We start from the raw sequence: 60,948 nt of genomic DNA, 5'->3' as shown, positions 1-60,948 counted from the left end.
CTTTAAGATTGTAAATAAATTTCAGCGAGTATGTGAATTTGTAAATATGGAATCCAAGACCATGATCGACTGTGATGGACGGATAGGGCCTGGCCCAGGCTTGATACTCAACACTAAGCTTTCAGGCCATTTCCCCCCTCCATGGACCGCCTCATTTGGTGGTGACTGCAGTGTCCCGCCAAGAGCAGCCATTATGCTCTCGAATGAAACCCTAGATGAAGCCCAGCCTAGAGCTTGGCACAGAACCCGCCCCTACACTTGTGTGTACGAGAGCAAGTCTCTTATCTTCAGATTCTGAGCCCTCGTCTGTGAACAGGGAACGGTCCTGGCTACCCTCCAGGGTGTGGAGACCCTCAGCAAAGGAGATGCCTGCCATGGACCAGAAGTCCCCGGCTAGGTGCTCCTGGAAGGCCTTCGGGACAGAGACCAGCAAGGCTCCCCATTGTTTCCGTGGTTCATTGATGAGGGCTGTCTTTACTTGCCCCTTCCGACCCACACGAGGCACGGACCCTGGGCCAGCACCCCCTTCGGAACTGTGTCAAGCCACTTTCTGGCCATTAATCTCTAAAAGTCTGTCAGGACCATTTGCATTAGCCTGTCTACAGAAAACCCCAGCTGGGCCCCAGTGGACCAGAAGCGGGGCTTGGGAAACCAAGCTGCTGTAGCCAGCTAGGAGCGGAGGCTCCGAGGTGTCCCAGCGCCCTCATGGACCAGCTCCTGCCTCATGCCATCTGTGCCCCAGCCAAGCCTCTGGGGTGCGGGGGGCCAGAGCTGTAGGACATCATGGGGTGGCCACCCCTTAGAGGGGACATGGAAAAGACACCACCTCCTACATGACGAGAGGGCAGGGATGCTGATGGAGGACGCTGGCTGGAGCACTCCCCACCACTACCCCGAAACTCTGGGGTTGGATGGGAACAGCCAAGCCCCGTCCTGGAACCCGGAACTCGGACCCCGGGGCAGTGGGCAGAGATGGAGTGCGCATGCGTGGTGGTGGGTGGGAGGCCGGGGGCAGAGTTCTGAAGACAGACTGGGCCCCCGCCCCGCCCCCACCTCCCCAAACACAGACTTGTCCTTTCCATGATGACCATGCAGCTTTCTTAATGGAACACAATCGCTGAACCTGGTACATTTCAAGCACTTTAGCCTTCCAGGACACCAGACTGCTGATGAAAACCATCTTCTGTGGGCGCCATGTTAATGAGAGGCCAAATTTCATATGCTTGCAAACTTTCCCCCCCGCCTCCTGCTGTCCTGGACCCCGCCTTCCCCCGCCTCAATAAAAGATTGCATCAGAGAGAGAGAGAGAGGGAGAGAGATTTCCATAATTTATAGTATGGGCATTTCACTGGGGACAAGCGCTAATCTGTACTTACCGATACATTTAAGAAAATGCATCCTCTCGCAAGCCTGCAGCATTTATGACTCTTGGCACAAACCGCAATGCTCAGTCTTCAATTAAGGGACACCTTAGGGTTCATTATCACACAATCGCTCCCTGTGAACCATGCCAAATGCTGTTTTGGCACAGAGCTTGGAAGATGAATTAGAAGGAAGTCTTCTCTGTAATGCCCTCTCCCCAACTCCCATTTCCATCATCAGCGTTTATGCCCTCCTCCTGCTCGCCCCTCCTTCTTTCCAAGTGGCTTTTACTATTCAATTTCTCAACGTCAAACTCGATTCTCTGGAGGTGTAGTTAAAGATGCCACTGCTCCTTTTTGTCTTCCGGCTCTCAACAGGCCTCAGAACGGCGCAGATGGGCTGCTCTCCACACCCCTTTTCGGCCTCAAGGAGCCACAGATGCTTTTTTCCCCTTCCTCTTAGAGCGTGGGGTAGAAAAGAGAAAAGGGACCTGAACTGGAGACACACACACACTCACACACACCCACAGCCATAAGGAGGGCTCTACACGGGATCCTCCCAGCACCGGGCGTCTAAGTGAGACGACACACATCAAGCTAGCAGCAAAGGCCGGGCATTTTCAAACGGGGAAGTCGGGAGCTGTGTTTGGAGCCGGTCGCTTCAACGGACCAGAAAGGAAGGAGGAAAAAAGAGGAGTCGAAGGCTCTTCCTTGATATCCTCCACAGAAGGGCCCCCACTGTCCCGCTGTGTCCTGAAACCCCTGGACCCTCCCTGAGTTACACCTCTGGGGGAGGAGGACCCTCCTTTTGTTTCCTTGATGGAAACACCAACAGCAAATGAGCACCTCAGCTGGCACTTGCCAGCCCTCCTGGCAACCCTGGGCCCCCCAGCGTGGCCCGGGGCCCAGAGTAAATGCCTCCTGGCGTGCCAGGAGGGAGCAGCCCGGGCAGCCGCAGCCAGAGAAGACTGTGGGAGGACGGCAGCGGCCCAGTGTGCCGGGCCAAGGCAGCCCTACCTTCTGCGCCAGGGAGGGGTGTGTGTGTGTGTGTGTGTGTGTTGGGGGGGAGCGGGTGGAGGGAGGGGGCGAGCTGACTCAGTTACGGGAAGTGAGCTGATCCAGCTGCGGGAGCTGGTCACAACCTCCCTTAAATGAAGCTTCCAGCTCCGCTTCTCCTGCCAGCGCCTCTGCTCGAGGACACTCGTTATTGACTTCTCAGTGTCACACCCACGTCAAGAGCGGCTTAGACTGACAGGTAAGAGGGGCTGATGGTAACCAAGGCTCTGGAGTCAGACTGTCAAATTATGCAAAGCCATTAAAATAAAATTAGCTTAACGAAGTAGCTAGAAATCTAGATCGGGCTCCAAGTCGGGCTGGTAGAGTGAGAACCTTCGCTCGATTTTATTCGGGGGGCACGGGGGCAGAGGGAGGGGCCTGGGCGGAAAGGAAAGCAAACAGACTAAAAATACTTCGCCCACAAGACGGCTTGTGGAAATTTTATTATATAGAGTGTAAAATGAATTGTCAGTCAAATAAAAAGAACACTTTTTTTTTTTAAAAACGACATGCATAACATTTTCCAACTGCCTTTTTTTAATAGTTAGACATTTCAAGCATTATAAGGAAAATAAGGAGAAAAACCCAGAAACATTTCAAACGGAATGTCCCTCAGGTCAATTAAAAATGCAAGAAAAAATAGCTTCGACTTCGTTTTTCTTTCCTTTAAAAATACATGTTATCTGTACAAGACGCACTACAGTAAACACCGGAAATCATATTATCCCTTTTATTAAATCAAAATTATTTAATTCATATGGTGGTTAATACTAGATTTATTTATTCATCTAGTTAATTTGACAAATATTAAGAAAATATTTAAAAGAAAAAAGGAAGAAACATCTTGGAATTAAACAACAGTTACTACATTTTAACGCGGTTTAACGTTCCACAGTGTTTGTTAAAAGTTATATCGAATTTCTTTTTAATATTAAAAATAACAGTATTTATATTTCTGAGAGAAGACAGAAAGGTTTTTCGTTTTGTTTTTAAAACAAGCTTGGAGGTCTTAGATACACAATTGCAACTGGTAATGGAGACACGAAAAAAAAAACGTATGCTAAACACACGGACACGTTTTTATATTACCCCTTTAGCACTCTAGAAATTATACAAACCCTATAAAATGCCCCCTCCCAATCCCTATTGGACAGCAATACAATTATCTGTCTCAATTCAGAATTCACATAATTAATTACAATACATAATAGTTCAGTTTTTTAAAAAAATGCAATAAAACCAGACAGCCAAGATAACAAGAAATTAGAAGTAAAACATTTAATGAATTTACACATTTAAGAATATTTAAATACTGTTTAAAAATTTTTTAAAGAATTTGTTACATACCACCTAAGACTTCCAAGCCACTTTCTGTTGCAACAGAAAAAAACTGTAAATAAAAAGACACACAACAAAACGGAACAGAACAAAACAGAAACACATCGTGTTGAAATGTCACTGCTCTGAGGCACGCGCTGGTGCCTGAATTTGCAGGTCTCACTCCAGAGAGAATCCCAGAGCTTACACATTTGAAATAACAAACAAAAATAATGAAACAAATTATCAGCAATTTTTAGTAACTAATTTTCCCGATTTTTAGAAAAATCCTGTTAATCTAAATATAGTGTTTCACAGAACAAAACAAAGGTTCTTCATCAAAAGGTTTGCAAATCTAAAAACCTCTGTTACAAATAGGTTTTCGCTCACAATGATTTCGGGGAGGAAAGAGCCGCAGGTTGCCGTCCTACTGCTCCTGCGGAAAGAAGGGGACAGAAGTTAGTGAGGTCAGCTCCTATGACCTCGTCTCAGTCTGGGGCTCTGAAGGTTCAGGGGTTGGGGCACAGGTCCCCTCTGGCTCCTCAGGGGGCACGAACACATGGCCCGCGTCCATGCATCCTGGGATCCAGGACAAACAAACCCTCTCCTGCACAGGAGGCCCTGGGCAGCTCCCCAAGCCCAGGTACGGGGGGTGGGGCAGGGGAGCGCGTCCCTCCCCTTGGCCACCCACCAGCCCCGACACCTGTCTCCACTGGGCCCAGGCACAGAGGGACCACTTTGGCAGTGAGATGACCAGCGAGCTTTGGGTCTAGGGGCTGTGGGAACCGGCATGCTGTCCATGGGGACCTGGCCAGCATCAGGTCACCTGGAGAGCACACCTGAGACACGCCTTAGGGCAGCCTTTGGCCATGCTCCCTATGTTAGTAAGAAATCCGTTTTCGGCTTCTGCCTGGACAGAGCACTCCTGGCTTCCACACAGGGTGGAGATCTGGCGTTCTGCCCCGGCCTTCAGAGTGTCTGGACTCGCCCTCCTCCTGCTGCCCCTTGCCGCTGACTGGGGGACAGTCTGGCCACCATTCTCTTTAAGAACAGTGGTGAGTGTGACTCCCACAGTCCCTACTGCAGTGCCGAGCCCGCCCAGAGTCATAAAGTCTGGTCATTTCGTGGACGGTGGGGGAAACTGAGGCCTAGAGAAACGGAGTGCCCCTCGGCACCACAGTCTCAGGGCTCGGACATGAGGGAGGGGCAGGCACTTCCTCTCTCACGGGGCCCAAACCTGCTGTCTCCAGGGCATGGAGCCTGAGCCATTCCTCCACAGCCCGGCCTTCCTGCCACAGGCCCGGGAGGAAGGGGGTTCGGGCTGGCCTGGAGGTGCCCGCGCCGCTACTGACCTGGCTGTGGGCCTGCGCCTGCCCTAACGTCTGCCCGTAGAAAGCGACCTGCTGCCTGTAATATTCCGCCCAGGCCACTGTGTAGTCCGGCGGGGAGCTGGCCTGAGGAGCGGCGCTGGCAGCGTGACCTGATTGACAAAGGAAAGCACGGAGGTTAGCGGGGGTGGCGACAAACTCGGGGAAGGCAAAGGGCGCTGTCAGCTCGGAGGGGTCCCGGGACAGCTGGAACAAGGGCCGACGCAGTCTCCCTCTGGACGCTGGACGAGCCACCGGGACGCCGTGCGGCCGGGCGCTGCCCAGGGGCACAGAGAGCTCTGAGCTGCCTGCTGCTTGGCCCTGCTCTGCCCCCAGACCTCACGGCTGGCTGTCGGTGCTTCCCATCACCCTTGCGGCCCGTCTGCCTGCCCCACAGCTGCCAGAGACAGAGACAGACAGAGAGACAGAGAGAGACACACAGAGAAACAGCACAGACAGTCGGCCGGGTGGTGGTGGGTGGAGGGGGAGACGAGCGGGAGGGAGGAAGAGGGAAAGGAGTGCGGGTCCCCGGCCTGGGTGCGGGGGTGCCCCTGCGCAGGCTCCAATCCCAGGACGGCTGGAAACACAGGCCCACGCGTGCCTGCGCGTCTGCATTTGGGAGGTCTGGGGGAGGCGGGGCATCTGGCGTCTCAGCAGGGGCTCCGGGCGGCGATGACCTCCCTGACCCCACCGAAGCCCGGGGTGATTCTCAGCGGGCCACTGCGGCCCTCGGCCTGGTTTTGCCAACCAGCAGGGAATGCCCCGCGCGGTCACACCGGCCGGCTCCACCCCGACCACACTCCCGCCCGGCACTTCGGAAACTGTACCGGGGATTTAGGACTCATTTTGGTTGCTGTTACTCGATTCTTTTCTTCTCTTGTTAACAAGATGGGCTTGGTTCCCGGCACAGCTGAGAGCACGAGCTTACTCGAGCAGGGAAACTGGCGCCCGGGCACCGGCTCTGATGGCAGGCCCCCTTCCTGCCGTCTCACCCTTTCTCTGGTCCCTGCCCTGAAGCGACCAAAAAGAGCCGGGAGGCAGCGCGACGGCCACGGACCGGGATGCCTGCTGCTCTGAGGCCTGGCCCAGCGGCTCCAGAGGGGACGGCTGAGGACGGGACAGCAGGCCCCAAGCTGTCCTCAGGCCCTTTGGCGTCCAGAAGGTGGGCGACTTCACCACGTTCCCTCTGACGGACACACAGGGGACGCAGGGAGACAAAAGCGGGGACTGAGACCAAGTCACACAGGGAAAACACTGAAGAAAAAAACAAAGGTGACAGGGAACCACGGGCAAGGAGGCCCACAGACAGGCGTGGGGGCACGGGGCCTGGGGGTCTGCTTCGTCAGAAGGCCAGCTCACTCACTCTGCTTTTTGTAATAGTCTTCCCAGGCCTTGCCGTAGTCGGGCTGGCGGCTCTGCGGCTGGCTCTGCGGGCCTGTGCGGGGAACACAAAAGCCGTCAGGCCCCCGCCGGCTGAGTGCCGCGCCTTACTTAGCCCGGGCCCAGTCCCGCTGCCCCGGAGGGCAGTGGCCAGGGAAACCGCGATGCCTGCAGGGGGCCTGGGAGGAGTGACGGAGGTCCCTGTGAAGAGGGCGTTGACAGGACAGCTAACCCCCAAGAGCAATGGGTCAGAACAGCCTCGACCCTTCAGATGGAGATCTGAGCTTGGGGAGCCCCCGAGGCCAGAGTGACAGAGTCTGAGGCTCCCTGAGTCGCCCTCCAAACCGGACAAAGAATCCCAGGGGTGCTGACCGCACTCTGGTCACCCGGCCGGTCTTGCACAGACTAATGGCTTTCACTCCGGACAAGCCCAAGTGCAGGGAAAGCACGTGGGAAAACAGCTCAGAGACCGAGCCTGGCGACTGTGACAGAAGACGGGGTACACGCAGCAGAGGGGCCGAGTGCCACAACATGCACCTGAGTCTGATTTAGCCTCGTGCCCTTCTAGGGGAGGAGCAGATGGGGACAGGAGGTGTGTGGGGCTGTTCCTGGCGGGCGAGCCGGGATGCCCGCTCTGCCTGGCACTGGCAGCAAAGACCTTGCGGGGGCGGGCGGAGTGGCAGCCGCCTGGCCCGGGCGTGAAGGATTCATAAGCCCTGACCAGAGCAACAAGTCGGGACCTTCTTCCCCACCGAGGTCAGGGCTGGCTTGTGTGTTCCCTGCTTGGCCCCCCTTCTGTCCTGTCTTCTGTTAGAACCGCAGGTGGCAGCCAGCGGGCAGGACACGCTGGTGACCGTGGTCACGGCAAAGTGTCTTCCCTGCTAAGTGATTTACTGCAGTCTGAGGAGGGGTGTGGGGTGACAGGAGTCTGTGTGTGGGGCTGGGAAAGGAAGTGAGGTGGGAGGAGCACACGGGGAGCAGCATCCCCTCCCCGTCCTGGTCCTCCCAGTAGGGCGTGAAGGGCCTCAGGACAATACTGGGCACAGAACAGGGTGGTTGGAGGGTGTGGGAAAGCGGGCCGGTTCTTCCAAACGAGATTTCACTGACAGAAACCAGTTCTCACCGCCCCTAGAGACAAACACAGCTCAGCACCACGAGACGAAGGACGGGAAGAGGCAAGAACCCAGGCCCTGTGTTTTCTTTCACTCTGCCCTATAGGCCTCTGCCTGCGGCGGGGAGTGGAGCTGGGGAGCAGAGCTGGGGCGCGGAACCGTGGCACAGGGGTCACTTCCCCTCAGGCAGGAGGACATGTCCCCTACCCACGCCCCCAGTCTAGGGCTTTCCCACAAGAGTCTCTGTCCCGGACAATGGAGCAAATGTAAAGTCCGCCCGGGACAGCCCGGGGCCACCTCTTGTCTCGCAGGCCCTTTTCCATCAGAACAGGAAACGCAAACAGGCTTGGGAGCAAGTGAGTGCGGTGAGACGGGCCCGGGGACTCTGGCAAGGGCGGGAGGGGGGGGGGCGTGCAGGTGTTCACGGTGAAATTCTTTCTAATATTCTGCATGTTTGAGACATTTTGTTAAAAAAAAGGTGGGGGGGGGGTAAATGCAACCATACAATGTCAGAGCTCACGGTTACTCTGGAAATCGAACCCAAACCTTTCATTTCTTAGACACCAACTGGAGGCCAGAGGAGGGGAAGGTGTGTAAGGCCACACACGGCCTCGGCCTCTGGACTCCAGACCCCACAGGGTGCTCGTGCAGCTGGGACCTGGAGCAGGCACCCCGGGCAGGGCTTCCTCATAGCGGCGCTCTGCTCAAGGGGCAGCGGGAGGGGCCGGGACCCGGGCTCCGTCCCTTGTGAGCCAAGCAGCCACAAAGCGGAGTGGCGCTACGAGGACCACAGGCAGCCGCGTGGAAGGACGCCCCCGACAGAAACAGCCGCAGGGCGAAGCACGGAAGGTAAGCAGCTTGGTTTGGTTTGGCTCTGAAGGCTGCGTGAGAATCCAACTCCAGAAGGATTCCTGAAGCTTGTGTGGGGGCCCGGGGGCAGGCCGAGGGGACTGGACACCGACAGGGACCTTCTCTAATGGTCAGCTGTCCCGCCGAGGTGTCCCTCCACTGAGCTAACTCTCCAGCTGTGTGCTTTCTGGAACGTTCAGGAGACAGAAAGACCATCCCTTCTAAGGCAGTACTGGAGAGAAAAGGGGGAGATGGTCACCAACAGGCCCGAGCCGGGGTGGGGGCCTGTCTGGGAGGGCAGTGAGGGGAGGGGCTGCAGGCTGGGCCAGGTCCAACCCATCTGTGAGCCCCTAGCTCTGAGAAGAACAGAGGAGATGGGAGAGAAAGGCTGGAAGGGGGGCCAGGAGAGGGCCGGCCTCCTCCCTTGCTCCGCTGGAGGCCCACCACAGGGCTGCTGGTGGCTCCCGCTGCCCCAGGTGCTCCTGGCAGCTCCGGGGAGGGACGTGCGGGCGTACTGGCCAAGAGATGCAACTAGAGCGTTCCAGACACGTCAGCCCCCCAGCCCTCCCATGTGGCGTGCGCAGTCCCACCTCCTCCCGGGTCACTTACTTGGGACCTGCTGTGTGGGCTGCTGCCACGCCTGGTAGGTGCTGCCCCATCCCTGGGTCAGAAAGGCTGGAGGACCACTACGGAGGACAAAAGAGTCATTCGTTCCAGAGCAAGCCACACCCCCATCTCCTCAACTGGATCCACCTCCCGCCAGGCTATCCGTGATCTGGTGCTTCACGGCTCCCCCCCACCCCTGGGCAGTGGCCACGTGGCAGCCCTGGTCCCAAGAGTCCCGAGAGAACCACACGGAGGGAGTGAGAGGTCGCCTACCTCACAGGGGTACTGTGCGGGTTTCCGTTCACTTTAGCAGCAATGCTCGGGAAGCAGCCCGAGCTCCTCGGGGGAAACGTGCTGAAAGAAAGTGAAGAACAAATGAACATGGCAGGCTGAGGACCACCGGCGGGGGGAACAGCCGCTCGGGGATGCCTGCGCTGACAAGGCCCTCCTCCCTGCGGGAAGGCCCTCACCCCTGGGACCGGCCAGTTGGCTATGGACAGGCTAGAGGGGCCGGCCGAGGGAGGCAGAGGGAAGAGTCTTGCTCACACCCAGGCTCTCGGCTGGCCCTCCCCAGAAGTAGCTGGAGAGAGGACCTCTTGACGGAGTGAACTCTTCCCGCCGAGACCGTGAGAGACTTACTTCTGATGAGGTGCGGCGGGTGGCTGGCTGAAAGGGCTCTGTCCAAAGGCTCCGGGCGCTCCGAGACTGGTCCCCTGTCAGGGGCACACAGGTAGCTCTCACTTCGCGTTGGCTGCGCCTCTGCCCTCCGCCCAGGCCCCTCCCACCCCCGGCAGACTACAGCTTTTGGGGACAGAGTCAAGTGACATCCAGATATCCTCTGACACTCGCTAGCCTCGCTTCCCCACAGGGGCTTCGCTTGCAGAAGTGGCTTCTGCCCCCTCGAGTGACCGAAACCACCACACAGCCCATACGAGCGCCGTCACAGGTGCCCTAGCGCGTCACCCTGGGGGTAGGGACCAACCTGCTTGACTCTCCCGTCAATTTAGGCTGGCCCATGGCTCTTTCTGCCATTCTACGTCCCCTTTGAGGTGAGCAGTGGCCAATCTGTCCTCCATCAACACTCCCTTTCTTTATCTGCTTTGAGGTGCCTGAAACTAAAGCCAGAGTCAATGAAAGCCGCCTGCAGGGCTGGCCGCCAGGGCGGTGCTGGGGGAAGGCTGCTGCCCCAGCTGCTCATCTAAGCCTGCAGGGGACCCGGCTCTGGGCCTGAGCTGCTGCGCTGCGGGGCCTCGGGGGCCTCGGTGAGTTCTGCCAGGGGGCTTCCTCCAGCGCGCCCGGGGCCTGGCCCTGGCATCCCTGGGCCCCAACCTTCCCCCTTGGCAACGTGGGAGGGGCCGCCCTCATGTGACATGCGGACCGGAAGGCACAGGAGGTACCAGGTTCTGGGGAGGAGCGGGTGCCTTGGACGTCCAGAAGAAAAGCCAGCTATCATTAAGCCGGGCAGGGAAGGACCTTGTACGTACGCCAACTTTCTCATCTATGAGCTGTCTGGCCACCTCGATCTGCTGAGGGACACCCCTGATGGTGAACATCCGCAGGCTGGGGTCAGTGCTGGGAGGGGGGTTCCGCTGCAGCTCCACGTGCGCGCCTGACTGCTGATTTATGCTTTTGATGCTCTCGCCCCCTGCAGACAGGTGGACACAAGACACAAGGGTAAGAGGCAGTTGCGGCAGACCCAGAGGCCCGGCGGTCCTCTGCCACTTAGGGGAGGAAAAGGTGTCCTCCGCACCCCGGCCCTCACCCGAGAGCAGACAAGTACCTTCAACGGACTCCGAAACCCCTGTTCTGACAAACACCAGGGCTCTCTCATTTGTAAAACCAGACTGAAGAGCGAGGAAGCTGGTTCTTCTCCTTGAGCCAGGCTGAGGCCAGACACCGCACGGCACCCACGCCAGGGCCTGGAGCCCAAGGGTGTGCACGCCGGAGCTGGGCTCTTGGAGGTTCACTGCAAGCCCGCCTCTGCCGGGGGAACACACTCTGTCCTCAGCCCTGCGGCTCCCTCCCCGCCACCAGCGCAAACAGACCGGCCACGGGCTCCAACAATGGCCAGAGCCCACTCAGGCCTTCCGAGGCCCTTCTCAAGTCCCTGCCTCCTCTGGGGGGTGGAGCGGGGGAGGTCTAGACAGAGAGGCAGCCGAGGATGGGGGTCACAGAGGCCTGGGTGGAGCGGGGTAATGAAAATTTAGTTGGACCCTTTGAAAAACCTTTGAGAGTTCTAGTCTCTTAATGAGATTTGCGTAACAAAAGGTCCAGCAGTGTCACAATGGTTTGATTCTTCTTTTGAAATTTCACAGAATTTACAGATCGGTCCTGCTCAACTGGGGTGGTGGTAGTGGGGGCAGAATACAAGGAAAACCCAGGAGCACGGAGTCTTGCAACATCAGAAAAAGACAGTCTGGAAAATCTGGTACAGGCGACCAGAGAACCCCAAATGATCAAAAGCAAAGACTACAGGCCAGTCTCTGTATCACTCCACCCCGCCCAGAGTCAAAACCAACCTGAAATGACATTTGTCATTTCTGGGTAACACGTGCACAGTCCTTCCAGCTGCTGCTGGGCACCCATCACGCCCATCAAGCAAGTAGACAAGGAAGATCCCAAGAGCACGCCCGGCCCGTGTTGTGTCTTATCTCACCCTCTTGGGATGCTACAGGCCCAGAGGGCACAATCGGAGCCGGGGTCCTGTGGGCCTTCCCGAAGGCGGACACTGCGGGGAAGGAGCCCGGAGGAAGCCAGGAAGCTGCTGGCCTTCGGGGAAAGCTCTGTTCAAACTGGCGCGTGCAGCGTGTCAGTTTAGCGGAGGATGGGTTTCAATTGAAAAGCAAATAAAAAACAACAGCGCGTCAGACCTTCCTTCAGGTTCTGCTACGGTTTAAGAGCAACCCTGCGTCCTCCACCTCAAGCACAGAGCACTGGCCAATGCAGAAAGTCACAGAAAAGCCTTCCAGCTGCTCGGTGGCCTCTGGGTCAGAGCGAGCCCCTCCCAGCCCTACAACTACGGCCTCCGCTCCCGTGTCACAATTTCATCCTCTCAGCACCACGCAAAGGGAGCAGCTTTGCTCCTGGGCAAAGTGCTTCTGGGGCTTAAGGAAGGTCAAGAAGAAGGAACTGGAAACCTTCCTAGCGCACACCCAGTGCTTGCAGGAATCCTCCAGCCTCCCCCGGGCCCCGCGGGCTTCCAGAGGCAAGAACACAAAAGGGCGCGCACGTGGAGCCCGGCTGCCGTGGGCACTTGGAGCAGCCGCGCGGCGCGAGGCCCGAGAGCAGGGCAGCATGGTGATCGGGGGAAGAGGCAGCGAGAAACTGCGCGGGGCCGGGAGGAGTTCATTTAAGTTCATCTTCCTTCAAAATGAGGTCACCAGCTTGGCACATGGTGGCTGTCTACAGGCTCATTCAGCAGCCTGTCCATTCTTCCACCTGATGGGGGGCAGAAGCGACCCACCAGTGGCCCCTCAGCTGGACGTGAAATCGTAAAGCAATTAATCAAACCTGCTAAAAGGCCTGCCTGACAAGAGCAGGGCTGGTCGCTCTGTCGCCGCTGCTGTTATTTATCATGGAAATCCAGCAGGGGCCCGGGGAGGCACAGCGTCTGTCCACGGACTAGAGCTGGGGAGGGGGGAGCACAGCCTGCCTGCCTGCCTGCCTGTGGCTCCCTCTCCCGTCTCCCTCACCACGTGCCTTAAGAGGGTGTACCCCCCACGCCCAGCCCCTGTGTGTGTGTGTGGGTGGGGGGCGGTGGAGAAAGACCCTGGCTGACAAACTTCGGTCACACACAGATCAGTCACTGCTCCATGCTGCCATCACTCTCCCGTGGGAGTCGATCAGCATGACTTTGTCGAGGACAAACCATAAGGGGCGTCCTGCCCACACCCCGATTTCCCTGACTACCAGGAACGGTCGCAGTGAAGACAGCAAGGCCGCACCAGGCCACTGAGTCAACTCTCCTTGACAAAATGGCCCTCAGAAGGCGCAGAATCCTAGCTCTGCTTCTCAACCCACGGGCACCAACTGGTCCGAATCTCCCCGCAGCCGCGCTGACGGTCTGGGCGGCGGATCTGAGTCGCCACAGCATCAGGGCAGCTGACAGCAGCCCTGAGCCCTGATCAGCACGTGCACCCTGCCAGGACATGAGAACAAACCCACATTGTTCCTACTGCCTCCGAGACATGAACGATCTAGAAGACGACACCCAGACAGAGATACATGTTTCGAAGGAACATACCACACACGCCGACCACGGCAGGGCCAAATGCAGACTCCAGAAGGTGAATGAGAGGGGCAGGAGGCCCCCTATGCTGGCCTGGGAGAGCGTGCTAAGGCAGCCTCAGCTCTCCGTCGAGTATGTTCCCAAACCCAAACCACCGTCTGTGGGACATTAGCTCCCTCCCATAGGTCAGAGAGGTCTGGTGGTAGCAGAAATGGGAGATACTCTGGGCGGGGGCGGGGTGCGGGGGGCTGGAGGCAGTCAGTGGTGGGGGAGGCCTGTATTTACTTCCTCCACATGTTGTCAAACAAACATGCACGAAGGCAGACCCAAAGGCCTCAGCCTGTGTTGCTGGGGGTGGGGGGGCCCCGGAGAGCCCACAGGGAGGCCAGCCCACTGCGGAGAAGGCCGCTCGGCAGCCCAGAAATCTGCCTGCTCTCCCCTGGCTCACAGTGAAGGACGGCTAGGGGCCACATCAGCCACTAACAAGGGTTCCCGACCTAATGTTCCCTACAAAGCCTAGAAACGACGAGTCAATCAGTATTTATTTCCCTCCACAGGGTGTCTGTTACTCACAGTAAATGTGCTCAAAAGATAAACGCTATTTTCATATGTGTCAATACGGACCAAATACCCAAATCCAGTCAGGACAAAAAGTGACATGCTTGTCAGAGGGCCATCTTCGCTCGAGCTGTTACCTTAACTGTTCCTCTGAGCTCCCAGGAGGCATGTTAATCGTTAATCAGTCGATGGACAAACACCCAGAGGCCCCTCACACTGGGCAGGGTGCCTTTGCGGCAACCCACACAGCTTCACCGGGAGCTTCACATACTCGCGGAGAGCTTCACCGGGGTGGGGGGGTCTCACTTCTGGTCTGTTCGGACTCGATAACCGACAGTCCCCTCTGCACATGCTGGCAGGAAGACCGTAGGGACCAGCAGGTTCCCTACGGAAGGCAGCTGGAGTCGCAGGCTGGGCACCTGCAGTTAGGTGCCGCCAACAGACCTGACTTCACACTCCGGAGGCACTGCAGGGGCCCCGTCTGCACGGGGGGAGCGGGGAGGAAGGTAGGGCAGAGGGAGGGGGACCACGAAACCCCAGCAGCGGCCCCTCACCTTTGCCTATGACGAGGCCGCACTTGTCTGCTGGGACCGTGTAGGTTATCTCCTGGATGCCACCAGGGGCTCCCACGCTCCAGTCGCCACGGCCACGGCCTCGTCCTCTGGCCACCGCAAGGCCTCCGAAGCCATCTCTCTCCTGGGAAGAAAGCAGAGCTCAAGTGATGATTTCTGCCACTGCCATGGGACCGCTCTTCAGCCCAGGGAGGAGGTGCAGTGACAGGATGTAACCAGTGCCACACGCTGGAACCTCAGCACCTCTCCCCATGCCAGCCTCGGAGGTGCTCTTTCAAGCCAGAATTAGCACAAACCCCAGGCGCAGTCAGGAGGACAGGCGCAGACGAACCCATGCTTACACCAGCGGCCCCACCAGACTCGACCGAAACAGGCAGTCGGCACAAACTCCTGTGTCTGGAGCCCGGGCCCTACTGTCCAGGTATTGGGCATTGCTTTTCTCCTCCATGCTGATGCCCTTTCCCGGTGGCTAACGCCCGCTGGGCCTACCAGAAACCGGGCGTTAGATGCGAAAGAGCCTCGGGCATCTCAAAGGGACACCCGACTTAGGCCTCCAGCCCTCCCATCTGCAGACACTGCTGAGGGCGGTCGGGGCACCTCACAAGCCAACCAGCGGAAAGGATAAAAGGCTTTTTAAGAAAGTCGGTTGTCCCATTCTCCCCAAATTGGGGGGCAACAAACCAGGTGTGTGGGGCCAGCGTTTGGGGGTGGAGCAGCCTGCGACATGCTCACACCGGGCCCCCCGCAGAGAGCACAACCCCCCGGCCAGCGCCTAACAGAAGGTTCCCTTCATTCAGGGTCAGCAATCTCATGGGAGGTCTTTGTCCCGAGTCACCCTGGAGCGGCAGCATTTATGGTCTTTTTTAGATGCTGAGGGCAAACCTGGTCTAGCCCAGAGCCCCTTCGCGGAAGGGAGAAGCCGAGCCGATGCTCAACACAGTGGACAATGTTCAGCAAAGCCCACCCATGCCGATGGAGAGTAAACCGAGCTCCCCTCCCCGAATCTAAACCCGCAGAAAGGCTTGGAGTACTTCTTCCCCTGCACTCGGCTCTTCTGAGACACAAATCGTGAGTAAACGAGGCAATTCTAGGGATTTACGTGAAAATGCCTGCACACGCGCGTGCACACACAGCCGACCTCCCGGCCTGCGGCAGAATGTCAGAGGGGAGGCTGTCTCCCAGGTGCCCCCGCAGCTCTGGGTCTGTCGCTTCTTCCTGCTGCAGACGATGCTGGGCGCACTCAGGCACTCTCTTCCGAACTTGTCGCATCCCAAGAACTGCCCAGGACTCTGACAGCAGCCCAAGCTCCGCTCTGGGATCTGCCGATTAGGGAAGTCCGTGGTGGGGGCTGTCACGCTGTTAAGTTCAACACGGACACTCGGCAACTTGGGGGCTCGCATGGGTGTCACTGCACGCCCTCCACCCTCTGGTTTGTGGCTCACAGCTCGGCCCAGAGAGGCTCAGAAGCTTGTCCCAGCTCACACGGCTCATGGCAGAGGGGTTACGGTTTCTAATCCCGTGCTTCTCCTTGGCTCCAGGTGTTTTTAAACCTGCCCTCAGTTCAGCACACCTGGGAGACCTGCCGACCCAGCGTGAGGCCCAGGGGTTCCCGGAGCACTGAACAGCAGGGGCCCCCGCAGAGATGCTAACAGCATCACAAGCTTGCTCTAGTGCCCCGAGATGCACACGGAATCCACTGCGTGAAGATGGCTTTAAGACTGTGGAGGAGGAGCACCCGGTGGCTCAGTGGGTTAAGCCTCTGCCTTCGGCTCAGGTCATGGTCTCAGGATCCTGGGATCAAGCCCCGCATCAGGCTCTCTGCTCAGCTGGGAGCCTGCTTCCCCCACTCTGTCTGTCTGCTGCTCTGCCTACTTCTGATCTCTCTCTGTCAAATAAATAAGATCTAAAAAAAAAAAAAAAAAAAAAAAAAAAAGACTCTGGAGGAGCCTGAAGTGTTTTCTGAGGCTAAGAGTTTATTTATTTATTTAGTAGACTCCATGCCCTGCATGGAGCCCAATTCGGGGTTTGAATTCCCGACCCTGAGACCAAGATCTGAACTTCGATCCAGAGTCGAGCACTGAGCTGACTGAGAGCCCCCGGAGCCCTGTAGTTGACTTAACGCAGTTCCACGCGAAAGGCACTCGATGGTCTGACCCATGGTGACCCGCACTGCACTTCTCCTAATGGTGTAGTTAGGAACTTCCTGTGTCAAGAAAACCCAGACCCTGGGATAACAAAGGAAGGAGAGCAAGAAGCTAGTAACAAAATACAGGAAGGCAGGAAACAGCAGGTGTAGAGAAGCCGCTGGCCATGTCCCCAGAGGCGGGTGACTGAAAAGACCGCTGAGTTCCAGAAATGCGACTGGAGAGAGCTCTACGGCGCTGCCCCAAGACCCCTGTGGCACTTCCTGCTTTTGCTGGTGACACAGCAGAAACCCAGAGAGCCAACCCACCTGGGCTGTGAGGATAAGCTCGTTGATGACGTGCGCCGCGTGCTGACACCGATCTGGAGGTCCCATGACTTGCGCGGCTCTCTCTGGACTGATACCATCGTCTGCAGGACAAAGTGAGAGGCAGCGTAAGGAAAAGCCCAACTTCAGCTGGAAACAAAGGTCACCTGACCTGCGATCAGTATTCCCACCAGAGGCACGGAGGAGCACGTGCGGCTCCATCTTTTTGCATGGCTCATGTCAACACTCGCCTCTTAGGTAATTACAGGCATTAAAAAAAGTTATTACAGAAACGCTAAACAATAAAGCAAAAGAAGGCAGACATGAGCGATGGCCATGTTGCCAAACATGAACCTATCACACAGTTTTCCAACTTTAGAGGAATGAGGAAAATTAAGACAATGTCAATAATTTTGCTCATGAAGGTAAATCTACAAAATTTAAAAAACCGTCCTTTATGCTAAGACGTTAGTCCTTTTTTAAAATGGTTTTATCTTTAAATAGTGAAGTCAAAATAACAGTTTTTTTTTTTTTTTTTTTGAGTCTTTACTGAACAAAATTAAAAGCTGGAAATGCTATGAGGGCCCAGAGGAGAAAGCTAGATTGGTAATTTGGTGATAGTACTGGTGGGAGGGGGAGTGGGGGACACACACATGAGCTAGTTACAGAGTCCTTGTGTTGCTTTATGATTCTTCAGAGCACTAAGGAGTTTTGACAGTCATGGAAACCAACCTGGCTTGAACTGAATCCTCACCCCGGCATCATTCTGAATCTTTTTGATCATTTCCCCATTTCTTCCTATTACAATCCCAACAGCAAACCTGGGCACAGACACCTGAGCACAGGGAAACAAAACCTGATCAGAGCTGTCTGCAAATCTGTTATTTCTTAGAGGATACACTGAAAAAGACAAACCCAAAACACAGACTTGATTTTCATTACAAGTGCCTTCCTGGAAATATGATCTAGCGTATCTTCCCCTCTTTGGAAAACTATCTTGATTGAGGATTGCATTCCTACCTATTAAATATATGACACATCTCGGATTTGATCACGATAGCTATAAAATGAAGAATAATAAACTTTTTGCAGAAAAGGTTGAAAGCGGCAAGCTTATTTCCCAACTCCACGAACTTAACGTAACTATACTATGGACGCTGATTATATTGGTGGTCCCTAAAAGTGTATTTTTATCCCCCCTTCATTCTTCTATTGTGCTAAAATATACAGAACATAATCTTCATCATTTTAACCATTTGTAAGAATACGGTTCAGTGGCATGAAATATACTCACAACATTGTGTAACCACCACTGGTCTCTATACCCCCAAAACCTTTTCCTCACCACCCCGCCGCCCCCCAAAATTCTGTAGCCATTAGAGAGAGACTCTTTCCATCAGCCCTGGTCACCTCTGCACAACGTTCTGTCTCGAAGAACTTGCCCGTTCCGGACACCACGTTGGGGTGGAATCCCCCGTACCCAGCTTACTTTACTAAGCACGATATTCACAAGCCCTATCCAAGGTGAAGCGTTACCGCGGCGCTCCACTGCGAGGGAAAGCTTTCTGGAGCACCTGGGTGGCTCAGCTGGTTAAGTGCCCGACTCTCAGGTTGTGAGATCGAGCCCTGCATTGGGCTCTGTGCTCAGCAGGAAACCTGCTTGAGATTCTCTCCCTCTGCCCCTCCCTGCCCCCGCACACATATTCTCTCTCTCATAAATGAATCTTTAAAAGTTTCTTAAGAAGTAAAGGAAAGCTTTTCATCCCATTCCACCTCATCAGTTAAGCTGGGCTTCCAGGTCTGCTACGCTCACAATGCAGAGCACCGAGAAAGCCCGGCCTCTGGTCTCGACCTGGGCAGCAGGAACAGCCTTGAGGCAAAGCTCATAACCAGGACGACGGCCTCATTCCCTGAAAGGCGTGCAGCTGGCTCCCTTCCCTCCCCTTCTCTCTGGCTGTGACTCTCTCTCCGTCCTTCCTCACACCCACCCTGGCTTTGAAGATGAACCAAAGCCCACTCAGTCAAGGTTAAAGAGCTAACCAAAGTGCGGCCTGTCTGCCCGGGAACTAGCCCGCAGGACAGGCATACCTCTATGCTGCCTCCTCCCGCGCGGGCACCGAAGTCCCCTCGGACACCTCGGAAGTCAGCCTGGTCCTTTTCTCGGATGATCTCCAATACCATTTCTCTTGCTTGCTGTGTAAACACAGAGGACAGGCATTATGGGAACCAAACGCCTAAGAAAAGCCATGACACCGGGTGAAATTTCCACACCACAGCCTGTTACGTCAGACTCACAGGCCCAGAAGGCGCTTAGCTGGGGCCCAGCTCACTTCCTGCGTTCCAACACGGGACACGGGTGGGCTGCTGGGGAGGGTCACAGAGATTGAGTCCTAGGTGACGTGTTCTTTACGTTGCCCAAGGCATCCACACAGGGCCCAGCCGGCTTTAAACCACAGTCAGATCGGCACATGTGTGCTGGGTCAGAGCCTGATGACTGTGGCCTGAGGCATCTGGCACACCGTCTCTTTCTGAGAGCTCTGTGGACAGGTTCCACCCCACAGGAGCCCCGGGGAGGTAAAGGGAAAATGCCAGCCCAGGGGGCCTGAAAATAACTTCCAGCTCCCAGAGATCAAATACCCCGATTACCAACTGGCAAGACTACCTGCCGGGCCTGACGCTCTCGGAGGCACACTCAGCGTCCTCTGCCCCCAAATGCACTTGTTGGCCCACCCTCCCCACAACGGTCCCGGCTGCACAGGAATCTGCACTAAACGTTAGGTGTACATAACAACTCAAGGTCATGGGCACCCAGACTGCATCTTGGTTCTGGAAAAACCAAACCAAACCAAAAAAACTCCAAAACAGCAAATGAAGTCTTCAGACATTTGGAGAAACTGGAGTAGGACTGACTGTAAGAGAATGTTAGGGGACTTGCTATCATTTTCTTAGTCCTGGTTATAGAAATTAGTTCTTATTCTTAGGAGACACATACAAGATCCAGGGGCAGACGGTCATGACGCCTGCCACTTACTTAGAAATGGTATGGTCAAGCAGAAATAAGTGCCACAAGCATGGCAAAATGACAGGGTGAGGTTACATATGTATGTGTTCACTGCTCTACCCTTTCAACTTGTCTGTATGTTTCAAGTTTTTCATAATAAAAAGTCGAGGAGAGAAAACAAACGACCAACAATTTATCCTAAACACAGCGAACGGCTTTTCCCATATAAAAAATGTGGAATACACGTAGTTTTAAAATAAAAAAAACAAACTAAAAACCTTTGGTTGTCAAGATTTTCCTGCAAATCACGGGAACATCAAGGAAATACACTCTTCGCTCTAGCGTTCCTTTCATAAAAGAATGAAGGTTCCACCATGGAAGACGAGCAGGGAGCCCCCCTGTACACACTCAGGGAGGTTAGAAGCCCTGGGGGGCAAGGCACCTGGGGGACCCTGGCCTGCTGGAGGGGAGTGAAGGGCGTACCCCCACCTGGAGCTTAAGGAAAGAGGCTGGTTTCACCACTGGCCCTCAATCCTGCTTTAAAACCAGGATTTTACGTCTGTGTCTGGACCAGAAGAACTACCAGCGACACCAGCTTGAGTCAAGCCAGAGAAGAGCATTAAGTGCTGGGGGAAATAAACAGATGAAGGGGATTATGAGGTACAAACTTGCATTTATACAAGAAAGAAGCCACGCAGCTGAGAAGTGCGGCACAGGGGATAGAGTCACTAATACTTTAATAACTGCACAGTGACGGAGGGTAAGCGCGCTTATGGGGAGCCGCTCCGTAACAGAATTTCCCCGTGTGTTGAGTCACTATGTTGCACCCCTGAAATGGACATAATATCGTGTGTTGATTACAATAAAAATGCACTCAGACACCAATGAGCACCCACATGAATACATCCATTCGTAAATAAGGCATCGTGGGAGGGGAGGAATCAGGGGCATATTTTGCCGGAGACTGGTAACCTTGGCTGGCTCAAAGCCCCAGAGCTCCCACAGAGAAACAGCTGCGGCTGACTAGCTCGCCGAGGTGCATCACCCTGGAGCTCCGCTAAATGCAGCAAAGGCACAGCACGCTGCCGCGGGCAGGAAAAGAACAGTTGTAGTTGGGAACAGACACGTCCCACACCCGCAGCCCACGCGCACTCCTGCTGACAGTGAGAGTCGGAGGGTGGACCTGCCCCAGATGGTCTAGGACGAAGCCCCTCACTGCTTTCAGAAACGGGCTCTCTCCTCTGTGGCCGGGTGGTCGGGGCACAGGATGCTCGCTCCGAGGGCATACGTATGCCTGGGGGCTGCTCACCTCCCCCACCGGAGCTGGAGGTCTTGCAAGAGGGGCCAAGAGAGAAGCAGCGAGCAAGAGCGAAGAGAGCCTGCGGCTGAGGTGCCCAGAGCCCAGAGATGGGAGACCACGTCTCATCAGGGCAACAAAACATGCGCCGGCCACGACCATCACTGCCATCCTCACGTGGCTCTTAGGCTCTCAAAATACGGCCGGTGTAAACGAGGAACTCCATCCTCGTTGGCTCCGAATTCATTTAATGAACACCTGGGGCTAGTGGCTTGGCTGAAAGTAGGACATCCCTACAGCCCTTCCATCACACCCGGTTTGGGACAACAGCTCCCCTTAAACAAAGAACACCCAGTTTCACAACTTCCTGAGTGACACGCGAGCCCCCCAACCCCCACTGCGACCGCCCAAGCAGGACCTGTTCCATCCGTGGTCCCTCCCCTACCTGTACTTTGAACGGGTCTCCTGTGATGCGGAGAGGCTTGTCTGCTCCTGTAGGCAACGGGCCGTCCTGGATCATGACCATTTTCACACCTGTCCGCTCCTGTGGGGGCAACACGCCAGGACGGCCGTGAGGAGGAGCACACGCACGCGCCGCAAGCACGGGGCAGGGCCCCGTCCACCATCAGCCCCGTCCCTCCGACCACAGGATGCTGCCCTGGGAGGACGTCAGCGCGCAGGCCATGCTGGACAGCTGCCAGGTATGCAACACGGAAAACCGTTTCCCAAAACTCTCCTCCCTTCCCGGTCTCCAGAATAGCCAACTGGATCAGTTTTTCTGAGGTGCCAGGCAGTGACGGCTTCTCATTAGGGCCCGAGCACAGCTCTGAGACAGAAGGGCTCCCGCTGCCCTATTTCACTGATGGGGCGGGCCCGACAGCAGGTGCCCAAGGTCCCAGAGCTGAGGCAGGAAGGAGCAAACGGTGGATTCTGGATTCCAGGACCTTAGTGCCGGCACCAGAGCGCCCACCAGGCTGAGGGCTGGGCACGGAGTGCACGCACCGGGCTGCCCACGAGCCCCGACCTGCAACCTCAAAAGCCCAGGAGGGGAAATAAACGTTTGTACACAGCTCATTTGGCTGCAAAATGAACCTGAACTCTCGGAAGCGTATGTGTAGCCCCTCTCACGGGGGGTGACTGTCACTGCATCTGGCTAGACCAACAGGAGTCTGGTTATAGGGTGTGCCCCGGAACTTGCCGGGGTGTTCCATCCTGAACACGTCTGGCCCCCGTGTCTCACACGAGGGATTTTGGAACAGCAGCAGCTAAGGCTCGGGGAGCATTTACTCAGTCACGGGCTCTGTGCCGAGGGTCTGAGGTAAAGATAAAGTCACGAGTTACCACTTCTGCTTCGTGACAGCAGTGAGGCCAACAAGGACTCCGAGCCCTTGACAAATACACACACGTATTTAAGATCCCACAGCTAGTGAGAGAGCGTACAGCTGGCTAGGAGCCTCAGCTCTGGAAAGTCCACACAGGACTTTCACCTGAGACGCTGTCACCTGGTAGTAAAAATAGCCCCCACAGAGCGTCACTGCCCCAGTGAGGGCATCACACTGGCCGTCGCACCTGCCCACAGTGCCTGTTCATAAGCACCCATCCGAAGGAGGATCTGTGGCACCTTGGAAGCAGAGGGGTGCACGGCCTGCCCAGCGGGGGGTAGTCCGAGGTAGGACCAGCCCTCCCCACCACCCCTGAGTCCCAGAAGGCCCGCTGGAGAGCCGCTCAAGCCTCACACACCTGCAACTGCTTGATCGTTTCCCCTCCTTTGCCAATGACCAGACCCACTTTGGACGCAGGGATAAGAATTTCCTGGATCGTGCTATTGCCATCTATGTCGTTGTGAAAGCCAGGGCCGTTCCGACAGCGGTCCACAATCTGTCCCAGGAGCCGTTTGGCTTGTCTTTGGGAGGGAAAAGAATCACAAGAGAAGGAGCATTAAATGAAGGTGCTGGGCGCCCACGGGAGAGCAACAGCACGGGGGAAAGACCACGAAGGAATCAAGGCAGCCCTCCATCCAGCTCCAGCTCCTGCCCCCACAACCCGGGAGGTCTCTGCCATCTGCCACGCTACCGGGCTGGAATTTAAAAGCAACACACACCACACGCCAACATTCCAACACAGCCCTGTCCGGCCTGCCCTCTGCCCGTGAGGGAGTCCGGCAGTCCCGGCACCAACACGTCTCGTCTCCCATCACAAGCGTCAGCCACTCCCGCGGCGGCGACCACCTCTGATCCCCCTGCCTCTCTCTCTGGTCCTCAGTCTGGCACAATGCTTCCCACAGAGGAGACACTCAAGAGACATTGGTTAAATACAGGCAGGAGAGAGCAACGAGAGAGATGGGAAGAAAGAAAGCGAGGGTTAGTAGTCACCATCTGAATTCCCAGACTCCCAATCTCTTCTCCCTAACCAACCTGCTCTCTGGCTTTTGAGCTCAGGCTAGGAGCGCCGGAGCGGGGAGGAGAGGCCGGGACCCAGTGCAGCCGCAGAGCCCCAGATGCGGGCTCTGTGCCTGTCCGCTTGGATTCTCGGGCCCCGGCTTCCCCTGTGATGCTGTCTGGTGCCGGGGGACTCGGAGGCAGGAGAGGGAGACCGCAGGGTCGACACAGCACACCCGGCCCAGCTGTCCAGGCCACCTGTCGAGGCGATTGCCTTTTCAGCACCAGAAGCTCCCCTGGCTGGTTTGTTCTTTAAATCACCATATATGATCTAGTTTTTGGTTCCTCTGCTAGGGAGGAATTCAGCTACTATGCAGCACAGGAAGAAGATGAAACTGTTTCTTCCTAAAGTTACAGTGCTGTTGCCCCGACTGCCTGGGTAGAGAAGTGGAAGCCGGAATGGTTAAAAGAGGAGAGGAAAGAAGAGAAAGGGAGGAAACGGATGTTGCCTTTTGTTGTCTTGAGCCTCTCTGCGTACAGAATCAGCCTGGTCGGTCTTCTCAGCGACACCAGCTTTTTAATATTTTGCTTGTGTACTAAATTAACCTGTGTTGGAAGAAAGATGCCTGGACCCCGGCAAAACCATCCCGCTTGCCCTATAATGCACACCTGCCAGCGCTATTTGTTCTGGTTCGCTGCTTGCAATGTTGCAGCAGAACAAGAGAATTTAAACTCATCTGGACTCCGGGAGAAATGGAAATGGTAAAACAGCCCTATCTACTGAGGCAGGCATAATCTTAGCACCCCTGTCCCCAAATGCAACGCTACTCAGTCGATTGAAAAAGGAGAGCGAGCAGACTCTTAAGTTAGTACCTCCCCATTCCCCCGGGAGGTGCGCGGACTGCCGAGGCCTGTCTCTGACACGAGGCTCTGAGCACGGGTGTCCCACAGTCAGAAAGCAATGCCAGCCGTAAGGTGGTGACAACGTCACCCGCTCAACGTCAAGACACCCTCTGGCCAGTCTGTGCAGCCCTCTGAGAGGAGCAAGGGCCACGAAGAGTCAACTCATTTGGTTCACAAATGTCAGAAGGGCAGTGGGATCAGCCCCGGGCAAAGGACCTGGTGCCAGGATTCTCAACGGTTCACCGAGTGACAGGCTCACGACGGCAGACCTGCTCAGGGAAAGGAGGTGTTACCGAGGAAGAAGGAAGCAGATGAGAGTGTTCAGACGGGGCCAGTGTACACTCTTTAAAGAACCTGGTGTACGGAGTGGATGGTATGGCGGCTGCCAGAAATTCTGTAGCGTTTGGGGGGAAAAAAAAAACCCACAGTGATACCTTATGTGTTTTAAGTAACAGAAAACTCCCCTGGCATGGCAACCTCCCAGATCCTTCTCCACAGAAGCACCTGCTGCTGTGGCCAGGCTGCGGCGCGGCTCCACAGCGCTCAGTAACAATCTGGCCCTTCCACGTCTCCCCATGTGGGGAAGGAGGAAGAAGAATGACAGGAAGAAGTAAATAAAATAAACTTACTCAATACTTTCTGGGGTTCCGGTAAGTACACAGGGTCTCTCTGGAATCCCAGAACTCTCTATAAGAAGAATCAAGAAGATGAGGTGTGTTGGTGGGCACCAGGCAACCGTGCACCCGTGCCTCTGTGTACAGACTCTCTCTGGCCTGGTCCCTACACCGGCCCCACAGAAGCCTGGGCCCCAGGAAGAGACAGTTGGCTTCCGCTTGTGGAGAGGACGGTAGGCTGCTGGCTCCGCCCTAGATTCCCAAAGTAGAAACAAGTTCTGCAGTGGGAGCGGGCGGGACGCCGCGGAGCCCTGACAGCGGGTCCTAGCGGGCTCAGCTTCCTTTCTGACCCAGCTGTGTGCCAGGGAGTGCCTGAGTCGCGTCACCCGCTCGTCCTCAGTTTCTCCGCCTGCAGAGTGGGTTACGGTCACCTGTTTGCACACCAGTGAGCAATTTAATGGTAGACCCACACCAGGCCTGGTACCAGGTAGTGTGTGAATTTCCTGAGAGAGCAGGGACGTCTATGTGGAAATAGTTCCGGGCCATTTGACGAGAGAGGAAAAGCTTGCTTTCCGACACCACACGATGCTTTCCTGTGTTCTTAAAAAACCTGCCTCTTAAAATTCTTAACTCCATAAACAAACAAATAAATAAATAAATAAAAAACTAATAACAGTTACTGCCTTGGAAACACGGTAACATGTATCTTTTAAACAGACAAATGCTTCTCTAGTCAACAGTCCTCCACACCCCCTCATCCGCTATGGAAAGAGACCAAATTCAAACGAGTTGCTCAAACTATTAATAATGTTAAGAATGCTTCTTGGGGCGCCTGGGTGGCTCAGTGGGTTAAAGCCTCTGCCTTCAGCTCAGGTCATGATCCCAGGGTCCTGGGATCGAGTCCCACATTGGGCTCTCTGCTCAGCAAGGAACCTGCTTCCCCCTGCCCCCTGCCCCACTGCCTCTCTGCCTATTTGTGATCTCTGTCAAATAAATAAATAAAATCTTAAAAAAAAAAAAAAAAGCTTCTTTTGCTCAATCTGTCTCTCTCCGTAACGCATAGGCCAAACAGCCCCAGCTGGGAAAGGTCCTGAACTGTGTTTCACGCGGGCTAATTTAGCCAGAACCCCCAGCTGGCCTTGGCCTCTTTCCACAATGGGGAGTGGGGGGATAGGGGGAGGTTCTGATCCAGGGGAGCCAGTGAGCAGTCCCCAGGAGTGACCCCAAAGCCACAGCTCTCCTCTAGGCCCCACTGTCTGGCATAACCTCCTGGTACAGAAAACTGCGGTCCTAGAGCAGCCGGTGTCTGGCCGGGGCCACACAGAGCCACAGAACTACGGAGGGCCTCCTCCAGAGGCCAGGTGGGCGGGTGGCCTTGTCTCCAGGCCCGCTTTTGCCCTGGTTTTTCTGGTTCTCATCTGGAAGTCCAGCTCTAAAAGCACAAGGAGAACGGCAACCGCATATACTTACTCAGGTCCCTAAACTTCTAAGCAACGAGCAAAGGAAACGAATCTGGAAAGTCTGGCAAAACACGGATTTCTACCAAACTGAGATCTATGAAGAAAGAAGCCTTACCTGAGGCAATCTGAATTTTGCAACCAGATTCTGCTTGAATCCGTGAAATCTGCTCACCTCCCCTGCCGATAACTGAAACAAACGGAAGAGGGTCAGAACAGCCTCCGCTCCATGTTCAACCACGCATGAATGACTTAATTAACTCAGCAAACATTTACACTTGGCCCGAGGCACTGCAAATCACGGTGGCCTCGGCGAGCCACAGAAATCCTATGAGAAACACAGCGGACAGATACAGGGTATTCGAGCTGAAGTGAGGAGAGAGGTAGGGTGGGGAGAGAGACTGGCCGGGGCTCGTGGCTCTCTATCTCTCAGCCTGGAGAGAGACCTGCAGCCCTTCAAGGGCTCTGGGGGACAGAGTGTGCAAAGCCTTCTACCACAGTGACGGTCACACTGAAAGATTAATCAGGGCGAAGTACATAATGTGGATACTTACTAAATCCAACCATCTTATCAGGCACTTTGAATTCTTCTGTTATTACTGCCCTAAAAACAAAGAACATTTTGGAAAAACATATAAAGAATTTCATGGCCATTTCAGGTTCCCCACATTTCCCATATTGGCAATGCCGGAAGACGAGAGACTTAAAACAAATCATGCCAATAAGTCCCCAGCCCTCGGGAAAGAGTGTCATCTCATGGGACCTCTGGTTAATCACTTCTGGAAAAGATCCCAGTCTCCTCTCTTGCCGTGAAAGAGGGAGAAACCTCTGATTTTTTATTAAACCATCAATTCTAGAAACAACTCCCTTTCTTCTCGGTATTGCCTAACACTTTAAAAGATTCTTTGGGGTCTGTGAAGTTAGCTTAGACTTCTCTGCCAGTCTCCTTAAAACACAGATAGCAATGCTGAATTTCTCTTCAACATTCCTGGTTTCCCTATCTTTTTATTGCTTTCTGGCCTCTCTCTAACTGATCTGTCGCTTTGGGTGAGATGCTCCAAATGGAACCCAGTATCCAGCAGAGGCCTAATCAGTGTTGACCAGGACAAAATAATCACCTTACTCTGCAAGGTACTTTCGTTCAACGCTATTCCATTCATTATGTGTCGGGTTTTTTGTTTTTGTGTGTGTTTTTTTTTAAAACAAGGGCTGCGCTGGTTCTTTCAAACAAACCTTCAAATTTGCCAGAGAGTGTATTGTGGACAATACCCAATTGCCCAAAGCCCCAGAAAGCAATTAAATCTAAACATTTACCTTAGGAGGAAGCTAAATTCAAGCAGTTTAAAAAGAAAAAAGGGTAAGCATTTTTAAACATCTCTCACACAGCTGGATTTTTACCCATCACGAAAAGAATCGAATCCAGCCCACGTTTTTAGGGAAAGCGTGGCACGCAGGAGAAAGGCAGAAGACGCGACAGCACTTGCCACCGTCTCAGTTTGGGGAGAGCGGACAGTCCTCTCCCCGAGGAGCTTACCTCCCCGGCTTACATATGTGCAGAGATCCTCGCTGCAGTCTTGAGATGTTTGAGCCCGCCCCCCAAATCAGACAATGCCAAATCCCTAAGTCAGCAGCACTGTGGACACAAACGCCGAGCCTCAAGGGCCCGACCCGTCTGGAGAGGCCGCGGGGTCCCCATGAGGGCTGTTTCCCTGCCATGGTGGAGGGTCGCGGTGCCCCTGTGCGTGTGGCCATGAGACCGCAGCCCATGCGTGTAGCCCTGTCTGTTCTCCGCAAGTGCCACTGGGGGATTTACTGGGAGCGGTTCAACACTATCACAATACAAACTGTCACAGAACTCAGCAGTTCCTCAGCCCTCAGGGAACGGGAGAAGCAGACTCTCCTGGAGGCAGAAATGTATGAAGAGGAGCTGCTCTGGGCCCCGAGACAAAGCTCCATTCTGACTGCGAGGCTGAAACTTGTTGACTGCACGAAGTACGACATTCTTGGGAAAGTAAAATCTTAATTATGGCTTTATAGGAAAATTATGTTTGATACTAACAGCAACATCATTTAAATTATTCTAATTCACTAAAAAAGCAAACCAGTAACAATAAAACCCAGGTTAAATCTTTTGGTTAACCGAGGCCTGATGATTTCTAGAAACTCCCAAACACTTGTGTAGAACACAAGAGGATATAACTGTATTGTTACTGGTGAAGATTAAGGATACAATGTTACAGTAATGGAGACACAACACAGAATGTCATCCACGAGGGGAGAGAAACTGAGGCAGGTTCCTGCACATTTTATTCCATTTGAAGGGTAACATTTTGACCACAAACATCCTATCTTACAGACTGGTCTTCTTAAAGCCCAGACCTCTCCGTAGCTCTCTAAATCCTCAAAATTTAAGGGAAGGCTATGAGGGTAAACTGAGGCAGGGAAGCAACTGGGCCCTTCTCCAAGGTTCTCTGGAAAGTCCTCCTCAAGGGCATGGCGGGGGGGCCTGGGTTTCTGGCTGCCCAGGACCACGACTCCTTGAGAATAACAAGCTTTATCTTGTGGAAAAGCCCAAAGACGAACACTTCTTGGGACACCTCTGCTCACATGGAGGCATTAAGGATTCGTAAAACTGTGGAAACCATCAACTCAGGATGGAAAATTCCTCTTTTTAGATTAGATATATGTGGGACAGAAAAGAGCTCCCACACTCGAGAGGTCTGTTAAATTTACATACAATAATGGGTGATTTTTAATAGCTCCCATTCGTTTCTGCTTTGTGCTTACGCTGTCTTGGAAAGGACTACAAAAAACTTGAGTCTTAAAGAAATCTAGCCCCTGGTTTTTCCCATTCTCAACCTCTGACTTTCTAAGACTCTAGTACAGATGGTCGATCAATAAACAATTAGAAATGATCAATAAATAATAAAACATAACCCACTGCTTACCTTTGATGTACCAAGGCCCCTAACTGGTTACCTACTGTGGCAAAGAGAAAGAGAAAAGAAAAATCAAAGCATTAGCACGGATAAACTGACTCCATCCTTACACGAGTTCTTACCGTTTCAGGGAGGGAGGGGACGAAAGGCAGAAAAAAAGCAAACAGTAATTTAGGCTCAGTGGCTGCAATGAATGCGTTACATGATATGAAACAGGAGGGGACGTCTTGATCAACACAGTCTCTAACCCAGTGTCCAGCTGAACGCAGGATAAGAAATTGATCTGTGTGTCTGCATGCTGAGAGGCCTGGGAGAAAATCCCGCCTGCCTAAATCCCTCTCCCTTTCCCCCTCCCTCCTGCTCGGGATCCAGATCAATGTAAAGATACTGAGGGTTCCCTCTTGCTCTTTCTCAAGCAAATGAGAAGGTTTAACCTCCTAGCCTGGGAGCATCATTAAAGGACTGCTCCGTGGCAGCTGTGGTCACTAAGAACACGCACATATGTTCCTGCTGGCCACGGGGCACCCCCCCCCAATTCTCCCTGTCCTCCCAAGAACATAAACACCCCAAGGAAGAGGATCTGGCATCTTCCTTCCTTGGGCCTCTTCGCTGACCCACCACAGCAGTCTGCATGCAGTGGACACTAAGAACGAGTGTGCGTTTCAGCCCATTTCACAGAGACAACGGTGCCAAACAGCCTCTTATTATGAAAACCGACTCTGTAATCACATTCCCACAAAACCACTTTAGCTACGCTTTTTGTCCCAGTTTCTCCTCTTTCGGCTACTGATGAGCGTCTCCCTAACCAACCAGCAGCGAAAAGGATTCTGTGCTGTTTCTCTTTTGGAAAACGCAGCCCAGGAAACAAAGGCGGTAGACGAGGAAAAAGTATCAATCCTCAACATATTCTGAGGGACTGAACGGACCTTGCGAGGCGCTAACCAGAGCATTCGGAACCTTGTCTCTAGGGAAAGTCTGGAGGAGGACAGACAAGAGGAGATCAGTGGGGAAGGGTCAAGCACACCAGCTTCCAAACAAAGAGTGGAATGGTCTGACATCTGAAATCTGTGACTCCCAACTGCTCTTCTTTCTGCCTGAACTTAACCCTGTCCTTCTGGCTGGACGGGAACTAGTCCTCAGACGACAAAGGAAAAGAAACCAGATCATGGTTTTTTAAAAGAAGAAAAAGCATACAGAGACACCGCTAGCAGAAAGCAAATGAGGCTCCGGGGTCAGTACCATATTTCTTCTGGATCAGCAGCGAGACAATGGTTTGCAGCCAAAATATTGACATTACATACTATTAATCTGCTTATCTCAGGGATGAGAGAATTGTTTTTTATTGAATCTTCAGATTCTCTTCTTGCATTTCCAGTTGGAATGTGACAAAAGCTCTCTCACTTGGGACAGGTGGTGCTCAGGATTCCCATCCCACATGAAGACTGTTCAATGACAACCTTGGGCAAGGAGTCCTCATCACACCCTGGGCCCCTGCATGGTGCACGAGAGGCCTGTCCACCATCCAAGGCAGTGGGTATGAAAAAAACAGGCTGGAGAAGGATGTCCCCAAGAGTGCCCTTGAGTTTGGTCAACTGTCCCTACCCGAGGGTCCAGCTCCGTCTCCCTGCTAACTGTCAGGACGCCTCCCAGGGATCAAGAATACACAGAAGACAGAGAGACTGAAGACTGAAATGCCTTGACATGCCGAGAACACAGAGGCGCCTGGTCCCCAAACAGGCCAACGCGGCCGGACCTTGGCTCCTGGCCCGCTGCGATGTTCGGTAAGAGATGTCAAAAGGCTGATGATCTTCAGCTATTTTGGCCAGAAACGCCACAGAAATAGGGTAAAGGGCAACACTACCGTAAAGAACTTGGTGAGATTCAGAAGAACATTAAAAAGGCTCTTGGTCGACGCCATTTGAGAAATTTTGTGCTTGTCACACAAAAAAGGGCAATTCCTTTTTGTGGGTAAGGTACGCGTCACAGGTGCCCACTGCCTCGCTGGCAAGGGGAGGGGCTGGCAAAGAGGAAAAGCAGAAGCACACACACCAGCACCCCCCCCCCCCCCCCCCGGACTGTTGCGAGCCACCACACAGGAGGAGGAAATCAAATTCCAACCGAGACTCAGCTCGGAGTTGGTGGGCTCTGAGGAACGACACACCTCCTCCTCCTTCTGTGCAAATGCCGCAGCCACAGGCTGAAACGTGTGATTTAATGAAGTTTCAGTCCCTGCAGAAACGGCTCCATCTGTTGCCGCCCAGCGAAAACGAGCAGTTAGATCAGGGGCGCTGGGCACTCACAAGGTGGACGGATAATGTCCACTCCACGAACACGGAGCCTCCCCTCTGTCTTCGAAGTGAAAAGGGGTCCGAGGAGGGAGGCATATGGGGACCTATCAAGTTCAATTCCATGGTAACTACAGTCATTTTACTGTAAAAAAAAGGCAAAATGCTGCCCACAATCAGTCCCATTTCCCGTTAATGGTGCACACTGGCCCACAGTGCCTCATCTCCCCTCAGAAGTTCAACCCAGCTCCATTCCAGCCCACGCGTGCGCACGCGCGTGTGATTCTCGTTTACCTGGCACACCACATAATGGGAAGCTGACTGGGCTAGGGGAAAATGGGCTTCCCATAGAAGAGATTCATGCTACAATATGAGACATTTTATCTGAAGAGTAATACTCTGCCAATTTCAATAATGATCGTCCAAAAAAAAAAAAAAGGCACTGGATACATTTTCCCCCACGAGCTAGGAGAAAAAGGTCTTCCTCTTTCTTCCCCTGAAGAAATGCTACAAAGTATCACTGAGGAACATACCCAACTTTGTAGTATGCATCAATTTTAATAGTTAACCCCATCCCCCCACCCCCAACAAAAGCCCGAGGAACGGCCGCACCCGTCCTGGCAGGCGCGCACACGGCGCACAGAGCAGCAGACCGCACGCAGGTGAGTGGCTCGGCCGGGAGGGAAAACATCAGCACTTCTTATATAACTGGCCAGACAAGCAAATAAACCAGAGCTTCCTCTGCAGATTTCGGGAACAATCCTGCCCGCATCCCAGGCTCCCCGGCTCCTCTGACTCTGACTAATGCCTTTCCGGGCCCTGGTTACGGTCGGGCATACCTACGGTCCGCAGCAGGGCCTTCTGCCGCTTCCAAAAGCGCCTTCATAAAGCTTTCCTCCCAAGGACAGTACAAAGGCTTCCTGTGTTCTCAGGCAGCCACTCTCCAGCCAGGGCCACAAAACACTGACCTGCTGAGTTCAGCTGAAAGTCCTTAGGCCAGTAATCCATCACTAATTTCTGCAAATTACTGTTGTTTAAAAAAGTGAGAGTGGACTCAAGCTCTTCTCAGTAACGGCGCCCTCACTCGCAGGCTCACGGGCTTCGGCGGGCGGCGCGCTAGGTGCCTTGTCTGCAGAGCCCAGCCAGGCCCCCAAGAGCCCCAGGAGGCACCAGGCCCGCTCTACCAACCAGGAAGGCGGAGGGCCCAGGACGTTCCTGGGCCTCCGTGAAGGAACGCCGGTCACATCTGTCTGGTCTGGGCCCTGGGCCAGTCTGGGGGTCACACAGTGTGCAAGCCCATCTTGGCCCTCGAGAAGCAGAGTCCAGTAGGGCCAGGAGGAAGCTCGGAGGAACAGGGACCCGATCCAGTCTCCCAAGGCTGTGGGGGTGTTAGGAACCCCACCAGCACCCACCCTGGGCCGAATGCCTACCCACAGACTGACCCAAGGAGCACTGCAGTGACACTAAGAGGAAAACCAGGTCTATGGTACGTGTTTGTGGCACTGGGCCTTATTTGCCTTTAGGCCAGAGGTCATAAATATCAAGTTGGGGGATCATGACCAGCTTTATTAAAAACCAAAATAGAAAACAGAGGGCACCATATGTAGTAAGGGTATCTATTCCCTTAAACTTTCATTTCAGCTACACGTGCTTTAGTGTGTGTGTATGATTTCTGATGGAAATACTGTTGAGTGGCGTGAGTGGCGTTTCACAAGTTTGAAAATAACTTGTTATAATTCTTAGGATAACCTCATAAGGGTAGTATTAATTCCATTTTACAGGTGAGGAAACAGAGGCTCAGAGAGGTTAAGCAACCTGTCCAGAGTCACACAGTTAACAAATGGCAGAGCTGGAATTCAAATCCTACCCTACCACTTTGGAGCCCACATTTTCTTTCTTTCTTTCTTTTTTTTTTTTTTAAGATTTGTTTATTTTGAGAGAGATAGAGAGCGTATATGAGTTCACGTGTGCATACTACTGGGAGGAGGAAAGGGAGAGAGAATCGCCAGTAAACTCTGCACTGAGCATGGAGCCCAACGCAGGGGCTTGATCTCATGACCCTGAGATCACAACCTGAGCCAAAACCAAGAGTCAGATGCTTAATTGACTTGAGCCTCCCAGGTGCCCTGGAGCCCATGTTTCCAAGCACGCACTATCATGGCACAAGAGACAGAGACTTTGGTTCAAGTCTTCCCTCTGCCACTTCTCAGACATCAGCCCTTGGTCAAACCACTTCTCCAGACATTGGTTTCCTTATCCACACGAAAAGGAATTCAGGCTTCTGGGTTCCTTCCAGCTGTCTTTTTAAAAAATTCTACACAGGGTCTTCCCCCACCCAGCTCCGTCTCTACGTCCCGGCAATCACCTAATCCATTCTCCATTCCGAAGATGTTACATAAATGGGATCACACAGTATGTAACCTTTTGGGATTGGCTTTTCTCGCTCAGCTGAATTACCTGCAGATTCATCCAGATTGTTGCATGTATGAATGGTTTATTCCTTTTGTTGCTGAGTAGTGTTCTACTGTACGGATGTGCCATTCTGTTAGCCGCTCACCTGCTGAAGGACAGGAAACTGGGCTGTTTCCAGTTTGGAACTATTACGAATAAAGCTGCTACAAAGATCTGTGGACAGGTGTCTGTTCCTTGAGAATAAACAGGTCTAACTGTGCGCTAAATGATGAGCACATGCTTAATTTTCTAAGTTTTCTAAAGAGGCTGTACCATCAGATGTATTTTTAAAAGCTCCTTGGGTGGGTCTCACACCCAGCCAGGGTAGAGAGCCACTTAGGCTCCCACATTTCCTAAAAGGGTTTTGAGAAACTCTAAATCCCCTTTTAATGTGACATCTAAAAGTCATCCCTAGGTTAACAGGTACAAAGAACACAACAGGTATGGTGTAGAAGCCTCAGCTGTTTCTCAGTTGTAACACTGATGTGACAGATTTATTAGGTCATCCATTTCTGTGGATAATCTCTCTCTACTCCGTGTGATATCTAGTTGGCTAAGCCAACTGTCAAACCCATCAGAGATCATACTTTGCCAGGGGGAAAAAAATCTCACTTTCTTTCTCCAACTCACACATACATGTTAATATGCCCCTATATGACTACCACTCACTTCTAAATCCTAAAATGGATGGATGGATGGATGGATGGGGAGGAAGGGACCACCTGAGTCTCTGCGATGAGTTGCTACCGGAATAAAAATCAAAATCAGATCCTGTCCCTTTCAATACTTCTTCCCAAGACTCTCATACTTCGTTGTCTGGGGATGCCAGAATTCTGGACTCACAGCCTCTTGACGCATCTGAGGATGGGGATGTGCCCCCGTAAACCCAGAGGAAAGGTGGCAGGGGACCCGGAGAGGAGAAGGGCACAGCGTCTCCACCACAGACCCCATTCTCAGAGAGATCCATTTTAAGAGGCGGCCCCAAATGGAAGAGCTGGGACAGGACTCTTGGAAACGCTTCCCCCCACCTCAGGGGTCTTCAATGCACCTGCTTGAAGACTACTGCTCAACAACACTCCTGATCCCAACCCCCATCCCTGCCCCATCCCGTCCTGTCTCCCCGCGCCTCAGGGACTAAGGTTTAGTCTTGGCTCCTCATCCCTGCGGCCCGTTACTCTCCTCCTTCAGGGATGGCACCAGCACATGGTAGATTCAGTTTCGCTCTTTTCAAAGCAAAGACTCTGGGCCCTGCGGGCTCCTGCCAGAGGCGGTGCAGATCCCAGGCAGTGGTCCACACACCCCTGCCGCCCAGCAGCAAGAACCCTGGCCCTCCCCACTACCTAGCACCGGCACCTCTCATCCCGCCTTCCCTCTTGCAAAGTGTGGATCTTAAAAAAAAAAAAAAAAAAAAAAAAAAATCTCCCCTCCTCATTCCTGTTTCCTCCTTCTCTTTGTCTTGGGCCACATGTGCTGAAACAAACCTCGGCCAGGGCCACAGCAATCTTCCTATAAGTGGTTCCCGCGAAAGCATTCAAGAACTCTGCCTCCAGTCACCAAGAACGCCACCTAGACAACGTTCAGAAAGGGTGGTACCACCTGAACGGTGGTACGTAAACCTCAAAGGCACTGAGGGCCTGCAGGCCAGCTCATGGCTATGTGCCGGGCTCCGGCGCTTCCAGATTCCTCCGCTGCTTTCCAGCTCTGACAGCAGAGTCGGTGGGACAGAGCACCATATGACTTTGAAGTCTAAAAAAATTTACCGTCTGGCCCTTTAAGAAAAGTTATACTAATCCCTGATTCAGATTAAAATCGGTACTTCTAAACCTCTTAGCTAATACCAGTCTCTTCGATTTGGATCTTAAGTTTCACAAAATTTCCTAGATGTTATTTGTAGGACATGGAGAGAAAGATCGGAAGCATCAAGCATGTATTCACCTACTACGTAAGGGAGGGAGGGAAAGAGTCTCCAGGATCGCAGCCTGTAGAATCCAGCAGAAGCCCACGATACACCCTGGTACGGGCAGGATGCCCAGGCTCTCGAGGTTCTGAGCAGAATGTGATGTCTACACTCTGCTCAGGTGGGTATGTGAAAAGGGGGAAGCGGGGAGAAGGGGAGGGAGGAAGAACAGGGGGCAAGAGAAGAGACTAGGCGGCATCTGGCAAGGCACTGAAGAAAGTCGAGAGATGAGGATGGGGCCGGGTTCTCGGGAGGACGTCCTGTCAATTCTGGGACCTAAGGACGGAGCAGGGCTCAGCCACGTAAAGAGCTGGGAGGGGGGATGGGTTTTGGGAAGAGCAAAGAGAAGAAACAGCTGAGCAGGCTGCTGCGGAGTGCCCAACGAGGGGGAGGGGGTAGAGCCAGAGAAGGAGGGCAGGTTAGGAAGGGCCAGACCCCACCCCCACCCCCACCCCCATTACTGGAAGCTGCCACAGGTCTCAGAACAGAGGAATGGAACTGGTCAGACTGGCTTCAGCGAGAGGCCTCAGCTGCAGCCAGAAGAAAGCACCAGATGGAAGGGCTGCAGGAAGATTCCCGAACTGCCGGGCTGCACCTCCAAGACTACCATGAAGTGTGGGTGCCAAGACCGAAGACGCTCATACTTAGGATGACCTGACCCGAAGCAGATGGCAGTGGAACGACTACTCGGCCCAGGTCAGGGCACCGAGCCAGGCGAGGAAAGCCCGGCTCTGACCCCTTCTTGCTGGGCTCCGAGCGGGCTCACAAGCCAGCAGTGTGGTAGTTCCAAATGCCCAGGACACAACTAACCTGGTCCCTTCCTGCAACAAGAACAAATCTTTTCCCTTACTCTACCTGCTTCTGTCCTCCGACTCATGTACTTGTTTGCAAATCTCAACGTCCTGCAGAAACCCTGAGGCTTCCAAGGGTTCTCTCTCGTTGACTTAGGAGTTGAAGCACTTTTAAACAGGCCCAAGTAATACCTCCAAAAACTTCTAGGGGAGTGACCTTCAACGCTTGAGAGGTTAAAGAATCCAGCTTTCCAGGAAAGTTAGAAAGTTCATGTTGCTAAAGAAGTGATCTGTTGAACTTCTGTCAAAAAATCAAAACAAAACAAAACTAAAAAACCCCCAAGCCAAACCAAACCAAACCAATGGAAAACGGCAAAGCTCTGGAAAACTATTGCTCAAAAAAAAAAAAAAAAGGGGGGGGGGAGTAATTCCTGTTTGTTGTTCGTCTCTGCTTTTCTAAACTCTGAAGAACAGCACAGCTGTGACCCCTAGGAAGCTGTCGGGTAACCATGAACATCACTGTCCTTGACGGGATCTGTTTATTCACTATTTATTTATCCAAGAGAAGGGGAATGGCCCAGTGACCTTATTATCCCTGTCAGAAGACAACCGCGGCCTACCCTGAAAATGCTCCAAGCGTCCAGAATTCTCTCTGACCTCCAATGGCACATCGCCGATGCCACAGGTGGAGACCAACTTGGAGGAAAACAATTGACGTAACTCTGTTGTTGGAAAGCCGCACAACTGGGGAGGATTAACTACTGTCCTGCCCTGTGTAAAAAGCCTGAGGGAAGTTTCTCGTTCTTCACGTAGTCTGCTGTGTAAGATGGAGAGCTGGGCCTGGACGGGAAGGATCTTTCTCAGTTCTTCCCCACTCTAACTGGGCTTCATATTTAGAAGGAAGAAAAAGAGAAACCGTGTTCCTTTTCTGATTCTAAGGGCTCAGTCCCCCAAAGGCAGATACAGAAAAAATTATGGTTCTCAAAACAGAGCTGAAAATACACCACAGGATAATGAACTAGAGTTCCAAATGAGATTCTAGAATTTCCTGTGACTCCCTAGCTACATCTGCCTGCTCCCGAGGTCTCTTTCTCCATAAACTCAGAGCCTTTTATGAATGTCTTTCAAATGGGTGTGCAGCGGATTAATGGGAGGAGGTCAGCCCAGTGCCCGTGGTTTCGTTTGCAGATATCTAGGTGCTCTTTATGCAAAGGGCACAGTGGTCGCCTGTGCTGTGCACACACGGGTTTTACACTTCCCGCACGCAGGGGAGCAAGCAAGGCGGGGGGCTGTGAAAGGTATTGATCGTGATTTCTGGAAACAGAGGGCCAGAGGGACTGTCCATTACCGGGGCATGTGCTCAGAGCCAGACAACTTAGTTTTATTTTTATATCGATGTCCCATAAGAGGAACCAAAGCATGACTGCCCTGAGAAGGTAAAAAGGTCACTCTGCATTACAGTTTTTCATGTCGGCAAAAACGCAGATGGTACAATCGGTCATATTTCTTCTAAGAAATCACTAACACCAGTCGAATACAAAAAGATCACAGGGCAACATTCTGGAATAGTACTTTAAATGGTCCCCTTAGCTCCAGTGGCCCTGGGTTAGATTTTGTGTGTGTGAGCCCATAAACAGTCCCTTTAAAAAGACAAGAACTTTTACACCCAGAAGAGCGCAGCCCCCTAAGACCTTCACCCTGTGACCCCATATGATTATTCCAAAAATGTTAGCACATTTAAAAACAATGGCAATCTCCCCTTTAGGATTCCCCAAGAAATGTGAGAAACCAGTCATTCCACATTACATTTTTTTTCCATGTACATCAAAACACGCACTTTTCCCGGAAAAGAAAATTACATGGTATCTCCTGTTGTACATCTTGATTTTTTTTCCCTTTAATAGTACGTCGTGGAAATATGTGCACACACATGTGGTTGGGCACATGTGCAGAAGGACAGAAGACACAGACCCCCCCGCTGCACGCATATTCACGTACAAACCAGTACATTTCAGATTCCCTTTCATAGCCATACTTTGTAGGACACAAAATGTGATCAAGGAAGTCGTTCTCTGTACACACACATCTGACAGATAGTCTTTGCCAAGGTGTTGGTGACAGGCCTTTCTAAGTGGGCTGAAGAGAGTAACAGACAGAAACCAGCGAAGTAACACACGAATGAAGGAAAGACCAGCTCTTGTGGGGAGAGCCTGTGGGGAGAGCCTGTTGTAAATGGCAGTGGTGAAAAACTCAGCAGACAGACTGTAAAGAGGTCACCACCCCCTTGGCCCTTTCTTTAAATCAGGATGTAGCCACAGCTTCTTCAGGGCCGTGCACCAAATCTTAGCTTTTCTTTGGAGTAAAGTGGGAACTTCAATTTCCACTTGAGTATTTGAAGAGCGGAGGGCTAAATCAAACAGAATTCTTGAATCAAATTACTTCTGAGCTGATGCGCAAGGACCAAGCGAGTCTTTTACCCTAGAACCTGGGTGAAAAACGTTCCCGTATTATCAAGGCAAGTAAGAACTCAAATGCGAGAATCGCGGAGAAAAATCATCCCTAATATGTCCCCTCCACCATTCCTCTTCAGAGAGACGCTGGAGAGAGCTGTTAAGGAAATGGGTGACACCAACTCCAACTTAACTGGCAGGTTCGCTACCATCTGAAAGGCAGACATTTTACTGCGACTTACCTCCATCATCCAAGGGCCGTTTCTGTACTCCGTATCCATACACTGAGGGGTCCACTAGAGGTGTGGAATTATTCAAGTGAGGAACTGAATCAATTTTAGCAGCAATCTACAGAGAGAATCAGATTTAAATGCTCAGTAACGAATCCTGGCTCCATGTGAGGGAGAAAGAGGAGAGTCCTCTTAAAAGGCCTGTTATCCCATTTCTCCCCCTGACCTAGATTAATGTAAGGCATTGCCACCAAGGGGACAAACACTTTCCACCGCTAACTGAATTTTCTTTTGGCCTTAACAATGTCTTTAGGAATAAAATACTTCCAAACGTTTGTCTTCTACAAATTAGTCTTAAGCGGTCACTTAAAATACAGGTATCCTGCATTCTATGATGAAAAAAAAGGAGGCCAACAATATTAAGAACTTTGTTCAGAAGCTTTTATCACAGGGTTCCCTTAAGAAACAAGCTCCCCGATACTATTTAAAAGGCTGTGTTTGCTCAAACATGACAACTTGTTAGGAAAACATTCATCCTATAACTTCAATGCCTATAAAGTGATGATGTCATCTATGGAGAGCTAAAATAGTAAGCTGCTCCTCATTGGAAGTGTCCAAATAGTGGGGAGATGACTATCCACAACATTTCAGAAGGATTCCTGCACTGGAGAAAGGGAGACAAGCTCTGAGAGCTATTTCAATTTCTAGTATTTATCAGTTAAAAAAAAAAAAAAAAAAGATTGTATAGCTATTAAAGCATTTTCCCCCAGAAACAAATGCTATGGGGGAATTACTTATCTACTTTGTTCTCATTGGAAAATTAAATGTGATCTTCATGGTACATCAACTCTTTCATTTAATCAAAAAAATTATTTACAGCCACTGCTCTTGATGTTAGTCCCTAAGTTAAGCGTTATAAGTAGGTGGGGAATAAGGGGCAGACCGAAGGGCTGTCCCATGAGAGGGAGTGTTCAGTGGTAGTTTTTCCGAGCTTGTCCAAATATGCCCAGAAATCTGAGACCTTCTGGAACCAACATAAACGACCTTAAACATGTAATGTCTTAAACAAGACATAAATGTCTTACACAAGACAATCATGATACTGAAACCCCAAGGCAGGGCTTAAATGTCAGGGATCCGGGGTCAGGTCTCTCTGGTTTCGTAGTTCTGTGGTGTTGGACAAGCCCCTCTTCCCTCTGCATGAGATCCTCTGGGTGTCCCACCACCAGCTGCAGAGCTTGGGGAAAGCTAACAACATACTCTCAACACAGAGGAACTTTACATCCTAGAAAGCACTTCACAAAGAGCGCGGCTGTTAAAACAAGACAACTCATCCAACCAATGTCGAGGGTCTACTATGTGCCGGGCTCTGTTCCAAGCACTGGGGTTCCTGTGGTGAACAAGAATACCTAGGCCAGGGGGCACCTGGGCGGCTCAGCTGGTTAAGCGTCTGACTGTTGATTTCAGCTCAGGTCATGATATCAGGGTTAGATCGAGCCCCTCATCAGGCTCTGCACTGGGCATAGAGTCTGCTTAGGCTTCTACCCCGCCCCCCCCCCCCACCCCTTCCCCCCCCCCTTAAAAAAAAAAAAAAGGAATAACCAGGCCCCTACTCCAAGTTAGCAGTCAGTGGTACTAGAGTAACAGGTACAGAAGCTAACCGATAACTGATCATTTCAGCAGGTTATAAGCATTATGCCAATAAGAGAAGACGATGACATAGAGTGCTTTGGAGAGCAGATCAGGGAAGGCCACTGTGAGCACATGAGGTCGTGTGATCTAAGACCTAACGGCTGAGGAGGAGCTGACGATCCAACAGTCTGAGGGAGCACTCCAGGTAGAGGGAACATTCCAGGCAGAGGGAACAGCCTGTATAAAAGGTCTGAGGCAGGAGCCAGCCTGGTAGGGATGAGTCCAGAAGACAGAAGTCAATGTCACAAGAGTGGGGGAACTAGATGTGTTCCAAAACACAGGCAAGGGCCAGTTCCCTAGGGCTCTAGGTCACGGTAAGGGCTTGGGTTTTATAGGAAGGGTGACAGGAAGCAACTGCGATGCGTACTAGGGGAAGAAACATGTTGGTTTATGTTTTTAAAAGGTCCCCTTGACAAGGAAAAGACATTCTAAGGGGACAGGAGTAGGAAGACCATTTAGGAGACATTCTAGGTCAGGGCTCAGCAAACTATGGCAGCTGAACCACTTGCTTTTGTATAGAAAATTTTATAGGAATCCAGCCACACACATTTTTTGGTGGAGGAACTGCACCGAGATCATATGGTACACAGTGCCCACATAGGTCATTTACTATAAAGTCTGTGGGTCCCTGTCTAGGCTAGCGATGATGGTACCTGGATAGGTGCTTGTTTAAAAATATTATTAGTAGTAAATAATTAAACTATCAAGACTGCTGATAGAAACCTAACTCCTATATCCAAGAGGCCATTTTCTCTAAAACAAAATACTGTACAAGTCTTGCCTAACAGCATTCTACCACTGACTTGTAATCTTGCTTTCCCTATTTGTTTTGGATAAGTTTATGGGGGTTGGCTACTTACTTAAGATGCAAAAGTTACTTTGATGGGCCCAGCTGGTAAAGCAGGTAGATTAAAAGGAGAGAACACTGCCTCTGCTTGTGCCCCATGGAGACTCTTTCATTTGCTACAATAAACTTAGTTGTAAATGACTGATGGGGGGTTTTTCAGGATTGTTGGCTGGTTTGCTTTTAAAGATGACCCAAAATGTTCCCAGCAGATAGTGAAGATGACCCCAAAGCACAAAGAAAGGGGTACAAGGGCACATGATTATTGGTGGAGTCCCCCAAGAGCGGGTATGCCAAACCACACGAGACACAGAACCCCAAAACCTCAACTCGACACACATCAGGCATGCTCCCTGCTCCTTTCTGATACTTCTTTGCTTCTAGATCTTTTTCCTTCTTTCCAAAGCAGCTAGAATGTTATTCCTGAGTCTCTGGCCTTCCTTCTAACTTACACAGTATGTTTTGCATGTTGCTGGAATGTCATTTTTTCCCAAAGCTGATATGCTAAAAATGTTACAATAGTTTCCTGTTCCTGAATTTGATTAAAGGCTGAGGCTTTCAGATTTGTTCTTAAGTCATGTTTACTTCAGTTATCTATAATTTGGGAAATTTCCACTAAGAGAAAAGCAGTACACACTACTGGTTAAGAGGTGTAGCTCTGAAGTCAACCAACGGCATTTGAACCCTGGCTCAACAAATGTTAAACAGAAGTTTAACAACTGTATCATAATTTACACTGTACACATAATATTCTGTAAAGAAACAATGTATTCTTTCATCCATACAAATGCAACCTTATTTTAGTTTAGCTCCACTCTGTGGAGCCTGATGCAGGGCTTGAACTCAGAACCGTGGGATCGAGACCTGAGCTGAGATCAAGAGTCAGATACTTAACCAACTGAGCCACCCAGGCACCCCCAGCCTTAAGAAATGATTTTAAATGTCCACCAAAATGAGTTAAAATTTAGTGTTTGCTGCGTGCTGGGCATTCTGCGAAGAGCAGAAAAATAAATATATATTTATTTTTTATATATTTATATATATTATTTATATATTTATAATATATATTATTTACATATTTTATATATATTTTTATAAATATATATTGATTTTTTAGAAAGTTAAAACTTTTAAAAATGGTTTTTATTTATTTGCAAAAAAGAGAGAGAACATGCTCTCGCACAAGTAGGGGGAGGGGCAGAGGGAGGGAGAAGCAGGTTCCTAGCTGAGCAGGGAGGCAGATGCGGGACTCCATCTCAGGACCCCAGGATCATGACCAGAGCTGAAGGCAGATGCTTAACCAACTAAGCCTGAGTGAGGCATCCCGGGAAGCGCATCTGAAATATTCTATCTTATTTATTCCTCACAATGACTTTCTAGGAGGTTGATACTATTTCAAGACAAGGAAGAGCGAGGCTTAGAGCAGCTGAGTGCCCCGCACACTGTCACACACTTCCTAAGTGGCAAGAGGCCTACTGAAGCCCAGCCTGCCCAGCTCTAGCCTACGCTATTACCCACAGCGCTAGGCACATCCCCTCTCCCACCTAATACTCTATTAAACATTTTTCATTTCCCAAGGACTTAAAACCTAATGTTTTCCAGGGCACCGAGCTCAAGCAATTCCCCACACCGTAACTGATTGCTCCGAAGGGCAGCTGCTTCAGGGAAGTGAGGTACATTCTCAGCTAATAATGGTGTAGGCCAGAAAACAAGTCACTGAAGCCAGGACACTCCAACCAAACCAAGGCCACTCCCTTCTTCGCCCTGAAGGGACTCTGCTACTGATTTTTTAACCACTCGATTCCCTTTCCCCCCTTCTTGGGGGGAGGCCAGGAGGAAAATCTGTTATCTCACTACCTGTGCTATTTTAGGCACCATAATAGATGAACTACAAATCAACATCACACGTATTTGACCTCGACTTTGAATAATTAGTGGAAACAAGGAGGAGGGGAGCACTGAACCAGGAGTCAGTCAAGGGTCCTGTTTTTCCAGCCAGCTCTTCCAGTGTATGACCTTAGGCGAGACTTTCAGTGGCCTTGTTCCTTGGGGTACTCACCTGTAAAATGCAGGGACAGACTAAACCAGTGTTTTCCAAAAAGAAGTATGCAGGCATTTTGGGGAGGTACATGGATCAATGTTTTTAAACTTTGAGAGCGTGTGTGTGTTCTACGGCTATATATGTTTTTTTATACACACACACACACACACATATATAAATGTTTCTTACTGTTACCTTCTATGCAAGGCAAAGTTTTCACTTACAATAGTGATTTAGTTTCCTTTTAAAAATATTAAGTAAACAAACACTGAGGGTTCAATGATATGGCAGAAATCGTAAAGGTGCTACACACATCATTAAATTTAGGAAACATAGTGATTAATTATTCCCAGTGCACATTTTTACAACTAAAATTCTCTGACAAGTTTCTTTTTCTTTTTTTTTAAAGATTTTATTTATTTATTTGACAGAGAGAGATCACAAGTAGATGGAGAGGTAGGCAGAGAGAGGGGGGGAGAGAGAGGGAAGCAGGCTCCCTGCTGAGCAGAAAGCCCGACGCGGGACTCGATCCCAGGGACCTGAGATCATGACCTGAGCCGAAGGCAGCGGCTTAACCCACTGAGCCACCCAGGCGCCCCATCTCTGACAAGTTTCTTAATTGAAGCAGTTTGCCTTGTAAATCCGAAGAGGAAGCTCTGCGTATCTCCACAGCTTTACATTTATTTAAACATTACACTCCACAGAAATAGGCAAAGCCATCTGAATGCCAAGTCACCCACGTCCCACGTCCACACAATTAAATATAGCTGCTGTTGATCCTCACGGATTCAGCAAACAGAACACTCACATGACCTCCTAGGGAGCATGAACCCAACTTGCTTCCAGGGAACCTCTGCTCCACGGTCACTTGAGTGACCCTGCCCAGGCCCTGGAGAATACAAGGGCTTGACGGAAGGTGTCTGCTACCCACGGCAGAAGACACAGTATGTTACCTGCGCAATTAAGCCCAGGCGCTGAGATCACGTCCCAGATGGCAGGTTCTAGGATCATGGTGCATGGGAACAAGTCCCAGTTCTGCTTCCTACTGCCTAAGAGGTCCTAAGAGGTCACACTGCAGACAGTCGTGTGTCAAACTTACTGCACACTTGCTAAGTGCCTGATGGTGTCCTCAGTTCACCTCCATGGCAACCTTATAAAGTAGCTACTCTTCTCGTTATTGGGGGACCAGGAGCCCACCGCCTGGAATGATATCCACGGGGATAATGAGACAACAACGTAAAATACCCAGAACAATGCTGGGCACATGCTAAGAAATAAGAAATGTTTGCTATTTTAATCTTTTATTGAATAATAACAGGAAAATACACAGATCCTAAGTTTACAGCTCACTAAATGTCCCAAACTAAAATACCTGTATCAACCAGCACTGAGATCAGGACACAGAACATTACTGGGGCCCCGAAGTCGGCCTCGCGCCCTTCCGCCATCACCTCCCAAGGGGAACCTCCTAACTTCTAATATTAGCTATTAAAAAAAATTACAACCACCAATGACCTCCATTTTCCAGATGAAGAAACTAAGGCTTAAAGAAGTTAAAAGAACTTGCCCAGTCGCTAAGCTAGTAAGTGGCAGAACCAGAACTTGAACTCACATGGGCTGAATCCAGAGAGTCTTTTTTTTTTTTTTTTTTTTTTAAGATTTGAGAAAGAGAGCGAGCGCACGTGCACAACCAGGGGGAAGGGGCAGAGGGAGAGAGAGAAGCAGGCTCCCTGTTGAGCAGGGAGCCCGATGTGGGGCTCGATCCCAGGACTCTTGAGATCATGACCTGAGCCGAAGGCAGAGGCTTAACTGAGCCTCCCCAGGTGCCCGAATCCAAAGTCTTAATAAGCACTTCACTGTACAGTGACCCCGCCTTATCCACGGCAGATATATCCCAAGACTCTGGACACCTGAAATGGCAAATACCAACCCGTCTGAGTATTATATTTTTTCCTATACGTACATGCCTATGATAAAGTTTAACCTGTAAGTTAGATTAACGATAACTAAAAATAAAGTAGAACAATTATAACAATATACTATAAAAAACTGTCATGTGAATGTGGCATCTCTATCAAGATATTCTGCACTCACTCTTCTTGTGATGATGTGAGATGAGTGCCAGAGGGGCTGTGAAGGGGTGTTAGGCTACCTTCTGGCAACATGTCAGGAGCACGATCAACGGCTTCTGGACTTCGACTGCCCACTGGCAACCGAAAACCTGGAAAGCAAGGCCGCAGACAAGGGGGACTACTGTACTACCCTCTGGGGGCTTTGTGACCATCAAATGAGAGAACATATATGGAAGTCCTCGCCTGGCATCTAGCGCAACAGGGGCTCGATGAATGGCAGCTACTGTTATCAGAAATGGGGCCCCAGCTGATCTTGCCCTATATACTGGCATTGACCAGAACAAGGAATTCTATATGCCAATCAAATAAGGCACAGCTCTCCGGAGAAGCTTTTTCAGACAGCTTCATGCCACCAACATTTGGGCAGAATTAAATATTCCCTTCTTTATGTTTGCAAAGCACTTTATAAACTATCTCTAAACCATGTAGCTCACTGAGAAAGTTACCGGTTAAATTGTCTCCCCGCTATTGGGAGCTCTCTGCACGGTAGACCTGTCTCAATCCTCAGTACCGCTGGGGCAAAGGTTTTGAAACCCGGAACTCCAGGGCTTAGCTTTACAGAATTCACAAACCTCCTGAAATTACATACAAAACTATTTAAATGTTCCTGAGGGAGGTTGAAAGTTTTCAAGAGTTTTAAAAAGGTCCATGTTTCCAAAGTCAAAGCACAACTTCCCTAATGCATAGCAAAGTTCTCGACCCACAGAAGGTACTTTTTAAGGGTTTGCTAAATTTACAGTGGATCTGGAGAAGCCCACCTGAAGGCAAAATGCTACGATGACCGGCGGAGGCTTGAAGCGGAACACTGCTCCCGCGGGACCTCCAGAGGCCCTGAAGAGGACATGTCCATTCAGTTTGTACCCTACGTCCAAGCTAATGCCACCAGCACCCCCTGGATGCTTTGTTCAGATTCTGATTCCTCAGAGACGGAAAGTGACCCAGCTACCCCTGCGAAGGAACCGAATCCTCAGAGCGCAGAAAACAGTGATCCAAGAACAGCTGTGTATACTAACTGCTAGTGAGTCTCGAGAAAATGGCTTTATTTCCCTTCGGCTCATCATTTTCAAATATAAAATGAGAATCAGAACCCTTGTCCTATCGCACCTGTCTGTTGTGAGGACTAATCCCACGGTAGGATGAAACCAGCCACAAATCTGTTGGTCTTATCTTTGCGCTGGCCCAGCATCCAGGCAAGAGGCCCCGAGGTCAGCAGATCTTCCAGTAATGGCAGGCAATCCGAATCACATCACTACTTCTATTAACACGCTCAGTTTCGCAAGTGATCTGCTATTAGCTGGTTTGAGGATAAAAGTACAGTTTCTGCCCCTGAAAGAAATATTGGCTGCTCTTTCCCAAGTGTCTCTATAACAAAACTCTAAATGCAAAACATTTTCAAGAGACATGACTTTTGACAGAGTAAAAGGATTGCACAGAAAAGATGGGCGGGGGGGGGGGGGGGGGGTTCGAAAGGATCCCCAAAAAAACATAATGGAAAGCAAAATGCTGTGGCCATTTTTTTTTTTTCCTCCAGATCCAGCTAGATGACAGCTCAGAATGTTCAAGGGCTTGAAGGAACTATTAAGATTATCTAGCTCAACGTTTCCTGAAATTTGATCTGTAGAATGTGACTTGGTTTTATGAAAAGACAGTATGAAATTACATAACTTCAGGATATTTACAACACCCATCCCAAACTCCTATAGGACTTGATACACACAAGCATATTAAAGGTTCTGAGAAGTCCTGCATTAAAGAAGCTAATTCACCTTTACTTGACCCTGAATTCCCCAAACGTATCTGTCCATTACACCTTTCCCATGGAAGATGCACGAACGGCCTGTAGATCAAGTGTTGGGAATGGCTGACCCAGCCCAAGGTCAGATAGCTACTTGCAGGAGACTCAGGTCTTCTAAATCTCCCTAAACCGTTCTTTCCATTAGAAATTTCAAATAAAACCCAGATATGGCGGACTCGCAATTCGGAAAAGGACAATGGGGGGAGAAAGCTGTTGATGATTAGGCATCCCAATGGCATCCCAGAGAGTCAAAGGGGCAGCTGCTACTCAGCTCCTGGGGAGTACCGCCATTCCAGATTGTGCCAGCAGTGTGGCCAGATCTTTTCTTGAGAAGCTAGAGAGCTCAATTTTTATGCGAAATCACTCTAAGTATTGGCACTGTGTGGGTCAAAACAAAGCATGCCTGCTGGCCCACTGTGAGCCTTCTCCAGCCCATGCGCCACTGGTTTGAGAACTCTGGTCTAGGCAAATTTGGATCTACATAATAAATGGGACTTCAGGAGAAACCAGAGTCTGACGCTACATTTGGGCTATCAGATTTTAAAAAGAAAGATAAAGAAATTTCCGATGAAAAGGAGAAAAACTGCAGAAACAGACAGTGGAACGTATTGTGCGTTTCCTATGCACTTTTCAAAACCAGATAGGCAGTTCAGCACTTCCATGAAAGCTGTGACCCAAATGGGGTCAGTCACGTCACGAAAACCCTGTAACAAGGACTTGCTCTTTATAGGGGACTCTACCGGGTCCTATCAAAGCAAAGATACAGGAGCAGCCCACAGATTTCCTGCAAATGTTGGTTTTCTTCAAGTGTTTGAGAAAGCAAAAATGAATGCACGTTCAGGAGTTAGTCCCTCATGAATCGATGACTTGAGCTACTTGAGCTGGGTGTGTAGGAGATAATCTTGGTGGCATACAGCTGCAATCAATGGAGCGCTCAGCACATATGCCATGAGTCAGAAGCATCATGTATTAGGGAAGCAAAGGCAGTCTCTTTCAGGGAGTGACCAAGAACCAATGAACAAAGGCTTTTTCTTTTAAAGGTGGATGCACATTCTCGTAAAAGCAATTTTGTGCGTGTACAAAGCACACACGCCAAATCATCTACCGCTTAGGCTCAAAGCTTGAGACGGCAGCGATGGCAGGCATCTGCGGAGAACCAAGGACATTCTGAGACCCCACGCCAAGAACATTTCCCAAAATAAAGTGCCGGTGACAAATGGGTTCTAGGCCTACAGAACTGTCAACAGATTACTTCCCATAGATTCTACAGGGGCTTGGTCACAATCATTTGGGTGCTGAACCACCATGATGCCCAACTCCAACTGGCACCCGTCCCACTGTAAATACATTGTATTTATGTGAAGAATACCCCGGACTTGTGCAACACAGAAGCACTGACTGGGTCTAGATCAAAATAGGGCTTAAAGTCCTGAAAAGCATTAGCAGTTAGGCAAAGCAACTTCTTTCTATTTATGTGATGACTGGCAGACAGCTGGCCCGAGGTGGGGAAGGCTGCCGGGCATCTCCAAGACACTGGTGTTACACTGTCCTCTTGGCACACGAATGTGTGCACTGCATGCCGGGGGCTACTCAACCACCAGCAGCGGGCTCTCTGGGAACACGTTTGCTTTTAGAGAAAACAAACCAAACAGAACAGAGTTGTACCTACTTCTCCATAATCTCCATGAGGTCCTCCAGGAACCAGGGTCGGTCAGGGTAGAAGTGCACTGTGGCCACAAAACAGGACGGCCTAGCGTGTTCTGGCTTTGAGTCCACATCCCACCCCTCAGAGGACCCCGACCTCTCTAAACGATGAGTTTAAAAAACATATGTTTGCTGATCTGCCAATGACGTGGAGAACGGGACGTGTTTTTTTTAATTCCCAGCACTCTTAACTCTTTATCAATGGGACTGAATCAAACCACATTTCTACACTTGAACAGTTCCCTATGGAATGGCTGCATCATCCGTTTGTGCCAACCACTATTAACTCACTGAACTTCACGCTGCTGCAGAAAATTTTACATTTTATGTGACATCTTCGTAGACTCTCTTTTGATCTAGAAATACCACGCTCAGAGGAAACGGAGAGTAACAGCTGGTTCCCTGTGTTGGAAAGAGTCCAAAGGATATGCAGGAGGCTTCACGAGGCCAGGCAGGAGGCTAGTGGATTAGGTCCTGGGCTCCACATACCAGACTTAATAGAAACTGCAGGTTCAAATCCCAACAGGGTGGATTTGGACTTGGTTACGATCTTCTACATAAACTGAGCACAAGACAGCTTACTGCTCCCTAACAAACTTGTGAGGACTTTCTAGACTATTGTGGGTGTTTATGAGGGCACATAAAGGTCGGGTCGGGGGGGAAAGCTTTGCAATCATTAAAATACAGAAATACCTTATCTTTTATTTCCAGTTACTAGAGAGGGAAAAAAAAAAAAAGGCACATTTCTGCAACATGCTGCATATACAATGAAGTAGGACCATCATCACCCAGATGCCCCAATAATGTGAGACCCAATGAGATGAGCTTTACTATAAGGCATACAACAGTTCCAATTTCTAACATTCCATTCTTGCCCAATTCAAATCTATACATAAACCTAAAATTACCCACAAACCTGTTTTTTCTTTAGTTTTTAAAGGCCATCAAATCCTTGGAGATAGTATCGACCACGAGCTGTTAATATTCAGAAGTAATACACTCACAGCACTGTCTCCATTGGGCTTAATACTGCTCCAGTCAATGGTGCATTTCAGAGCTGGGAACATTTCCAATGAAGTTTTCTTGGCTAGTAGTAAACACCACTGCTTCAACAATCCACACTGGGTCAGCCACTTAACAGAGGGTCTCCCTCCCTCTTGAGCAGGTTGTCCAAGAATATGAGTTCAACCACTGGCTCAAGAGAAGCAGAAAGTCTTCTCAATGGTTCAAAATTCATGTTATGTTCAACTACAGGCCTTCTGCAAACTGAGGATCTGAGCTCTTTAGGGCAGTGACTATAATTCTTCCTGGATAGAGAAGGCCAACAGGTGATTGTCACATATCAGCACAAAGCGAAAGCCATTACATATTAGTAGCCAGTGAGAAACAAGGTTCAGGACCCTGTTCTGTAGAGGAAAGCAGTGAAACACGCCGGCAAGCAGAGTGGTGCAAGGGGAGCTGGATGGCATGTTCATCCATTACAGCCACTGGTGGGCTCTGAAGTCTAAGTAAGATGGATACTCACTACTGTACTGGTTGACGCCTAGGCAGTAAGTAACAAGTCAAGTCATCGGAAACAATTTTAGGTGGAACCACAGGTTTGGAAAGTTCTGGGATCCAATATAATGTCTATAGGAGCATCAGTATTAAAATGAAAAGTCAGTATCTGGGAAACAGGTAGGGTTCCCTCCCCTGGAATACTGGAAAGAGATGTAAAGACCATATCTTCAAGCGACCAAGTGGAGACCTTCTTCTAATACAATGAGTCCTGTGGCTTTCTGTTAGGAATCAAGCAGTTATTAGTTACAGCCCAACTTTTAAGGTGTCAGTTAGTACGCCTACAATTAAATAGGAAGAGATGATAAGTATAAGACACTCAGAAGCAAAGGTTTAAGTGTCAGAGGTAACTTGTAAGTTTTACAGGGGATAGAACAACATATTTCTGCTCTAAGCACCATGCCAGAAGCCAGAGTATTTCTGGCAGGTCCCATATTCATTCTCCAGGGAGGTATGCAACCTCTTAAAACCCAAATTATTTAAACTCTGCCAAAATGCACGACACTGTCTGATGGTAAGGCTTCACTGTTGGGATGAGTCGGTATCACATTCTCCCCGAGAGAGGAAATTATTGCCCATAAGAGACTTCTACGTCTTGTGGACCACCCACACTTACTGAACATCTTCCTCTCTTCCCTCTCCAAGGGTAACTTCAAAAAAGTAAAATACCCTCGAATTCCTGCCACTCCACCCTCTGAATACAGGAAGTTCAAAAACTATGTTTTCCAAGTTTTAAGAAGCTACATGGCCTGAGACGGCCGCTTTCTGTCTACACCCCGGTCCTCACGGTGAGCTCCCCAGCCCCCACCCCTCGCGAACCTCAGAAGCCCACGCTGGGCGCCCTGCACGTCCAGCCGGGCGTGGGGGCGCGGTGGGGCCAAGCGACCCAGGCAAACCCTTTCCCAGCGGCTGCACTGAGAAGAGCCGCCCGACAGGCTGGGCCTGGGCCTCGCGGTGGTGCCTTATCCCTCGGCTCCTCCGGCTGTAGAAGCCCCAAGAAAAGGCCGAGCCCCGGAGAGGCGTCAGCCCAGGCTGCCTCTCGCCCCCAGGCCCGACCCCCTCCTCCCCATCGGGCCCGGCCCGGCCCCGCCTCGGGCTCCCGTGCTCCCGCCAGCCGGCCGCGCCCTCACCTGCCGGACCCGGTGCAGGGCGTCCACGAAGCCCTCGGCTTTCATCCCCACCGGAGCGCTCTGCCCCTGCACCAGCTCCGCCATTACCGCCCCCGCCGCCGCCGCCGCTCGGCTCCCCCGTCCGGCCTCCAGCTCCGCTTGGGGACCCGTAGCCGGAAAGGGAAAGTCGCCCCACTTCCGGCGGAAGGGAAGCGGGGAAGCTCAACGCGAGAGGAGCCGTGTCTGTGGGGCGGGGTCAGGGCACGTGATCACGGTCTGGCCGGAAGTGGGGGCGGGGCCGCGGACGCGTGGGCGTGTCCAACGCAGGAGGTTGCACTCCGGCCTCCAGCACAGGTATCTATCTGTTCCCAGACCAGATCTGGGCCAGGCCCGTGGGTGATGTGACAGATCGTAAGGCTCGGTTATGGCCCGAGGTGTTCGGCTGTCGGCTGTTTGGAAACCCAGGGAGGAATGGTGTGGTTTCCCCAAGATCGCGCCCAAGCAGTCCTGGTTCTCTAAAAACCTGATCCTGGCAGCCCCTCCCAGGAATGGCCATTGGTTTGGCATATTGGGACTGAGCTCTTTGAAATGGCACCGTGAGGACCGAGGGAGACTGGAAGGCAAGGGGCAGCACCACAGAGTGTCAATTTCCCCAACATTTTGCAGAGAGTACAGGCTGGAGTTCTTCAGACTGCACCGAGGATGGGTTAAGCCATGCCTGGGGTTGCCTGGCGACACAGCTCTGGAAGGACGCTCCCGCTGGAAAGCCCTTACACATTCCTTCCCAAACCCTGGGACTCTGAGGAAACAGGAATTAGAACAGGACCATCATTGCTTCCATGCCTGCTGAGTCAAAACCCTACTGCAAGGAGGCCTCTTGGAATGCTTAAGTAACTTTCTCTTAATGGTACTAGCTAGGTATAGATACTGCAAAGCAAGTGCCGAAACATACTCGAGCTTTTGACGTGGATCTTACAAATGAGCAAACAAAACCCCCGGAAAAGGAAGGAGGCTTTGGGGCTTTGACACACATCTTGTTAGTGGCAGGTCCAAGTTGGGGCTCCCACCTTTTGATTAACAAGATTGCCCTTATGATTAATATTCCCCAAGTCCTGTGGTGCCAAGGAGTTGGATTTTAATGGAGAGTCATGCCAAGCATTTTATGCCCCTTTTGAAGTTAGGAAGGAAGATAAGCACTAGAAAGGAGATTAGGAGTGCCTGGGTGGCACATCGGTTGAGCATCAGACTCTGGTTTGGTCTCAGGTCTGGTCTCAACTTCATGAGATTGAGTGCTGTCTTGGGTTCTGCACTCAGGACAGAGTCTGCTTGTGTTTCTCTCTCCCTCTCTCTCTGCCCCTCCCCCTGTAAAATAACTGAATCTTTTAAAAGAAATAAAAAGGATATCAAGAAGTAAAATATAGTGTGATTTTCTTTGATGACCCTTTGTGTTAGCATGCTAGGAGAGCTTTGGGTTTTGGAAAGAAGTGTGAAGAATAAGTGGCCAATAATCAAAGAGTTGTTCTTTGTTTGTTAGTGATGTCACTACCAGACTGAGTTCCTTAGGACAGTGACTGAATCCTACTTTTCCCTGTGTCTCTAGAATTTGGCGCATACCTGCAAAGAAAACTTATTTTGAATTGTATAATGCCAGGTTGGGGTAATTCCTAGATTATGGTGAAATAAAAGAATTTGGCAAAACTGTAATGTTGAAGATTATCACTTTCAGACAAAATATTTCAACCAATGTAGGAAAGCACATTGTTGGCTGTTTGGCAGTTGCTGGTGAAGGGCTATCATGAGGCAGGATGAACCCATGTCAACACACTTATTTGTGACCCACCACAAATAGTGTTGTTTTAATTCTGTGTTCTGTTTTAATTCTGATATGTTTGTAAAACTCAAGGATATGGTATTAACTTTCAGGAATGGGGATGGTTCTACTGACAAAATATCATAATGTTTGTGTTTTGAATATTTTTTAAAATCAGAGGTGAGTATGTTAATTAATCCAAAGTCTAGCTGGCTCTCCCTATGAGTATGAATAACAAAAAGAAGGTTATTGGCCCAAACTTAAAGGCACATTCCAAAGACCACAGACTGCCTAAGTAGGAAGACAAGATTCTGATTCTCCCTCTCCTACTGGTTGAAAAACTATGGGCAACTCACTAATTTCTGAGAGTATGGAAGAGGAAGGTGACCCATACCGGGTCAAGTCCACTGTTATATGTTCTACTAACACACTGCCCTTCATCATCTTATCATTTATAACAATTGATTTTAAATCACTGTGCAATTATTTGTTTATTATTTGTCTCCTCCACTAGAATAAAATTAACAGTTTAGCTAGTTACAGAACTCTGGGTTGTAAATAATTCTTTAAAATATTGAAGACACCACTCACTGTCTCTAGTATCTAGTATTAAAAGTTTTATTGATGAAAATTTGATATACAATGAATTGCACATATTTAAAGTATATACTTTGATTTTGTTTCTCTCTCTCACTCTCTCTCTCTCTCTCTCACACACACACACACACACCTGTGAAGCCATCATTACTATCAAGGTCATGAATGTATATACCACCACCAACAGTTTCCTTGTGGGCCCTTCTGATTCCTCCATCCTACCCTTCCACAATTCTTCAGCCTCTACTCCACTAACCTCCCCAACCACAAACAACCACCAATCTGTTTTCTGGTACTCTAGATTAGTTTGTGTTTTTTAGAATTTTATATAAGTGAAAGTATACCATATGTACTCTTCTGAGTTGTTTTATACAGTGTAATTATTTTGAGGTTCATCCATGTTGTGTTGTGTATCAATACTTCATTCCTTTTCTTTTCCTGGTAGTATTCCACTGAATGGATATACCACTATTTATCCACTTACTTGTCAGTGGATATTTGGACAGTTTCTGAATTTGGCTATTAAAATTACATTTGGCGGGCACCTGGGTGGCTCAGTGGGTTAAAGCCTCTGCCTTCGGCTCAGGTCGTGATCCCAGTGTCCTGGGATCGAGCCCCGCATCGGGCTCTCTGCTCAGCAGGGAGCCTGCTTCCTCCTCTCTCTCTGCCTGCCTCTCTGCCTACTTGTGATCTCTGTCTGTCAAATAAATAAATAAAATCTTTAAAAAAATAAATAAATAAAATTACATTTGGCTTTGAGTCTTTATATGGACATACACTATTATTTCTCTTGGGTAAATACCCAGGAGTAAAATAGCTGAAACATATGGTAAGTGAACATGTACAGTGAGTTATTGTTTAATGGGGACAGAGTTTCCATTTGGGAAGAAGAAATAGTTCTGGAGGTAGATGGTTGTGATGGTCCTACAGCAATGCAAACATTCCTGGTGCCACTGAGTTGCACACTTAAAATGATCAAAATAGCCAATTTTTATGTTATGTGTATTTTGCTGTAATAAAAAATTTTGATCACCCTAGGAAATAAAATTTTGAGGAGTCCAAAAAGGAGGGAATCTGTTGGACCGATGCATGTCCTTAAAGGAATGGGATTGGCAATGGAGTAAGGCTGGCAAGTCAAGAAGTGCTCTCTCTCCATCTCTCACCTTGGTCACTGTCTTGTGCCTTTTTTGACTGCATCATTCCTTGTAGCCAACATGCTATTTCTTCTCCTCTGACTGGATGTTGGAATATTGAAGCAAACAGCACTGGAGTTTATACAACATTTCCAGCCACCTGCAGAGAAATTGAGGTTGTTTTTTTTTTTTTTTTTTTTTTTTTTACCTCAGGTCCAGTTTTGGAATCCCAGGGCATGATTCTGATTGGCTCAGAAAGGCCAGGTGTCCACCCCAAACCAATCAACTGTGTCCAGGAGTGGAGTTCACCATCCACCTTGAAGTTGAGGGACACCTGGGTGGCTCAGTTGGTTAAGTGTCCGTGGCTAAGGTCATGATCTCAGGGTCCTGGGATTGAATCCCATATTGGGCTCTGTGCTCAGCCAGGAGTCTGCTCAAGGATTCTCTCTCCCTCTCCCTCTTCCCTTCCCTCCACTTTCTCTCTCTCTCTCTTCTCACTCCCTTTCTCTCTCTCTCAAATAAATAAATAGCTTTAAAAAAAAGTTGGAATAGGAGTTGGAAAGGAATAGAATGTTTTCTAGGCAGACAAAACTCAGTGTCTGTTATAGAGTTACACAAAGAAAGAATTAGATTCATATTTGTTCATCATATTCCTTCAGGAGCTAAAATTACTCTTATCTCTTATCCTCTTGTCTTTTCCATCATCTTTGTGACTCATCATAGGTGAGCATTAGATCCATTTTATAAGTAGAGAAAGTAAGGCATAGGGAAGTCAAATGACATATCTAGATTCCCAATAGAAATTAGTATGTGTATTCCCAACACCAAGTATCTGGTCCGTAAGTGACATTGAAGTATACTGGGGGGATGAATCCCAATTTATCAAATCCTTGAGTATTATCATTGGACAGAGTTTCTTCCTGATGCTCTGTTAGAACTGAAGTGGTACCATTGGTTCCATCCAGAGCTCTTCCACTCTTTGCTGACAGTAGGACAATTTCTCTAGCTCATTATTCAGCTCTCACCCTGGATGGAGAGATTGGCTAGATATAAAATGTTAGATTGGGATAATAATTTACAAGGTATTCTGGGGCGCCTGGGTGGCTCAGTGGGTTAAGCCTCTGCCTTCGGCTCAGATAATGATTTCAGGGTCCTCGGATCGAGTCTCGAATTGGGCTTTCTGCTGGGCGGGGAGCCTGCTTCCCCCCCTCTCTCTGCCTGCCTCTCTGCCTACTTGTGATCTCTCTCTCTCTCTCTCTCTGTGTCAAATAAATAAATAAAATCTTTAAAAAAATTTACAAGGTATTCCTTCATTATCTTCTTGCAAACATTGTTACTGTTGAGAAGCCTGATGTTATTCTGCTGTATAATCCTTTTTAAAATTTCCCCCCTTTTCGCTGGAAATCTAGAGAATCTTTTTCCCCCCTCCAGTGCTCTAAAATTCCATGGTAATGTGTCTTTGAGTGGGTCTTTCCCCATCCTTTATGCTGGTCTTTCAATGTGGAAATGTATGTCCTTCAGCTCTCAGAAATTGTCTTGAATGATTTAATTGAGGATTTCCTCCAGCACTTTCTCTATTCATATTCCTAGAACTTCTATTATTTGGATATTGGACCTCCTGAACTTTTCATCTAATTGCCCAGTATTTTCTACTTTCTCTTTCTCTTTGCTCTTCTTTCTGGGCTATTCCGTCAATTTCATCTTCCAGTTTTACTGTAGCATTTTAAAAAAATTTATGCGGTCATGTCTTTAAATCACAAGAGCTCTTCTTTGCCTTCCAAACCATCCTTTCTTTAAAAAAATCACATTTGTTTCTTGTTTTGTGCACGAAATACATTTCCTTATCTCTCTGAGGATTATAGTACTTTTTGAGGATTGTAGTACTTTTTTAGAAGTTTATTTGTTCTGTATCATGTATGTTGCTTGTAGGTCTCTGTTCCCAGTTATTGTATGTATGTGGGCATTATGTCTCTATCTTTCATGTTACAGACTTTTCTCAGATATTTGGGAATCCATGGTGGTCTGCTCATGTCTCCGGGTAGGTGAGAATTGTGACTCTGAGCTTCTGTAGAATGGTCCAGCTGGGGTGTTTGTTGGACATCCCCCAACATCAGCATCTTCAAACTGCTCTTCTTGGGCTTGTTAGATTACCTGTAGAAAACTATCCAGTCCCCTTACTGGAAACGAGAGCACCTATTTTAGTTGAAGTTTTATTTTCATTCCTCTGGCTTTGGAAATGGTGGCACTGTGTCCATATTGTTTGCTATTATGTAGCAAATCTATCTAGTATGTATCCAGCATCAAGCACAGAGGATATGTTCAATGAACAATTATTTCTATAAATTAATGAATGAACTCTTATGGCAGTGCCCCATCATTTTCTTTTAATCCCTGCTTTATTATTTTGTGTTATGAAATATTTCAGGTATACGAAAAAGTAGATGGACTAATGTAATGAATGGCCATTTACCCAATATCAACATAAGAAACCAGCACTGCAGTTACTAGTGAAGAATGCTGTGTAACTCTTCACCATCTTACTCTATTCCTTTCCTCTCCAGGGATAACTGTCTTCCTGAATTTGGTGACTTGCATGCCAGTGGATGTTGTATTCTTGTGTGTATATATAGTGAGTGTTTTAAACATCATATAAATGGTATCAAGCATTATGTATCCTTCTGCAATTTGAGTCTTTTTTGTTTTTGGCCCCACATGTATTTTTGAGGTCTATCCAAGTTCACATATGTAGCCATATCTCAGTTACTTATACTCCATTCCACTATATGAATAAACCGGAAACTATGTATTCTTTCTCCTCTGGGTAACCATGTAGTTTCCTTTTCTCTGTTACAATGTTGCAATAAGTCTTCTCCGACTTGTATCTTTATTTGGGAGATTTTCTAGAATATATGCCCCAAGGTGAAGTTGCTGAGGGGCCAGGGTGAGTAGAAAACACGCCCCTTAGCTTTGCTCCATAAAGCCAAATTGCTCTTCAACATAGAAACTATATTCCCAAAGTAGGACATACATCCCATCAGCTAAAGATGAGCTCTTGCTACTCCTCATCCTTGCTGACATTGGGTATTACCAAAATTTTTATATTTTGATATCTAATGAGTTAAACAATTTAAAATAGGGGCTCCTGGGTGGCTCAGTGGGTTAAAGCCTCTGCCTTCAGCTCAGGTCATGATCTCAGGGTCCTGGGATCGAGCCCCGCATCGGGCTCTCTGCTCAGCGGGGAGCCTGCTTCCTCCTCTCTCCCTGCCTGCCTCTCTGCCTATTTGTAATCTCTGTCTATCAAATAAATAAATAAAACCTTTTAAAGTTTTTAAAATAAATGTTTAAAATTTAATTTTTATGTCATGGTAAAAGATACATAGCATAGGAATTACCTTAATTTTAACGACTTGTAAGCTTACAATGCAATGACGTTAAGTACATTCAGTGCTGGGCAGCCACCGCTACCATTCATTTCCAGAACTTCTTCAACTTTCCAAACTGAAACTCTGCGCCCATTAAACACTAAGTCCTCATTTTCCCATCTCCCCGGGCCTGGCACCCACCGCTTTACTGTCTGTCTCCATTGACTACTGTAGGTGCCTAATGGAAGTGGGATCATATAATATCTGTCCTCTTGTGTCTGTGTTATCTCGCTGACCATAATGTCTTCAAGGTTCATCCATGTTGTAGCAGGTGTCAGAATTTCCTTCCTTTTTAAGGCTGAACGACATTCCATGGCATGTGTAGACCACATTTTGTTTGTTGTCATCTGTCAAAAGACACATAGGTTGCTTCAACATTTGGGCTATTTTGAATAATGCCGCTGTGAACACAAGTGTACAAATATTTCTCTGAGTCCCTCCTTTCAATTAAATTGAATTTTTAATTTATTTTTACTTATCTGAAAGAGGGAGAGAGAGAGAGAGAGAGAAGCAGGGCATGGGCAGGGAGGGCAGAAGGAGAGAAACACCAGCAGACTCCAGGCTGAACATGAAGCCCAACGTAGGGCTTGATCTCCTGACCCTGAGACCATGACCTGAGCTGAAATCAAGAGTTGGAAACTCAAGTGACTGAGCCACCCAGGCACCCCCTCAATAAAATTAAAGTTTAATTTAATTTCTCTAGCTCATTATTCTTTTATGTTCTTTTCTTGGTATGAGCTCATACTAGCTCTCTGGAAAGATAAGTCCCTTCAGGGCTTACCTCTCTTCCCTTCAGCACTTACTATATAGTGAGTACGTAGAAAAGAATGGTTGGATCCCTGGTAGAACGCGAAGGTTGCCTGTTACCCTTAGCGAGTCATGGTTATGATATCTGACGTACCAGGCCACTCTGTAGTTATTCATGAGGAGGTCCTGAGAGAGAGTCTCACCAAATGTCATGTCTCTGTCTAGCAACAACAATTGCCCTATGGACCACATGCCCCAAGCAGGACTAACTATTCCGGGCTTGGTTGTTATTCTAGCAAAATAGTTGCCACTTGAGATAAGAGCTTTATTCGACAAAGGAAGGGAGTCAAGGCATAGCACAACCAAATGTAGACCCTTGACCTTTGCTGTTCACATTTTACAAGTGCTCAGCTGACAGCCAGGGGAGACGGGATCTGGTCTGCTTGACGGTGGAGGGGCTTGGATATCCAGGGAATCGTGCAGAAGCGCTTTCTCGCTCTCTCGCCTCCCTCCTCTCCAGTTTACTGAGTGCTTTCCCATTCTGAACACCTGATATACATCTGAACACCCGATCTACATCGCCTCGTTTAATGCTTGTAACACTCCTAGGAGGTGGGTACTGGCTGCTCTGTTCCATAGATAAGGACACCAAGGCTCAGAGGAATTGAGACACAAGCCACAGCTGCTTAGCCTTCTCTCATATGGAAGAGTGCACTTATAAGATTATACTAGTTTTCTATTGTTGTGTAACAAATAA

At 50.0% G+C, this 60,948-nt stretch overlaps 1 protein-coding gene across 3 annotated transcripts; it reads right to left on the bottom strand.

Moving 5' to 3' along the window:
• Nucleotides 1-2,940: 2,940 nt before the first annotated feature.
• LOC111145696 (far upstream element binding protein 3) lies at nucleotides 2,941-52,668 on the bottom strand. 3 transcript variants are annotated; one of them, XM_022500807.1, is made up of 19 exons: nucleotides 52,504-52,668; nucleotides 39,621-39,726; nucleotides 29,454-29,487; nucleotides 27,060-27,109; nucleotides 26,624-26,695; nucleotides 25,064-25,121; nucleotides 22,894-23,056; nucleotides 21,599-21,697; nucleotides 18,944-19,048; nucleotides 17,588-17,690; nucleotides 16,859-16,959; nucleotides 14,389-14,530; nucleotides 10,533-10,693; nucleotides 9,688-9,761; nucleotides 9,322-9,402; nucleotides 9,052-9,128; nucleotides 6,465-6,536; nucleotides 5,087-5,214; nucleotides 2,941-4,170 (listed from the first exon to the last, which is right to left on the bottom strand). In XM_022500807.1, exons 1-19 carry the CDS (start codon nucleotides 52,585-52,587, stop codon nucleotides 4,162-4,164), a joined length of 1,719 nt encoding a protein of 572 aa, XP_022356515.1. In that variant the 5' UTR covers nucleotides 52,588-52,668; the 3' UTR covers nucleotides 2,941-4,161. The 3 variants fall into 3 exon arrangements, with proteins under 3 accessions (XP_022356515.1, XP_022356516.1, XP_022356517.1); XM_022500808.1 differs by having other exon boundaries at nucleotides 29,454-29,484; XM_022500809.1 differs by lacking the exon at nucleotides 6,465-6,536.
• Between the last annotated feature and the right edge of the window lie 8,280 nt (nucleotides 52,669-60,948).

This window comes from Enhydra lutris, unplaced genomic scaffold (assembly GCF_002288905.1).
Source record: "Enhydra lutris kenyoni isolate GAN:26980312 unplaced genomic scaffold, ASM228890v2 scaffoldscaffold13, whole genome shotgun sequence".
Lineage (NCBI taxonomy): Eukaryota > Metazoa > Chordata > Mammalia > Carnivora > Mustelidae > Enhydra > Enhydra lutris.
The sequence above is the reverse complement of the archived record's forward strand: the minus strand, read 5'-3'. Positions and strand labels throughout refer to the sequence as shown.

Excerpts from the sequence above, each read along its gene's own strand:
- LOC111145696 (XM_022500807.1), bottom strand. The coding sequence starts at position 52,587 with ATGGCGGAGCTGGTGCAGGGGCAGAGCGCTCCGGTGGGGATGAAAGCC. Across the intron at positions 14,531-16,858 it reads AGCTTATCCTCACAGCCCAG|GAGAGAGATGGCTTCGGAGG; the intron begins GTGGGTTGGCTC and ends CTTTCTTCCCAG. Across the intron at positions 10,694-14,388 it reads CGGCCTCGTCATAGGCAAAG|GGGGCGAGAGCATCAAAAGC; the intron begins GTGAGGGGCCGC and ends ACCTGTCTGCAG.